Source organism: Petromyzon marinus, unplaced genomic scaffold (genome assembly GCF_048934315.1).
Source record: "Petromyzon marinus isolate PM22_M1 ecotype Great Lakes invasive population unplaced genomic scaffold, UKy_Petmar_22M1.pri1.0 PM_G_Scaffold_36, whole genome shotgun sequence".
NCBI classification, from domain to species: domain Eukaryota; kingdom Metazoa; phylum Chordata; class Hyperoartia; order Petromyzontiformes; family Petromyzontidae; genus Petromyzon; species Petromyzon marinus.
The window spans coordinates 2,222-74,310 of record NW_027422939.1 but is presented as its reverse complement, the minus strand read 5'-3'; the positions used below and the strand labels follow the sequence as shown (position 1 = coordinate 74,310).

The following is a 72,089-nucleotide window of genomic DNA, read 5'->3' as shown; positions in this document are numbered from 1 at the left end:
TTGACCAGGGTGGTGAAGTATGGTCAATACACATTGACCAGCGTGGTGAAGTATGGTCAGTACACATTGACCGGGGTGGTGAAGTATGGTCAGTACACATTGACCAGCGTGGTGAAGTATGGTCAGTACACATTGACCAGCGTGGTGAAGTATGGTCAGGTCACATTGACCAAGGTGGTGAAGTATGGTCAGTACACATTGACCAGCGTGATGAAGTATGGTCGGTCCACATTGACCAGGGTGGTGAAGTATGGTCAGGTCACATTGACCAGCGTGGTGAAGTATGGTCAGGTCACATTGACCAGGGTGGTGAAGTATGGTCAGTACACATTGACAAGCGTGGTGAAGTATGGTCAGTACACATTGACCAGGGTGGTAGGTATGGTCAGTACACATTGACCAGGGTGGTGAAGTATGGTCAGGTCACATTGACCAGAGTGGTGAAGTATGGTCAGTACACATTGACCAGGGTGGTGAAGTATGGTCAGGTCACATTGACCAGCGTGGTGAAGTATGATCAGGTCACATTGACCAGCGTGGTGAAGTATGGTCAGTACACATTGACCAGGGTGGTGAAGTATGGTCAGGTCACATTGACCAGAGTGGTGAAGTATGGTCAGTACACGTTGACCAGGGTGGTGAAGTATGGTCAGTACACATTGACCAGTGTGGTGAAGTATTGTCAGTCCACATTGACCATGGTGGTGAAGTATGGTCAGTACACATTGACCAGCGTGGTGAAGTATGGTCAGTACACATTGACCAGCGTGGTGAAGTATGGTCAGTACACATTGACCAGCGTGGTGAAGTATGGTCAGGTCACATTGACCAGAGTGGTGAAGTATGGTCAGGTCGCATTGACCAGAGTGGTGAAGTATGGTCAGTACACATTGACCAGCGTGGTGAAGTACGGTCAGTACACATTGACCAGCGTGGTGAAGTATGGTCAGTACACATTGACCAGCGTGGTGAAGTATGGTCAGGTCACATTGACCAGCATGGTGAAGTATGGTCAGTACACATTGACCAGCGTGGTGAAGTATGGTCAGTACACATTGACCAGCATGGTGAAGTATGGTCAGTACACATTGACCAGCGTGGTGAAGTATGGTCAGTCCACATTGACCAGGGTGGTGAAGTATGGTCAGTCCACATTGACCAGCGTGGTGAAGTATGGTCAGTACACATTGACCAGCGTGGTGAAGTATGGTCAGTTCACATTGACCAGCGTGGTGAAGTATGGTCAGTACACATTGACCAGCGTGGTGAAGTATGGTCAGTTCACATTGACCAGCGTGGTGAAGTATGGTCAGTACACATTGACCAGCGTGGTGAAGTATGGTCAGTACACATTGACCAGCGTGGTGAAGTATGGTCAGTACACATTGACCAGCGTGGTGAAGTATGGTCAGTACACATTGACCAGCGTGGTGAAGTATGGTCAGTTCCCATTGACCAGCGTGGTGAAGTATGGTCAGGTCACATTGACCAGCGTGAAGTATGGTCAGTACACATTGACCAGAGTGGTGAAGTATGGTCAGTACACATTGACCAGCGTGGTGAAGTATGGTCAGGTCGCATTGACCAGCGTGGTGAAGTATGGTCAGTACACATTGACCAGGGTGGTGAAGTATGGTCAGTACACATTGACCAGGGTGGTGAAGTATGGTCAGTACACATTGACCAGCGTGGTGAAGTATGGTCAGTACACATTGACCAGCGTGGTGAAGTATGGTCAGTCCACATTGACCAGCGTGGTGAAGTATGGTCAGGTCGCATTGACCAGCGTGGTGAAGTATGGTCAGTACACATTGACCAGCGTGGTGACGTATGGTCAGGTCGCATTGACCAGCGTGGTGAAGTATGGTCAGTACACATTGACCAGCGTGGTGAAGTATGGTCAGTACACATTGACCAGCGTGGTGAAGTATGGTCAGTCCACATTGACCAGCGTGGTGAAGTATGGTCAGTACACATTGACCAGGGTGGTGAAGTATGGTCAGTACACATTGACCAGCGTGGTGAAGTATGGTCAGGTCACATTGACCAGCGTGGTGAAGTATGGTCAGTCCACATTGACCAGCGTGGTGAAGTATGGTCAGGTCGCATTGACCAGCGTGGTGAAGTATGGTCAGTACACATTGACCAGCGTGGTGAAGTATGGTCAGTACACATTGACCAGCGTGGTGAAGTATGGTCAGTCCACATTGGCCAGCGTGGTGAAGTATGGTCAGTACACATTGACCAGGGTGGTGAAGTATGGTCAGTACACATTGACCAGCGTGGTGAAGTATGGTCAGTACACATTGACCAGCGTGGTGAAGTATGGTCAGTCCACATTGACCAGGGTGGTGAAGTATGGTCAGTCCACATTGACCAGCGTGGTGAAGTATGGTCAGTCCACATTGACCAGGGTGGTGAATTATGGTCAGTACACATTGACCAGCGTGGTGAAGTATGGTCAGTATACATTGACCAGCGTGGTGAAGTATGGTCAGTACACATTGACCAGCGTGGTGAAGTATAGTCAGTCCACATTGACCAGCGTGGTGAAGTATGGTCAGTACACATTGACCAGGGTGGTGAAGTATGGTCAGTACACATTGACCAGCGTGGTGAAATATGGTCAGTACACATTGACCAGCGTGTCGAAGTATGGTCAGTCCACATTGACCAGCGTGGTGAAGTATGGTCAGTCCACATTGACCAGCATGGTGAAGTATGGTCAGGTCGCATTGACCAGCGTGGTGAAGTACGGTCAGGTCACATTGACCAGGGTGGTGAAGTATGGTCAGTACACATTGACCAGCCTGGTGAAGTATGGTCAGTACACATTGACCAGCGTGGTGAAGTATGGTCAATACACATTGACCAGCGTGGTGAAGTATGGTCAGTACACATTGACCAGCGTGGTGAAGTGTGGTCAGTAAACATTGACCAGCGTGGTGAAGTATGGTCAGTACACATTGACCAGGGTGGTGAAGTATGTTCAGGTCGCATTGACCAGCGTGGTGAAGTATGGTCAGTACACATTGACCAGGGTGGTGAAGTATGGTCAGTACACATTGACCAGGGTGGTGAAGTATGGTCAGTACACATTGACCAGGGTGGTGAAGTATGGTCAGTACACATTGACCAGGGTGGTGAAGTATGGTCAGTCCACATTGACCAGCGTGGTGAAGTATGGTCAGGTCGCATTGACCAGCGTGGTGAAGTACGGTCAGGTCACATTGACCAGGGTGGTAAAGTATGGTCAGTACACATTGACCAGCCTGGTGAAGTATGGTCAGTACACATTGACCAGCGTGGTGAAGTATGGTCAGTACACATTGACCAGAGTGGTGAAGTATAGTCAGTACACATTGACCAGCGTGGTGAAGTATGGTCAGTACACATTGACCAGCGTGGTGAAGTATGGTCAGTACACATTGACCAGCGTGGTGAAGTATGGTCAGTACACATTGACCAGCGTGGTGAAGTGTGGTCAGTAAACATTGACCAGCGTGGTGAAGTATGGTCAGTCCACATTGACCAGCGTGGTGAAGTATGGTCAGGTCGCATTGACCAGCGTGGTGAAGTATGGTCAGTATACATTGACCAGCGTGGTGAAGTATGGTCAGGTCACATTGACCAGCGTGGTGAAGTATGGTCAGTACACATTGGCCAGCGTTGTGAAGTATGGTCAAGCAAATCGCTCCTCAACCTCTCACCGGGAGACTAGCATGATGTTTTGTGTTTCTCACTCGTGATGGGACTTTGTAGTATGAACGTTGAGATGTATAAGGGGCACCGAGGAGTGATCAATAAGTTCTGAATTACTCATTGGTTTTGTCGGTAAAGTCACGTATGTAGAAATACAATAAAATTATATTAAAACAAAAAAACCACAATCACGACGTTTCGATCACAACGCAAGCGATCTTCATCAGGTGTCAAGAACAAATCGCGGAGGTAAATACAGCAAAAAGATGAGAGACGAGAATTCAACAAACCTGAAAAATCATTGTGAAGCACATCCAGTCAGGCCAACGACACAGTTAGACACTTCCAGGCGGACCACGAATTTCAGAAGAGTGTTACATTTCGTGTTCAACCTTTGGATTGCACATACCACCTGATGAAGATCGCTTGCGTTGTGATCGAAACGTCGTGATTGTTTTGATTTAAAGCTTTCGTGACTGCAGTAATTCATATTCTTAGCTCTTTTGGTAAAGTCACGTTGAAGGGAAACAATATTGTTTATATATTTTATATATATTTTATTATTTTATTGTTTCCCTTCAACGTGACTTTACCGAAAGAGTTAAGAATGTGATTGTTTTTTGTTTTTATATAATTTTATTGTATTTCTACATACGTGACTTTACCGAAAAAACCAATGAGTAATTTTATGCAGTCACGAAAGCTTTAATGCTTTATTAAGTTCTGAATTGTCCCGTAGTAAGGTAGGGGCAACTGATGAGGGGTTGACAGCTGCGCCATCGAGAGGGAATCTTGATGGTGACGGTGTTTGTCTTTGTGGGTGAAGGACGCCAGTGGGAGAGCCTCGCCATGGACACGTCAGGTGACGAACTTGGCCGTGGTGGCAGCAGCAGCAAGGCCGCTTCTGACAGCCGGTGATGGCTCTGTGGTGATCGTGATGGGGTTGGTGCTGGTGGTGATTGTGAGGGTGGTAGTGATGGGTGGTGATCGTGATGGGTGGTGATCGTAATGATTGTGGTAATGGTGGTGATCGTGAGGGTGGTTATTGTGAGGGTGGTTATCGTGATGGGGTTGGTGGTGATCATGATGATGGTAGTGATGGTTGGGGATCGTTATGGTGATTGTGAGGGTGGTAGTGAGGGTGGTGATCGTGAGGGTAGTTATTGTGAGGGTGGTAGTGATGGTGGTTATCGTGATGGGGTTGGTGGTGATCATGATGATGGTAGTGATGGTTGGGGATCGTTATGGTGATTGTGAGGGTGGTGACCGTGAGGGTCGTGGTGATGGTGTTGATTGTGACGCTGGTGGTGGTGATTGTGAGTGTGGTGGTGATCGTGAGGGTGATGGTCGTGATCGTGATGATGGTGGTGATCGTGATGATGGTGGTGATCGTGATGGTGATGATGTTCATGACGATGGTGCACGTGATGGGGATGGTTATGATGGCGATCGTGGTCATTAGGGCCATAGAAAGTAATAGACGACGGTTAGGCAATACAAAAAAAGATGTATTCCTGACCAGGGAGTATACATTTTGTGAAGTATATTTAACTTTTCAGGGAGTATAATCTCCAAAAGTTTTGCACTATTGGACATTGTGCTCCCTAGTTGGATCGTATTCTCCCCGTACAGAAATTCACGATCACATTGTGCCTCGTTCATTTTCTCTCCCACCTGTCACAATCCCAACACCAGGTACGATTCCAACACCAACTATGACCCTTCCACCCAATTATCTCCAGCCGCCGAGGAAGCCGTGACCCTGCTCTCAACCCCCTCAGGCAGGCCCACCTCTGACGATCTGACAAACGAGCTGGAAGCACTGGTGCAGGAGATTAACGATAAACGCGCCAGGGACTTGGAGATGTTGAACGAGTTCCAGAATTCACTATTATTCGAGGTGAGAGGATGTTACTACGACCCAGGGTAGCCTTAATCTGGCTCTCTTGAGCCTCTGGGGCTTAACGCCTGGGTCCTTAGGCGCCCTCATTCTGGCTTTGAAACTGTGCGAAGGATTATGAAACAAGCCTCAGAGTTGTAACACTGAACCTGACGGGGAGCCTTCAGACCAAAATGTACGAGGTTCCATTTTCAGGAAACGGTTGGCAAAAATCATCAATGATGATTACATGTGAAAGAAATGCTGTATCTTTAAAAAAAAACAGACTCAAATCTGATGACTGATCTCCCTTTTGTACATTTGGGTAAGCAACTTCCGTTGAGATCTTAGAAGTCACCTTTCTTGAGGTGCGCTCTTCAGATACCCAGTGGTCGCTCATGGAACCCACGTAGCAACAAACTCGTTTTTTTTACCAGCTAGGCCAGGGGTGGGCAAATGTTTTGACTCACGGGCCACAGTGGGTTCTAAAATTTGACAGAGGGGCCGGGCCAGGAACAGATGGATGGAGTGTTTGTGTGAACTAAATATAAATGGCGTGTTAAAAATCATGTGAAAGGATTTGGCCTTTAACAGGTAGCAAAGCATTTATTTAGCAAAGCAATTTAACAAATTGCACGAACATAAGCAATGCAAAAACATAAATTTTGATTTAAAGCTTTCGTGACTTCAGTAATTCATATTCTTAGCTCTTTCGGTAAGGTCACGTTGAAGGGAAACAACAAAATAATAAAATGTATATAACAATAAAAATTCTCACGACGTTTCGACCATAACACAAACGGTTGTCATCAGGTGTGTCGGTTTGCATGAATTAATTTATTTTTAAATATATATTTTATTATTTTATTGTTTCCCTTCAACGTGACTTTACCGAAAGAGCTAAGAATATGAAATACAAAAACGTGTCGTAACTCGCGGTCAAAGTGCGCCATCGAATGGGGAAACGGGGGCATTACAGGCGAAAGGTAAAATTTAATTTAATAATAATAATATTTGGACAAGTTCGGCGGGCCGGATTAAAAAGCCCAACGCGCCGTACTTTGCCCCCTCACGTTGGCTATTAGGCCACGTGACATCACGCACGTCATCTCTGTCTTGGGGGAGCTTGGCTGTCATCTCTTATCTCCAGCTATTTAACAACAAAAAAACACTCAGTGGGACACTCCAAGAGCATTTGACTTACAGCCCACCGGTTGCGCATTTACTTACCGTGACAATGTGCGTTTCCCTCAAGTTTAGTTCAAATAAATGTTTAACGAGGTGAGAACTCAAGGGACCAGGATAGTCTCATTATTCAAAATCGATCCCCCGAGTCCAAGGTTGACAAAAGAGTAAGCAACAAAGAAAGTACAGAAATTATCAAATAAAAAATCTGAAGAAAAACAACAGCCGCCATTCACCGCTCCGCCACTAACTGGTGGTAATGTCACCAAATAGCTTGCGCCTTTGAATCCATGGTGCTCGTTTCGAAGGCAAGAGGTCATTGGACAGGCCCAGATCATTGTGGGTTATCTGACCGAGGTAAATGGCAGATGCACGGCCTGTGATCCCCACTGTGCCAACTTGTGTGCTTTAGCCGCCCACTGCTCCACTCTTGAGCGTCGCTCCTCCACCCTACATTGATGCTTGCAGAGCGACTACCTCCAACTGCCCAGTAGCATCCTTCATGAGCCTCCTCCACAGAGGCCGATCTTGACAACGCTGTTACCAATCCTTGGCAAGTCCAATCAGCTTTATATTCTCCTGTACCACAGCAGCCCCTGTGTTCTGTAGCTTGTACCATGACCATTCAGTCCCTTCTATCTGGCTAGACAGAAACTGATTGGGCATGCGGTGGCTGGGCATGTGGGCTATGTGACCCAGCTAACACACAGTCTAGCCTCATTGAGGAAGTCACTGGTGTGACTTTCTCCAGATCTTTCAAGAACATGTGAGTTCCTCACAACACAGCAGGGTGGATTGGAGGCAGGCCAGCCTGAATGTTTCAAGCCGATGCAAAATGTTCCTTTAAATGTGTTCAGTTCCACGAAAACAAAACACGATCATATGAGGAATTGAAAACATTTCTCTCCATTATTGCTTGTAAAATTGCCCTTTCGCCCCCCCCTCCCCCCACTGTAGGTGTCACAGGTGTGCGATACTATCCGCTCCTCCATCATGTCACGTCACGAAGGCTACAATATCCGCTTGACCATGCAGTTTGGGGAAATGGCGACGGTGCTGCAACAAGCTCGACAACAAGAGGTAGCCCTCGCCACCTCGTGGCAAGCCCTGGACTCAATCATGCAGTTACAACAGAGGCCCTAGAGGGCGTCAGTAATGGTCGTGTCAGACATGAGCCCTGGGGTGTTTATTTACAGAGAGAAAAAGCAACGTTGGAAGTTCACAACGCCCATGGCGGATTAACAACGGATTTGTTGGTAATGTCACGTAAAATAGAAATAATAATAAAAGGAAATGAATAAAAATAAAACCTACGACGTTTCAATCGCAGCACAAGCGGCGATTGTCATCAGGGTTCATATTGGCCATGCCATGTTCTGAGTTCGTACCGGATTGAGGCTTCACTTGAGCCTAATGAGGTGCAGAGTAATGGGAGAAAACTGGCAGAGGAAAAAAAACCCTATAGAGGAATCGAGCCGGAGGACTCCACCATTTGTGGAGGTGCAGATGTGCGTGTTTGGCAGGGGTCTTACACGAGGCCAGCACTTGAAACATTCATATGCCAGGTTCCAAAACTGAAATACAAATTGTTGGCTAATCCTTCACGCACAACGCTCCTCCACACGTGGAATTATATCACATTTGTATAACATCTAAACATGATCCTGGCCCACTCAGTTTTTATAATTGTCAAGTGAAAGTTGCTTTCCTGCTCAAATGTGCAATGATGTTGTGTTTACAGCCCTTATCCAGTGTTAGAAATGTCACATTTCAATGATGGGTGTGAGTCGACCCATAGGACAACCACTGTTTACTTCCCTACTTAGTGGTACTAATTGAATTGGCCCTTGAGGTCTCATAGGCTGAGTCAACCCCCAACCTTAGGATTTTATTGGTTTTTAATAAGCTATTAATTCCATAATTGGATGTTATAAATTTGAGCGCTTTTCAGATTTGTTGCATAGATAGTATGAGTTTTCAGATTTTAGTTAGACCTTTTCGGCAATGTTAATTGTAAAATGTTGTGAAATGTATTCTAATATATTCTTAGCTGTTACTGCAACTGCTTTTAAAATTGCTTTGTACTTGCTGTGCTTTCGTGATGTTTCATGAGTGCTGACCCAGTGCTCACTGAAATAAAATACATCGAGACTCTGGGCTTACACTTGGTTATAAAGTTAATACTGGTAGGAACCTCCTGGTTATTACACCACCAGCCCACAGGGGATTATTGTTGTGTCCGTCCGTCGTGCATCCAAAAATGGGAGGGGTGGGGCTGGGTGGAGAGGGTGGGGAGGGGAGGGGCTGGGTGGGGAGGGTGGGGAGGGAGGGGCTGGGTGGGGAGGGTGGGGAGGGAGGGGCTGAGTGGGGAAGGGCTGGTCACCCCGTGGTGCCCTTATAAAACTCAACGTTTAACCTACTCACGCCGGCTTGTGCCCGCCCTCACAGTCGGGCATATTGTGCTGAACACACCACGTGGTGGTGCCGCCGTTGTTGACCCTGGCCATTGACCGAGCAACTCAACGTTCCTACTACCAGCTCCCTCCGCAGGAGAACGTGTTATGTTATCTTATGGTTGTGCCTCTACGTGCCTTTGGCCTTGCTTTACATACCCTTGAACTCTCTAAACATTGGGCCTCGCTCTTTGGCTCTTTAGGTAAAGTCACGTAGTAGGTATAAAATAAATTAAATCCGCGACGTTTCGGGCGCAACACAACAAGCGTCCGCCGTCAGGTGGGACAACCACAGCAAGAAAACAATTGCTGAAGTGGGCAAAAGGGCTGCTGTGACAAGAGGCTATGTAGGTAAGAGAGGGGGTGAGGAGCCAGGGAGGAGAGATAAAGAGTGGAGGGGGTGGAGTAGGGGCAGTGGAGTGCTGCAAGTGAGTCACATCTAGGTTGGGTCTTGCGTTTCATTATCAAGTTACATTTTCCAAAAGCGCACCAACCTGCTCTCATCCGCTTATTTTGTAAGTTTGATCCCAGGCGGCCTTCAGTTATATGCGAGCCACTTATGGCGCTCAGGATGCGTTCTTAATAAACGGAACACTTCATGAAACAGCGCTGTAGGAGGTCAAGATGGCGCCGATGATGGCAGCCTCGGCCGGTTGGTGCGCCCTGTTTTGTCTTGTTTTGTCTTGAGAGGGGCTTGCTGTTCAACACACTCGTGCTGGTGAGAGAGGCCTGCTGTTCATCACACCCGTGCTGGTGAGAGAGGCCTGCTGTTTTGGGGCCTGCTGTTCATCACACCCGTGCTGGTGAGAGAGGCCTGCTGTTCAGTACACCCGTGTTGAGGGGCCTGCTGTTCAGCACACCCTTGCTGGTGAGAGAGGCCTGCTGTTCAACACACCCGTGCTGGTGAGAGGGGCCTGCTTTTCAGCACACCCGTGCTGGTGAGAGGGGCCTGCTGTTCAGCACACCCGTGCTGGTGAGAGAGGCCTGCTGTTCAGCTCACACGTGTTGAGGGGCCTGCTGTTCAGCACACCCGTGCTGGTGAGAGGGGCCTGCTGTTCATCACATCCGTGTTGGTGAGAGGGGCCTGTTGTTCATCACATCCGTGTTGGTGAGAGGGGCCTGTTGTTCAGCACACCGGTGCTGGTGAGAGAGGCCTACTGTTCAGCACACCCGTGTTGAGGGGCCTGCTGTTCAGCACACCCGTGCTGGTGAGAGGGGCCTGCTGTTCAACACACCCGTGCTGGTGAGAGGGGCCTGCTGTTCAACACACCCGTGCTGGTGAGAGGGGCCTGCTGTTCAACACACCCGTGCTGGTGAGAGGGGCCTGCTGTTCAACACACCCGTGCTGGTGAGAGGGGCCTGCTGTTCATCACACCCGTGCTGGTGAGAGAGGCCTACTATTCATCACACCCGTGCTGGTGTGAGGGGCGTGCTGTTCATCACCCCCGTGTGGGTGAGAGGGGCCTGCTGTTCACTCCCATGCTGGTGAGAGAGGCCTACTGTTCATCACACCCGTGTTGGTGAGAGGGGCCTGCTGTTCACCACTCCCATGCTGGTGAGAGGGGCCTACTGTTCAACACACCAGTGCTGGTGAGAGAGTCCTGCTGTTCAGCACACCCGTGCTGGTGCGAAGATGGCGCTGATGATGGTAGCCTCAGCCGGTCGGTGCGCCCTGTTTTGTCTTGTTTTGTCTGTCAATTCAGTGTTTTGCCAAGATTTTCGGAGTTCTCTAACAAGAGACGAACTTTTAAATATCAGGGAAACAACTCCTGTGGATTTAATTCCTACTTTTCTGCTTCCAGCGGCAGAATTAGTAGGCATTCTAGTCAATGCCGCGCTAGGCTTTGCTCAAGCAACGAAACGCCGCCCAAGGGGTAAACGGTCGGGGGCTCTAGTACGGCTACGCAGACGCGGGATCCGAACAGTGCTTCCGAGCTTTTTCCTCTCCAACGTACGTTCACTGTACAACAAAATGGATGAACTTCAGCTACTGATGGTAAAAAACAAAGACTTTCTTTCAGCTTCTGCATTGTGCTTCACGGAAACATGGCTGTGTGATTTGATTCCGGACACTTCGCTACAACTAGCAGGATTCCATCTTGTAAGATCGGATCGTGACATAGCACTCTCCGGCAAGACGAAAGGCGGTGGTATTTGTTTTTACATTAACAGTGGCTGGTGTGTAGATGTCACAGTGATTCTGCAACATTGTTCTCCACTCCTTGAATCAATTTTTATAACCTGTAAACCGTTTTACTCGCCTCGCGAGTTCGCGTCGCTCATTTTGGTCGGAGTTTATTTGCCGCCTTGTCCTCAGGTTAAAGAGGCCCAACGCATGCTCGCCGATCAGATTCTGAGTGTGGAGCGAGCAAATCCAGATTCGTTGGTTATCGTACTTGGCGACTTTAACAAAGGTAATCTCAGCCACGAACTCCCCAAATACATACAATTCATTAAATGCCCAACCAGAGAAGGGAACACTCTGGATCACTGCTACACTACAGTCAGTAGAGCCTACCACGCCGTCCCCCGAGCAGCACTAGGACACTCTGACCATGCCATGGTCCACCTGATTCCTGCATACAGGCAGAAACTAAAACTCTGTAAACCTGCTGTGAGGACATCTAAACAGTGGACCAGTGAGGCTGTGGAAGATTTGCGGGCGTGCTTAGACTGTACTGACTGGGATATGTTCACGACTGCTACCAATAGTCTGGATGAACTCACAGAGGCTGTGACGTCCTACATCAGCTTCTGTGAGGACTGCTGTATCCCAACACGTACCAGGGTGAACTTTAACAACAATAAGCCCTGGTTCTCAGCAAAGCTCAGAAGGTTGAGGTTGGAGAAGGAGGAAGCGTTTAGGAGTGGAGATAGAGACAGATTCAAGGAGTCGAAGAACAGGTTTAGCAAAGCGGTGAGAGAGGCTAAACGACTGTACTCAGAGAGACTAAAACACCAGTTCTCTACAAACGACGCTGCTTCTGTCTGGAGAGGGCTCAGGCAGATCACCAACTACAAACCCAGAGCCCCCCATACCACTAACGACTCCCACCTAGCCAACGACCTGAACGAGTTCTACTGTAGATTTGAAAGACAATTGGACTGTCCTGAACCACCCCTTCCAACCCAAGAGGCCCCATCCCCCACCAATACTACAGAGACGACTATCTCCTTTCAGGAGGGAGAAGTTAATAGACTTTTCAAGAGGCAGAATCCACGCAAAGCAGCCGGGCCGGACTCTGTCTCTCCAGCCACCCTCAGGCACTGCGCTGACCAGCTGTCTCCGGTGTTCACCAACATCTTTAACACCTCCCTGGAGACATGCCATGTACCAGCCTGTCTCAAGTCCTCCACCATCATCCCTGTGCCCAAAAAGCTAAGGCCAACAGGACTAAATGATTACAGACCGGTCGCCCTTACATCTGTGGTAATGAAGTCTTTTGAGCGCCTGGTCCTGGCACACCTCAAAGCCATCACAGACCCTCTCCTGGACCCCCTTCAGTTTGCCTACAGAGCCAACAGGTCTGTGGATGATGCAGTTAACATGGCCCTCCACTTCACCCTACAGCATCTGGACGCCCCAGCATCCTACGCCAGGATCCTGTTTGTGGACTTCAGCTCTGCCTTCAACACCATCATCCCTGCCCTGCTTCAGGACAAGCTCTTCCAGCTGAACGTGCCATACACCACCTGTAAATGGATCACAGACTTCCTGTCTGACAGGAAGCAGTGCGTTAAGCTGGGAACACAAGTCTCTGGCTCCAGGTCCATCAGCACCGGAACTCCTCAGGGCTGCGTCCTTTCCCCTCTGCTCTTCTCCCTGTATACTAACAGCTGCACCTCCAATCATCTGTTCGTCAAACTATTGAAGTTTGCGGATGACACCACCCTCATTGGGCTGATCTCTGGTGGGGATGAGTCTGACTATAGGTGGGAAGCTGACAATCTGGTGACCTGGTGTAGCCAGAACAACTTAGAGCTAAATGCTCTAAAGACAGTTGAGATGGTTGTGGACTTCAGGAAGAATACAGCACCACTCACCCCCATCACCCTGTTAGACTCCCCAGTCAAAATTGTAGAGTCCTTCCGCTTCCTGGGCACTATTCTCTCCCGGGACCTCAAGTGGGAATTGAACATCAGCTCCCTCACCAAGAAAGCTCAACAGAGGATGTACTTTCTACGGCAGCTGAAGAAATTCAACCTGCCAAAGACAATGATGGTGCAATTCTATACAGCGATCATTGAATCCATCCTCACCTCCTCCATAACCGTCTGGTACGCTGCTGCCACTGCCAAGGACAAGAGCAGACTGCAGCGTATCATCCACACTGCTGAGAAGGTAATTGCCTGCAATCTACCGACCCTCGAGGACCTGCACACGACAAGGTCTATGAGGCGAGCGAGGAAGATTATGGCCGATTTCTCCCACCCTGGACACTCTCTCTTTCAGCTACTCCCCTCCGGCAGAAGGCTTCGGTCCATCAGGACCAAAACCTCACGCCATAAAAACAGTTTCTTCCCATCTGCTGCTGGCCTGTTAAACAAGGCCAAGGGCTAACACTGTTTTTAACATTTGATCTACATAACGACACGTTGCTGATATTAACTATGTTTCCCTATTTGTATTTTTAAATTATATCTTAAAGCTATTTTATATTCGATATTTATTTAATTTTATATACTTCAGCCCCTTAGTGTTAGACTTTTAACCCTTATTATAGTAAGACTTGTTTAAAACTTATTTAAGATTTTAGATTCCTATATGTTGAATGTATGCACCATCCTGCCAAAGTAAATTCCGTGTCGGTGTGAACTTACATGGCGAATAAAACCCTTTCTGATTCTGATAACGTGCTTCCAATGGAGATGCATTACCGAATGAGCATTAGTTTTCCTCTGACCAAATATGAGCACTTCATTGGGGTATCAGTACCCGCCTTAATTACGATACTGTGCACATGATAAATGTTTAGAGCATTTTATATATTTAAAACAAGTTCAATGGTTAAAGACGTAAGAGCTATGCCTGTACATGTGTAGTGGGTTCTTTAAGACGGCGTAGAGACAAATCGGTAGAGGCAACGCTTATTTATTACAAAGGTGCTTAACAATACAATGCAGCCTTCTACTTGAAGGGGTAACGGCCCCTTCACCCGCTGCTAGCTGAGGAGGTACGGCTTCGGTCTAACTCGCCCTATTCCTGGGCTAGGGTCTCGGGGTCCTCCGGCTAAGGGGGTCCTAGGGGAGGCTAGTCTGACCTGACCCAGCCAAGGTACAGGTCTCGACCACTGGCCACACGGGACCCGTCCCTGATAAGCCACCCACACAGACACACACTCACCTAGCCACCCACACACTCAGTCACTCACTCACCTAGCCACCCACACACTCAGTCACTCACTCACCTAGCCACCCACACACAGTCACTCACCTAGCCACCCACACACTCAGTCACTCACTCACCTAGCCACACACACACAGTCACTCATTCACTCACTCACCTAGCCACCCACAGTCACTCACTCACCTAGCCACCCACACAGACACACAGTCACTCGCCTAGCCACCCACACACTCAGTCACTCACCTAGCCACCCACACAGTCACTCACCTAGCCACCCACACACTCAGTCACTCACTCACCTAGCCACACACACACAGTCACTCATTCACTCACTCACCTAGCCACCCACAGTCACTCACTCACTCACCTAGCCACCCACACACTCAGTCACTCATTCACTCACTCACCTAGCCACCCACACACTCAGTCACTCACTCACCTAGCCACCCACACACACAGTCACTCACCTAGACACACACTCACTCACCTAGCCACCCACACACTCACTCATTCACTCACTCACCTAGCTACCCACACAGTCACTCACTCACCTAGCCACCCACACAGTCACCTAGCCACGCACACAGTCACTCACTCACCTAGCCACCCACACACTCACTCACTCACCTAGCCACCCACACAGTCACTCACCTAGCCACCCACACACTCAGTCACCCACTCACCTAGCCACCCACACACTCAGTCACTCACTCACCTAGCCACCCACACAGACACAGTCACTCACCTAGCCACCCACACACTCAGTCACTCACTCACCTAGCCACCCACACACTCAGTCACTCACTCACCTAGCCACCCACACAGACACAGTCACTCAACTAGCCACCCACACAGACACTCAAGTCACTCATTCACTCACTCACCTAGCCACCCACACATTCAGTCACTCACTCACCTAGCCACCCACACAGACACACACTCACCTACGCACCCACACAGACACTGTCACTCATTCACTCACCTAGCCACCCACACAGTCACTCACTCACCTAGCCACCCACAGTCACTCATTCACTCACCTAGCCACCCACACACTCAGTCACTCACCTAGCCACCCACACACTCAGTCACTCATTCATCTAGCCACCCACACACTCATTCACACACTCACCTACCCACCCACACACTCAGTCACTCATTCACTCAGTCACTCACTTAGCCACCCACAAAGACACTCATTCACTCAGTCACTCACCTAGCCACCTACAGACACAGTCACTTATTCACTCAGTGACTCACCTAGCCACCCACACAGTCACTCACCTAGCCACCCACACACTCACTCACCTAGCCACCCACACACTCACTCATTCACTCAGTCACTCACTTAGCCACCCACACAGACACTTAGTCACTCATTCAGTCACTCACCTAACCACCCACAGTCACTCACCTAGCCACCCACACAGTCACTCATTCACGCACTCACCTAGCCACCCACACAGTCACTCATTCACTCAGTCACTCACCTAGCCACCCACACACTCAGTCACTCATTCACTCAGTCACTCATCTAGACACTCACACAGTCACTCATTCACTCAGTCACTCACCTAGCCACCCACACACTCAGTCACTCATTCACTCAGTCACTCACCTAGCCACCCACACAGTCACTCATTCACTCAGTCACTCACCTAGCCACCCACACACTCAGTCACCTAGCCACCCACACACTCAGTCACTCTTTCACTCAGTCACTCACCTAGCCAACCATACAGACACTTAGTCATTCAGTCACTCATCTAGCCACCCAGACACTCACCTAGCCACCCACAAACTCATTCACGCAGTCACTCACCTAGCCACCCACATAGACAGTCACTCATTCACTCACCTAGCCACCTACAGACACAGTCACTTATTCACTCAGTGACTCACCTAGCCACCCACACAGTCACTCACCTAGCCACCCACACACTCACTCACCTAGCCACCCACACACTCACTCATTCACTCAGTCACTCACTTAGCCACCCACACAGACACTTAGTCACTCATTCAGTCACTCACCTAGCCACCCACAGTCACTCACCTAGCCACCCACACAGTCACTCATTCACTCAGTCACTCACCTAGCCACCCACACAGTCACTCATTCACTCACTCACCTAGCCACCCACACACTCAGTCACTCAGTCACTCACCTAGCCACCCACACAGTCACTCATTCACTCACCTAGCCACCCACACACTCAGTCACCTAGCCACCCACAAACTCAGTCACTCATTCACTCAGTCACTCACCTAGCCAACCATACAGACACTTAGTCATTCAGTCACTCATCTAGCCACCCAGACACTCACCTAGCCACCCACACAGTTACTCATTCACGCAGTCACTCACCTAGCCACCCACATAGACAGTCACTCATTCACTCACCTAGCCACACAGTCACTCACCTAGCCACCCACACACTCAGTCACTCACCTAGCCACACACACAGTCACTCACCTAGCCACCCACACACTCAGTCACTCACTCACCTAGCCACACACACAGTCACTCACTCACCTAGCCACCCACAGTCACTCACTCACCTAGCCACCCACACACTCAGTCACTCATTCACTCACTCACCTAGCCACCCACACACTCAGTCACTCACTCACCTAGCCACGAACACACACAGTCACTCACCTAGCCACACACTCACTCACCTAGCCACCCACACACTCACTCATTCACTCACTCACCTAGCTACCCACACAGTCACTCACTCACCTAGCCACCCACACAGTCACCTAGCCACGCACACAGTCACTCACTCACCTAGCCACCCACACACTCACTCACTCACCTAGCCACCCACACAGTCACTCACCTAGCCACCCACACACTCAGTCACCCACTCACCTAGCCACCCACACACTCAGTCACTCACTCACCTAGCCACCCACACAGACACAGTCACTCACCTAGCCACCCACACACTCAGTCACTCACTCACCTAGCCACCCACACACTCAGTCACTCACTCACCTAGCCACCCACACAGACACAGTCACTCACCTAGCCACCCACACAGACACTCAAGTCACTCATTCACTCACTCACCTAGCCACCCACACATTCAGTCACTCACTCACCTAGCCACCCACACAGACACACACTCACCTACGCACCCACACAGACACTGTCACTCATTCACTCACCTAGCCACCCACACACTCAGTCACTCACCTAGCCACCCACACACTCAGTCACTCATTCATCTAGCCACCCACACACTCATTCACACACTCACCTACCCACCCACACACTCAGTCACTCCTTCACTCAGTCACTCACTTAGCCACCCACAAAGACACTCATTCACTCAGTCACTCACCTAGCCACCTACAGACACAGTCACTTATTCACTCAGTGACTCACCTAGCCACCCACACAGTCACTCACCTAGCCACCCACACACTCACTCACCTAGCCACCCACACACTCATTCATTCACTCAGTCACTCACTTAGCCACCCACACAGACACTTAGTCACTCATTCAGTCACTCACCTAGCCACCCACAGTCACTCACCTAGCCACCCACACAGTCACTCATTCACGCACTCACCTAGCCACCCACACAGTCACTCATTCACTCAGTCACTCACCTAGCCACCCACACACTCAGTCACTCATTCACTCAGTCACTCATCTAGACACTCACACAGTCCTCATTCACTCAGTCACTCACCTAGCCACCCACACACTCAGTCACTCATTCACTCAGTCACTCACCTAGCCACCCACACACTCAGTCACTCATTCACTCAGTCACTCACCTAGCCACCCACACAGTCACTCATTCACTCAGTCACTCACCTAGCCACCCACACACTCAGTCACCTAGCCACCCACACACTCAGTCACTCTTTCACTCAGTCACTCACCTAGCCAACCATACAGACACTTAGTCATTCAGTCACTCATCTAGCCACCCAGACACTCACCTAGCCACCCACACACTCATTCACGCAGTCACTCACCTAGCCACCCACATAGACAGTCACTCATTCACTCACCTAGCCACCTACAGACACAGTCACTTATTCACTCAGTGACTCACCTAGCCACCCACACAGTCACTCACCTAGCCACCCACACACTCACTCACCTAGCCACCCACACTCATTCACTAAGTCACTCACTTAGCCACCCACACAGACACTTAGTCACTCATTCAGTCACTCACCTAGCCACCCACAGTCACTCACCTAGCCACCCACACAGTCACTCATTCACTCAGTCACTCACCTAGCCACCCACACAGTCACTCATTCACTCACTCACCTAGCCACCCACACACTCAGTCACTCAGTCACTCACCTAGCCACCCACACAGTCACTCATTCACTCACCTAGCCACCCACACACTCAGTCACCTAGCCACCCACACACTCAGTCACTCATTCACTCAGTCACTCACCTAGCCAACCATACAGACACTTAGTCATTCAGTCACTCATCTAGCCACCCAGACACTCACCTAGCCACCCACACAGTCACTCATTCACGCAGTCACTCACCTAGCCACCCACATAGACAGTCACTCATTCACTCACCTAGCCACACAGTCACTCACCTAGCCACCCACACACTCAGTCACTCACCTAGCCACACACACAGTCACTCACCTAGCCACCCACACACTCAGTCACTCACTCACCTAGCCACACACACAGTCACTCACTCACCTAGCCACCCACAGTCACTCACTCACCTAGCCACCCACCCACTCAGTCACTCATTCACTCACTCACCTAGCCACCCACACACTCAGTCACTCACTCACCTAGCCACCCACACACACAGTCACTCACCTAGCCACACACTCACTCACCTAGCCACCCACACACTCACTCATTCACTCACTCACCTAGCTACCCACACAGTCACTCACTCACCTAGCCACCCACACAGTCACCTAGCCACGCACACAGTCACTCACTCACCTAGCCACCCACACAGTCACTCACCTAGCCACCCACACACTCAGTCACCCACTCACCTAGCCACCCACACACTCAGTCACTCACTCACCTAGCCACCCACACAGACACAGTCACTCACCTAGCCACCCACACACTCAGTCACTCACTCACCTAGCCACCCACACACTCAGTCACTCACTCACCTAGCCACCCACACAGACACAGTCACTCACCTAGCCACCCACACAGACACTCAAGTCACTCATTCACTCACTCACCTAGCCACCCACACATTCAGTCACTCACTCACCTAGCCACCCACACAGACACACACTCACCTACGCACCCACACAGACACTGTCACTCATTCACTCACCTAGCCACCCACACAGTCACTCACTCACCTAGCCACCCACAGTCACTCATTCACTCACCTACCCACCCACACACTCAGTCACTCATTCACTCAGTCACTCACTTAGCCACCCACAAAGACACTCATTCACTCAGTCACTCACCTAGCCACCTACAGACACAGTCACTTATTCACTCAGTGACTCACCTAGCCACCCACACAGTCACTCACCTAGCCACCCACACACTCACTCACCTAGCCACCCACACACTCACTCATTCACTCAGTCACTCACTTAGCCACCCACACAGACACTTAGTCACTCATTCAGTCACTCACCTAGCCACCCACAGTCACTCACCTAGCCACCCACACAGTCACTCATTCACGCACTCACCTAGCCACCCACACAGTCACTCATTCACTCAGTCACTCACCTAGCCACCCACACACTCAGTCACTCATTCACTCAGTCACTCATCTAGACACTCACACAGTCACTCATTCACTCAGTCACTCACATAGCCACCCACACACTCAGTCACTCACTCAGTCACTCACCTAGCCACCCACACAGTCACTCTTTCACTCAGTCACTCACCTAGCCAACCATACAGACACTTAGTCATTCAGTCACTCATCTAGCCACCCAGACACTCACCTAGCCACCCACACACTCATTCACGCAGTCACTCACCTAGCCACCCACATAGACAGTCACTCATTCACTCACCTAGCCACCTACAGACACAGTCACTTATTCACTCAGTGACTCACCTAGCCACCCACACAGTCACTCACCTAGCCACCCACACACTCACTCACCTAGCCACCCACACACTCACTCAGTCACTCACTTAGCCACCCACACAGACACTTAGTCACTCATTCAGTCACTCACCTAGCCACCCACAGTCACTCACCTAGCCACCCACACAGTCACTCATTCACTCACCTAGCCACCCACACAGTCACTCATTCACTCACTCACCTAGCCACCCACACACTCAGTCACTCACCTAGCCACCCACACAGTCACTCATTCACTCACCTAGCCACCCACACACTCAGTCACCTAGCCACCCACACACTCAGTCACTCATTCACTCAGTAACTCACCTAGCCAACCATACAGACACTTAAGTCATTCAGTCACTCATCTAGCCACTCATTCACTCACCTAGCCACCCACACAGTCCCTCATTCACTCACTCACCTAGCCACCCACACACTCAGTCACTCAGTCACTCACCTAGCCACCCACACAGTCACTCATTCACTCACCTAGCCACCCACACACTCAGTCACCTAGCCACCCACACACTCAGTCACTCATTCACGCAGTCACTCACCTAGCCACCCACATAGACAGTCACTCATTCACTCACCTAGCCACACAGTCACTCACCTAGCCACCCACACACTCAGTCACTCACCTAGCCACACACACAGTCACTCACCTAGCCACCCACACACTCAGTCACTCACTCACCTAGCCACACACACAGTCACTCATTCACTCAGTCACTCACCTAGCCACCCACACACTCAGTCACTCACCTAGCCACCCACACACTCAGTCACTCATTCACTCACCTAGCCATCCATACAGACACTTAGTCATTCAGTCACTCACCTAGCCACCCAGACACTCACCTAGCCACCCACACAGTCACTCATTCACGCAGTCACTCACCTAGCCACCCACATAGACAGTCACTCATTCACTCAGTCACTCACCTAGCCACACACAGTCACTCACCTAGCCACCCACACACTCAGTCACTCACCTAGCCACACACACAGTCACTCACCTAGCCACCCACACACTCAGTCACTCACCTAGCCACACACACAGTCACTCACCTAGCCACCCACACACTCAGTCACTCATTCACTCAGTCACTCACCTACCCTATGCCCAACTTCCTTCATGTCTCCACGCTCATGTTCAATCGATTCCAGTTCGATGTCAAACATGCATCTCTCCATGCTTTTATTTTCAAACACGGTTCTATTTTCTCTTGGGGTTTATATTTGCAAGCGTATTAACCTGCTAAAAACACGCACTGTACAGAATGCCAACCCATGTTTTTCAATGGGATTTTCAATGAGTCGGGGTATATTTTTACCAGCCCCCCCCCAAAAGGGTCTCTTTGGCATTTATTTCAGAGCTCTCCGTTATGAAATTAAATGGGCAATATTAGTGCCATGGGCTACAGCAAGAAAGGAGCATCACTCGTGGTGGGAGCAAAAACTTTGGCTATGAGCAAGTTGAGAACCCCCCCAAATTGTAAATTAATTGGAGCCGCTAAAGTTACGGCACCCGAGGACTGCCAAGTGAAATCTGGTTTGGGGCTCATGGACAAAATAGCAATGCACACGGCAGACAAACTCGGCAGGTTAAGGAGACTAATCATAATTATTTTAATTTCAACATTCTTCATTTCCACTGCGACCTTTAAAATCTTTCGGTGCAGTCAATATAGAAATCTAAATTAATCCTCCAAAAAATGACAACTAAAATGTAAACGCGTCAAATTGCACTTTCGACCTATACCCACGGTTAACTTTCAACAAGAGTGATGGGACATTCACAAATATTACACAAAGTGACAATGATGTTGACACCGACGTTCAATATGGCATGAAACATGTTGAGTTGTCTTCTATGAAGGCTGGGCAGTGGAGAAGCACAGTTTGAGGGTGTAGAGGTATGGAACATCTGAGAAAATAAAAACAGGGGAGCCACATGACGTCTTCACTGGAGCACACAAAAACTTAAAACAATGAAGCGATTCTTAGGAGGGTCTTTGTTGATGTTAACAAAATCGTTCAGGGAGCTAAGATAACGTTGAGTTGTGATAAGTGAAAGTGCTTGGCTATGTCAACTTTCAATTCCATTCTGTATATGCAAACAACAACAACGAAATCCAAATCGCCCATAAATAACAACCTGTTAATATATAATACAACAATCTACAACTGCTTTCGCTTCCTGCAATTTCACCCAAGGCTGCTAGGCAGCCAGTGTACACAGATGGTGCTATGGTAATAACAAGCGCCCCCCCCAAATCTGAACATTAGGTGCTCAACAGAGCGTACGACCAAAGATTTGCCGATAATGCAGCACCGCTTCAATGTCATCGCACCAACACAAATGGCCAACACCCCACAACTTACTTGCGTTCTTCAGGGGGTGATGGTTAATGCACGCCAGAGCCTCCATGGCATCGTTCTTGGTCTCCCACTCCATCAGGCCGGACACGCTCCTATCGGCTGGACACGTGGACGGACCGTCGCTCATAGAGTAATTTGGGTCGTGTAAAACGCAACACCCTTCGCCATTTTGATTTAAAGCTTTCGTGACTGCAGGGATTCATATCCTTGGTTCTTTCGGTAAAGTCACCACCACGTTAGAAGGGAAACAATAAAATAATAAAAATATAAAACAATAAAATTCTCACGACGTTTCGACTGCAACACAAGCAATCATCATCAGGTGTGAAAACCACAGCAAGAACATTTTAAAAAAGTGGCGGTTATTTTTAACGTTAGCACCACGGAGAGCGATTTGGCAGTTGTTCAGATGGACGAGTCCATCTATGTTCTGAAAAGAGGAGGGGGGAGACGAAAATAATGGATGCGGTCTGAAAGCCACCGTAAGCGTGAACAATCAATTAAGACCCGAAATGGTTTATCAAATCCTTCCAATGATTGCTAAGCCAGAATCCATCTTCTCGGTTGAAATTGTCTGTGTTTGTATATATTTATTATTTTGTTGTTTCCCTTCTACGTGACTTTACCTAAAGAAGCCGTGTTTAAAGGGTGGTGTCAGTCGTCGGTGAATTTCTGCAGCAGGAAGGCTTCAGTCCGATGCCTTGGCTACGCTAACACGCTTCAGTCAGCTTGGGCACGAGTGAATAGCAAGGACTGCTCTCGGGAGAGAATTTTTCACAGGGTTTCTTGAGCATGGCCTCATAGCACACGTTGCAGATCATCTGGTGTCGTGCTGTAAATCAAGCGACGATTGCATGGAGAATACAGTACACGATTTATTCTGTGCCATGACACGTAAGATAAATAATAAACATACTTTGCGGGACTTACTTTTTCCAGAAAACACTTTGAAAGAGCGGGGCCTCGCAATCGACATTTCGTCGCACAGCTGCGGGGACAGAACGGGCGGCGTTCACGTTATAGTTGGTAACAGTTAACGTGCACCGGTAAAGCATTCGGGAGATGTCATTTTAATTGCAGGCACAAATCCCGTTGTCCATTTTTAAATTTACATTCGCCAGCTTTGGAGCAGTCTTTCAAAGTGCTCAGATTATTGTGAACACCAAGCATAGACTCAGGGGGAATGCAACCATTTGCAGAAACAATGTCCAAAGACTGAAATGTAAACCTTTCGAATACAAATGAATATGAATCGTAATGTATTAAACAGGACAAATTAACGCGAGGTGTTGTCTAGTCTGTAACAAAAAAGTCCCTTTGGAACATCGATTGCATTATTTATACATCTTATGTTTTAACCGCTGAAAGGAAACTACATTACACCATTTTACATTTGTCCCGTCACAGGAAACGTGTCATGGGCCACCACAAACTCCACAACATCAATAGGCTCATCTTAAAAACCCACGATTGTTTCACGTGCAAACTTTGGACTTGAATATTTATAAAAGCTTCACCTGGGAAAACTTTTAAAGAAACCGAACGCGCTCCCCTTCTGCGCTGCTGGCAGCAGGCTGAAGGGGCGGCGGGGGCACGGACCTGCGCGAACATCTCGGCCGTGATGTCCGTGGGCGCGTTGAAGAAGTGCAGCACCGCGGTGGGACGCTGGTTGCGGTTCTTCGCCGCCTTCTCGCTGTCGGCGTAGCGGTGGTTGCGAGAACCTGCGTAGTCCCTGTAGCTGTCGGTGCCGTCCGGCAGCTCGAACGCCTGGCCCGGCGCAATCGACCGCTGCCTCGACGCGCTGCCGAGACGAGGGCGGAAGGGAGGGAATAGCGCGAAGAAACTGTTTTTATTTATTTTATCATGTTCCAAATTTCAAGTGCTCTTTGGTTCTATTCGGTAAAGTCACGTAGGTAAAAATAAAATAACAAAAAATCACGACGTTTCGGCCACAACACAAGTGGCCTTCATCAGGTGAAGGGACCGGGCTGTCCAGAGGACAGCGTTGGAGTGAAGACAGCAAAGCCCAGGTCGAGTCCTTTAAGCTTGTTGTCGCGGCATCTTTTGAGGAAGGTCAGCGTCTCGATGAGCTTTGACTTCTTGTCCCGTTGTCTGTTGAAAGCTCTAACACAGGGGTCGGGAACCTATGGCTCGCGAGCCAGATGTGGCTCTTTTGATGATTGCATATGGCTCGCAGATAAAACAAAATATTCTCACTTGTTTTAATCCATCCATCGATTTTTCACTGCGCATGTCCTGTTCAGGGCTGCAGGAGCAATTGTCCATTATTTTAATTGGATGATACTGGCCTACGTTTGCCGTTGCTGGGTAAAACAGGTAAACGCCCCCTTTTGAATCAGTCTGAGACTGCGTCTGCTCGGTCATTAGCTCAAAGCTAACCCTTCGACGAAGAAGATGGCGAAAAGAAAAAAAGACGACGAGTATCGTACATTTCAGGACGAATGGACCGAAGAATTCGCCTTTGTGGAGAGAGCGGGTTCTGCGGTGTGTCTAATTTGCAATGACAAAATTACATCGTTGAAACGGTCGAATGTAAAGCGGCACTTCGACACGCGCCACGCTACCTTTGCATCAAAATACCCTGCGGGAGACAGCAGAAAGAAAGCGTGCCAAGAGCTTCTGAGCAGGGTGCAAGCTAGCCAGCAGCAACTCCGCGTATGGACCCGGCAAGGTGACTATAATTCGGCTAGCTTTGCTGGTTCTTTAGCAATAGTGAGGAACGGAAAACCATTCACAGATGGCGAGTATGCTAAAACGTTCATGCTGGATGTAGCCAATGAACTTTTTGATGATCTTCCGAACAAAGACAAGATAATCAAACGGATACAAGACATGCCTCTGTCGGCAAGAACTGTTCATGATCGTACCATCGTGATGGCAAACAAAGTGGAGGAAACGCAAGTGAAGGACATAAATGCAGCGCCGTTCTTTTCTCTGGCTTTGGATGAGTCAACAGACGTGAGCCATTTGTCGCAGTTCAGCGTGATTGCAAGATATGCTGTTGGTGACACACTGCGTGAAGAAAGTCTTGCTGTTCTGCCATTAAAAGGGTCCACAAGAGGTGAGGATTTATTCAAGTCTTTCATGGAGTTTGCTCAAGAAAAAAATCTACCTATGGATAAACTTCTCTCAGTGTGTACTGATGGTGCTCCGTGTATGGTGGGGAAAAACAAAGGATTTGTGGCGCTTCTCCGTGAACATGAAAATAGACCCATCCTAAGTTTCCATTGCATTATACACCAGGAGGCACTTTGTGCTCAGATGTGTGACAGGCAGTTTGGCGAAGTGATGTCGCTGGTCATTCGTGTGATCAACTTTATTGTTGCCCGAGCCTTAAATGATCGCCAGTTTAAAACACTGCTGGATGAAGTTGTAAATAACTATCCTGGTCTGCTTTTGCACAGCAATGTGCGTTGGTTGTCAAGAGGGAAGGTGCTTAGCCGTTTTGCGGCTTGCCTGAACGAAATCCGGACTTTCCTTGAAATGAAAGGCGTCGGGCATCCTGAGCTAGCCGACACCGAGTGGCTCCTCAAGTTTTACTATCTCGTAGATCTGACTGAACATCTGAACCAGCTCAACGTGAAAATGCAAGGCATTGGAAATACAGTGTTATCCCTTCAACAAGCTGTATTTGCTTTTGAAAACAAGCTGGAGCTTTTCATCACGGATCTTGAAACAGGTCGTTTACTACATTTTGAAAAACTGAGCCAATTTAAAGATGCATGCACAGCAAGTGAGCCCATTCAAAACCTTGATCTCCACCAGCTAGCTGGCTGCACATCCAGTCTCCTACAGTCCTTCAAAGCACGCTTTGGAGAATTTCGTGAGCACACTCGTCTTTTTAAGTTCATCACCCATCCAAACGAGTGTTCACTGAACACAGCCGACCTGAATTACATCCCTGGTGTCTCCGTCAGAGATTTTGAAGCAGAAGTGGCTGACCTGAAGGCCTCAGACATGTGGGTGAATAAGTTCAAGTCACTGAATGAAGATTTGGAAAGAATCACACGACAGAAAGCGGAGTTGGCGAGCAAGCACATGTGGACAGAAATGAAAAAACTCCAACCCGAAGACCAGCTGATTCTCAAAACTTGGAACGCGCTTCCTGTCACATACCACACACTGCAGCGTGTGAGTATTGCTGTATTGACCATGTTTGGATCTACGTATGCATGTGAGCAGTCATTCTCACATCTTAAAAACATCAAGTCCAACCTACGATCACGTTTAACGGATGAAAGCCTCAACGCTTGCATGAAGCTTAACCTCACCAAGTACCAACCCGACTACAAAGACATCAGCAAATCCATGCAGCACCAGAAGTCGCATTAATGGTGAGTGTTATAACAACATTATTTAAAAGAATAAATTCAGAGGCTTATTATACTGACATTTAGTTGAATTCACTTTTAAAATATATTATATGGCTCTCACTGAAATAAATTTCCAAATTTTTTGCTTTCATGGCTCTCTTAGTCAAAAAGGTTCCCGACCCCTGCTCTAACAGATAGGTGAAAACCCTCCCCGTAGAGCTTCAAATCTAGAATCCAAATTTCACGTTCGCTATTTCAATAAAGGCCCTCTCCGTAAAGCTTCAAATCTAGAATCCAAATTTCACGTTTCGCCACTTCAAAAAAGGCTCTGGACAGCAAGTCATCGGGGTCCTCGTGAGCTGTGACAAGTGTTTCGTTCACGGTATTTATCAGCTCTCTTTTTCACCGTCCTAAAATTTAGCCACTTGCACTAAATATTTACTAAAGTTGTCTTCTCTAAAGGGAAAGCAGTATCCAATTACATTAACAGGATATGACGAGTTACATTTACCATTTTAACACGGGAACAAAACGGCTCACCAGAGGTTGATTTTATTTCCAAAGATCTGAGACATATTGAGGTGAAAAACCGCCCTGTGCACGGCGTACTGATCTCCCATCTCGACCATGGCGGCTCCCGGCTTGCTCTTCAGGAACTTAACCTACAAGAATAACAACCCGTAACACGGTTCAGCATCGCGCAATCTTGTACGAAAATATCTACAAGTTTCGTTGTAACGCATCGTTGAAATGTGAAGTGTTGGCTGAGGGGCCATTAGAAAACATGCACAAAGAACACTTCGCATTGGGTACATTTTTGTAAAGAAAAAAGAGCAAATGTGTATGTTGTCAACCGGTGAACAAATTTGGTCGTGTGAATCTCCCACTTTATATAACACGATGAGCGCACGACGTGCACCACACGCGTGCGTACGCGTTGCACCGCGGTTGAACCTTTGGAAGGAAAAAAACGGGGACTCATTTCAAAGCAGGCGCGCGCAACACCCAGCGAAGGCACCTTCTCCACGTCGCCGAAGAGGCAGAGGATGTTAAACACGCGGTCGCAGTTGAAGCGTTCGGCATCCAAGCCGTACACCATGAGGACCTTGTTGCCGGCCTGCTGGTTCATCATGGCCTGCACGTGCTGGCCCTGGGGCCCACCCAGGTTGCCCATGCCCATTCCTCCCATGCCCATTCCTCCCCCACCGCCCATGCCCATGCCGTCGCCGCCAGGTCCGTAGTCGAGGCCCGGTGGCGGTGGCTGCTGGTGGCCTGTGACGCAAACACACAAGAGGGGGAAACGCATCGTGAACTAGCTGAAACTCTCTAAACTTCTCTGAAAAACAGATTTACCACAGCCATCATCTTACACACACGTGTGCCCTTTCCTATAAGATCAGGTTACCCAGGATTCACCACTCTACCCCTTGGAGACACTGGAAAACATTGGTCCAGAAGACTCAGTTGCCTAGGGAATAGACTAAACTAGTTTTTATTTTAGGTTGAGGCCCACCAAGCTAGAGCTCTTATTCAGCATAGCTTGTTTTAAATACCCAATACATCTGATAACTGTTGGAAATATCGTCTCTTTAAAACACAAAGCAACTCGTACGTTGCAATTGTTAACCGCAAAAAAAGGTTTTTAGGATGCACCTTAACACTAATTCCAAATAAGAAATGTTCTCAACAGGCAGCAGGTTCTTTCAATCTGACAGCAAGCTGAAGGAAACCGAAATTATAGCATTCGCAACAAGGGGATTACCTCCACAGTCGCCACCACCGCAAGCGTGTGCTTTGGGATGGTCGCCAAGGAGAGACGTTTGCTTCGCTGGCATCACTGCATTGTCCTCTGAAAACAAACAAAAAAACGATCACCAAATTCACCCACGGGAAACATAAGCGCTCACTGCTGCACAAAATATGACAATCCAAAAAAATCATTCTGCACCCAGAACATTCACACTACCAACACATTAAGAAATTCCGGGCACATTCCACAAGGCGGCGCGCTGCGTCTGTCGATAAAAACAATCGGCGGTATTTTTAAAATGCAGATTTCACACGGCGCAACATAAATAACGAGCACCATACAAAATACAGCGCGTAAAGAAACGCTCATCGCAAGAAGAAGAAATTTTTTTTATTGGAGGTGTACAGATGCACGCGACAAATTGTTCCGAGGTGCGGCGTCAGCGAGTATCCGTGGTTGCCGCCTGCGATGCCCGCTCGTTTCTTACCCAGTCTACGCTTCGACGGGAACACAAAGTTGCCCAGAGTCGGGCGGCGGCTGACGACCCATCGCGAGGAGGATGCAACAGAAAGGCCGGCGCCTTCTTTCCTGCGCCAACAGCAGTCACGCTCGGCACAAATGGACCCCCCCGCGTTGTCCGTGCCACCGCACCTCTCGCTCTCCGGCGACCCTTTTTGGTTTGGGGCTTAAAATTGGGACAATTGAAGTGGGCGACGGGGCCTTACAAACCTTTAAAATGAAAAAGATCGCCGCTTATAAACCGATGCGAAATGCGTTGTGTCTGGCATCTGCAATGTAAAAAGCCTCGTTTGCAAACAAAACTTTAGCAAGGCAGTCTAAACGTACGAGCGTCGAGGTAAATTCTCACCAACGGAGCGATTTTAAGCCCCAAACGCATCGGCACGCGTTCCGTTCGGTTTATTTCCAAGTCCCGTTCGCGGTGAATGCGGGCTTTTGTCGTTCCCGGCTTCTTCGCGGCGATGCCGGTACTTTGCCGGTCTGTCAGCGCCGTGTCCCCCCGGTGCCTGCGGCTGGACGCGGGTTATCCGATGGCCTCTGCCAAGCGGCACTTGGCGGTTGCGGTGCAGCGGATGCGGCGTGCTGCGCCGAGTGTTCTGTGACGTGGCGCTGCAGGCGTGGGGGGCGCGGGTCGGCCGTGCGTGTCACAGCGGCGGCGGCGTGTTGGTTGCTTGGTCCCCGGTGCCTCCCAAGTGCCGACGAGGATGTCGCCAATGTCGCCGTTCGTGTCGTCGCCGTTCACGTCGGTGGCTGTTGGCTGCCGGGCGCTTGATTGCTCGTGTGTTGCTTGCAAATTGCCTCCGTGTGCTTCTGTGTGCGGCAATGCTCGCAGATGCTCCTTGTAGCGTTGATGTTTGGAGTGAGGAAAATACTCTTCGAAGCGTTTACGGAAATTTGGCGATAAAATCAAACCGCACCGTGTCCCTGAAGCTCCCTTGATAAAGTGGCGAGACTTACCTCTTCGGAAACTAATATCTGTGCGTACGCACAATGTACTCGGGACAAAGATACATTTTCCTGTTCAGGCTCAATCGTACCAAATTAAAAGGGTTACTTTATAATAAGTGATATTTTCAATCGTAAATATCGGCTTTTCTGACATCCTCTAAGCTTCTCCGCTTAGTATCCAGACACCACATAATGCAGTCAAGGTTTCTCAACCCTACAAAATATAAAAACGCAACGTGCAATGTCCACCTCAAATATGCCAGTGAAAGTTGGCACCTACTTCTGATCCAACAGACACACACCCTGGTAAATCTAAATATAAAAGTAAAACCTTGGATTGCGAGTAACTTGGTCTGCAAGTGTTTTGCAAGACGAGCTAAAATTGTAAATAAATATTAACTTGATAAACGAGCGAGGTCTTGCAATACGAGCAGTGTACGTGTAGACACACTTTGTACTGCCGTGAGTCACGTGATCACACAACTGATAGACGAGTGCTTTGATGTACGAGCGCTTTGGATTACAAACACGTTCCCGGAACGAATTATGCTCGCAATGCAAGGTTTTACACTGAAGTGTTATAATGCCCAGCCTTGATACACCCCGAACAACCGAGTACCCGCCTATGGGCCACATGCACTTGACGTTGGGAAAATCTTCAAAGCTGATCAAAATCTAAAACGCCACCAACTTAATGGCAATGTCTATCGCATGTCCAGTACCAGGGCAACAGCTTTAATGGTAACATAAAAATGAATCCAATGGATTATTGAACACTCCAGCAGCCACATGCCTCCTTGTGAATCCTGTTCTTCACAACATTCACTTATACTGCCACATTGTTCTGAAGGGTAAACTAGAAAAACAAAGTACACGGGCACGAGTTTAAAACCAATCTGCCCAGAGTAAACTACGCAAGCTTAGCATGGGCTAAAAAAACACAAAGATTATTTAGTTATATGTTGCGCTAGCTGTTACTACCCGGCTTCGCCCGGGACTTGGATCCACCACGCCCGGCCGTCTTTGTCTCCCCAGTAGCGATGTTCACACACCACAGCAGTTAGTCGTTTGAGGCTGAGTCGACCTAGGGGAGGCCCAGGACCGGTTAAAATAATCGTCACCGGCGGTGGCGGTGAGCAGGAATCGAACTTGGGTCGCCGGGTTCATAGCGCAGCGTAACGCTAACCGCTACACTACGGGTCACGTGACAGATTTGACGTCACAGCTCACTTGCCGTACAAAAAATAAGTGCATTATTGAGCTCCCCCCCACCCCCCAGAAAAAAAGTGTATTTTTATAATGTTTGCACGGTGTACAGTCTGGAAAGTACCCACATGGCAAATTTCCAGTTTGTTGCATGTCGGGAAGTACGCTAAACATTTTGAACAGACACACACAATCACAACTTTGCCTTTTATATATATGGAGAAGATAGGTATAAACGAAAATAACCTTGACCAGCTCTACACAATTGCAGTGATTGCATGTTTGATACAGAAGAGGGGAGTGGCGTTTCAAATAACTTCCTGTGACATCGACCAAGTTCTGTAGATTTTTCGATTTAAAGCTTTCGTGACTGCAATGATTCATCTTCTTTGGTTCTTTCGGTAAAGTCACGTAGAATGAGAATAAAATAATAAATTGATAAAATAACACAATAATATTCTCATGACGTTTCGGCCACAACACAAGCGGCCTTCATCAGGTGAAGGGGGCGAGACTGTCTGGTAGGACAGTGCTGGAGTGAGAGAGCCACGTTCAGATCACGGCTTTTAAGCTGTGTGAGAGGAACAAAGAGCCTTGACGAAGGAATTAGCATAAAATTTAGCATTGAAATGGCTGAATGATTAGCTTGTGACTGGTCACAGAAATAGCTATGTTAAAAGTTAAAGCATACACATCCGCAGAGGCACCCATTGTTAAAAGGAATTAGCATAGAATTTAGCATTGAAATAGCTAAGTTAAGGCATACACATCCGCAGAGGCACCCCTTGACAATGGGATTAGCATAGAATTTAGCATTGAAATGGCTGAGTGATTCGCTTGTAACTGCTACAGAAATAGTTACGTTGAAGTCAGAGCATACACATTCACCGAGGCACTTAGTACAAATCAAACAGGAGAATTTAGCATTGAAATAACTAGGCGAATTTAGCATTGAAATAACTGGGTGATTTGCTAGTGACTGGTCACAGAAATGACTACACATCTGAGCTATTCACAGTACTATATAGTGAACCAATAAAAACTAAAATATAAATTATCTTCATGTTATCAATAAACTCTATATTCTCCAATCAGCTAAGCTACCAACCATAAGTCGTTATATATCACAATGCTATATGGTGAAAAAATGGGTGGATTCTTACCCTCAAATTTCCGTACCACGGATAGCTACGGGCCCCGTTCAGACGGACGAGTTCGTCCATGGTCGGAACAGAGGAGGGGGAGAGAGACAGCTGCGAAGCCCTAGTATACTCCATGTTGTAAACCATACCATTAACCGTGGTGTGAGAGGTATTAAGAGGCAATGCTGGCGAAAGAGCTGCGGTCTGAAGGTCATCGTAAAATTACAATTAATTAAGAACAGAAATGATTTAACACATCTTTCCAGTGGTTACTAAGCCTGAATCCATCTTCTCGGTTGAAATTGTCTCTGTGCTTGTATATGTGAATGGCCTCATGAACGAATCTCTCATGGTAGCCAGTTGGTTTGCAAAGAACCTCCGTCTTGGAGAAGTCAATGTCATGTGAGCCCACTGAATTGTAACAGTGATCTGCCACGGCAGAGGAGTTCGTCTTACCGTGTTTCAAGTCTGCTTTATGTTCGCGGATGCGGTCCGAGATATGTCTTTTGGTTTCTCCAATGTAGCTACTACCACAGAGGCACTTTAGTTTGTAAACGCCCGGGTACTGTATGTCTGGAAGAGCATCTTTTACAGATGGAACTAAATCACGGATTTTGTGTACTGTGTTGAATCGGACCTGGATCTTGTGTTTATTCAGGATTTTGGAGATCTTTTTAGTGACCCCTGAAATGTAGGGTAAGGTGATGGTTTTGAGTGGCTCCACAAGAGGATCCTTCTTCATGACTGGAGTGATGGCTTTGCGGATTGTGTAGTCGGAGTAGCCATTAGCCCTGAGAGCCTGGTGTACGTGCTTGAGTTCACTGGTAATGTGTTCCTGGTCGGAAATGCATTGGGCTCTATGGTATAGAGTCTTGATGAGGCAGTTCTTCTGGGATGGATGGTGGTGGGAATCCGGTTTCAAGTAAGCATCTGTATGGGTAGCTTTCCTGTAGACAGAGTGGCTCATTGAACCATCATGTCTCCTTTTAATTAAGACATCCAGAAAGGGTAGTTTGCCATCTTTTTCGACCTCCATGGTAAATCTGATGGCTGGGTGTATGGAATTGATGTGGTCGCGGAATTGGTCTAGAGCAGGCTGGCCATGTGGCCAGATGACAAAGGTGTCATCAACGTACCTCTTCCATAAGGTCGGGCGTAGAGTGGCAGTCTGGATGGCGTCAGTTTCAAATTTTTCCATGAATACGTTGGCTACAACCGGAGATAGGGGGGAGCCCATTGGGGTGCCCTCAGTTTGTTTGTAGAAAGTTCCATTCCAGGTGAAGTATGTGTTGGTTAAGCAATGTCTCACCAGGGGGGGTACATCAGTATGCAGTCCTTGATGAACCAGGTCTTCAATGATAGCGATGGTGTCAGGTACTGGGACTTTGGTGAACAAGGACACCACATCAAAACTGACAAGCAGGTCGTTTGGGGACAGGGAAATGTCTTTGATTGTCGATACCAGGTGAGTAGAATTTAGTACCGCAGAGGTGGTTTTTCCAGTGAAAGGTCGCAGTATATCAGCCAGAAAACGTGCCAGTTTGTAGGTGGGGGAGCTGATAGTAGAGACGATGGGACGAATGGGTGTATCTTCTTTGTGTATCTTTGGAAGGCCATATAATCTTGGTGGTCTGGCAGCAGAGGGTTTCAACAAGAACTGTTTGTTCTCATCAATTAATGCTGTTGAATCAGAGATAATTTTGTTCGTTTTTGTGACCAGGCTGTTGGTGGGATCTCTTTTTATTTTTGTATAGCTGCCATCGTTGAGTAGTTCTTGAATTTTGTTGTTATATTCTGTTTTGTCCATGATGACAGTGGCATTGCCTTTGTCGGCTGAGAGAACGACAATATCATCCCTCTTTTTTAATTGAGATAATTCAAAACGTTCGTCTTTGCTGATGTTGCTAGGTGGCAACTTAGCGTTTTTGAGGGTTGCAGCGATTTCAGATCTTGCTACGTCTGCAGAGATGTGACTCAAGCCCTTGAGTGCAACGTCGACATGGGCAATGATATCATTAACCGGTAAGTGTCTCGGTGTGACAGCAAAGTTTAGACCTTTAGCTAAAACGGATTTCAGACCATCAGAAATGGAACTGTTACTGCGATTAATTACGACTTTGTTGACGTCTATCTTTTCGGTGTGTGGATCCGATTTTTTGCTGGAGAGGTGATTGAATTTGGAAATCAAATTGTCCCTACATTTGTTCGACATAGTGGCAGCCGAAGAGGTAGTCATTGTCTACATGTTCCCAATCCGATGTAGACATTGTTGCTGTCAATTTTAAGTGTGATTTGTAGAGTGTCTTGTCTAACTGATCGAGTTCGGTTCGTGTAAGTCTGATTTTTTCCGAGATAAGAGCGAAGCTAGTTCTAGCTAGAATTCGTTTTGCATTGAGAGAAGTTGCAACAGCAGAGGTTAGTGTAAATGCGGTTGGTATTACCTTAGAGTCGCGGCATCTCTTCAGAAAGGTGAGAGACTCGATTAGTTGAGCCTTCTTATCCCGAAGTCTGTTGAATGATCTTAAGGATGTGTGGAATCCCTCCCCGTAGAGGCGGTTAAATTTCGATTTAAAGCTTTCGTGACTGCAATGATTCATCTTCTTTGGTTCTTTCCAGTGGTTACTAAGCCTGAATCCATCTTCTCGATTGAAATTGTCTCTGTGCTTGTATATGTGAATGGCCTCATGAACGAATCTCTCATGGTAGCCAGTTGGTTTGCAAAGAACCTCCGTCTTGGAGAAGTCAATGTCATGTGAGCCCACTGAATTGTAACAGTGATCTGCCACGGCAGAGCAGTTCGTCTTACCGTATTTCAAGTCTGCTTTATGTTCGCGGATGCGGTCAACTAATCGAGTCACTCACCTTTCTGAAGAGATGCCGCGACTCTAAGGTAATACCAACCGCATTTACACTAACCTCTGCTGTTGCAACTTCTCTCAATGCAAAACGAATTCTAGCTAGAACTAGCTTCGCTCTTATCTCGGAAAAAATCAGACTTACACGCACCGAACTCGATCAGTTAGACAAGACACTCTACAAATCACACTTAAAATTGACAGCAACAATGTCTACATCGGATTGGGAACATGTAGACAATGACTACCTCTTCGGCTGCCACTATGTCGAACAAATGTAGGGACAATTTGATTTCCAAATTCAATCACCTCTCCAGCAAAAAATCGGATCCACACACCGAAAAGATAGACGTCAACAAAGTCGTAATTAATCGCAGTAACAGTTCCATTTCTGATGGTCTGAAATCCGTTTTAGCTAAAGGTCTAAACTTTGCTGTCACACCGAGACACTTACCGGTTAATGATATCATTGCCCATGTCGACGTTGCACTCAAGGGCTTGAGTCACATCTCTGCAGACGTAGCAAGATCTGAAATCGCTGCAACCCTCAAAAACGCTAAGTTGCCACCTAGCAACATCAGCAAAGACGAACGTTTTGAATTATCTCAATTAAAAAAGAGGGATGATATTGTCGTTCTCTCAGCCGACAAAGGCAATGCCACTGTCATCATGGACAAAACAGAATATAACAACAAAATTCAAGAACTACTCAACGATGGCAGCTATACAAAAATAAAAAGAGATCCCACCAACAGCCTGGTCACAAAAACGAACAAAATTATCTCTGATTCAACAGCATTAATTGATGAGAACAAACAGTTCTTGTTGAAACCCTCTGCTGCCAGACCACCAAGATTATATGGCCTTCCAAAGATACACAAAGAAGATACACCCCTTCGTCCCATCGTCTCTACTATCAGCTCCCCCACCTACAAACTGGCACGTTTTCTGGCTGATATACTGCGACCTTTCACTGGAAAAACCACCTCTGCGGTACTAAATTCTACTCACCTGGTATCGACAATCAAAGACATTTCCCTGTCCCCAAACGACCTGCTTGTCAGTTTTGATGTGGTGTCCTTGTTCACCAAAGTCCCAGTACCTGACACCATCGCTATCATTGAAGACCTGGTTCATCAAGGACTGCATACTGATGTACCCCCCCTGGTGAGACATTGCTTAACCAACACATACTTCACCTGGAATGGAACTTTCTACAAACAAACTGAGGGCACCCCAATGGGCTCCCCCCTATCTCCGGTTGTAGCCAACGTATTCATGGAAAAATTTGAAACTGACGCCATCCAGACTGCCACTCTACGCCCGACCTTATGGAAGAGGTACGTTGATGACACCTTTGTCATCTGGCCACATGGCCAGCCTGCTCTAGACCAATTCCGCGACCACATCAATTCCATACACCCAGCCATCAGATTTACCATGGAGGTCGAAAAAGATGGCAAACTACCCTTTCTGGATGTCTTAATTAAAAGGAGACATGATGGTTCAATGAGCCACTCTGTCTACAGGAAAGCTACCCATACAGATGCTTACTTGAAACCGGATTCCCACCACCATCCATCCCAGAAGAACTGCCTCATCAAGACTCTATACCAGGGGTCGGGAACCTATGGCTTGCGAGCCAGATGTGGCTCTTTTGATGATTGCATATGGCTCGCAGATAAAACAAAATATTCTCACTTGTTTTAATCCATCCATCGATTTTTCACTGCGCATGTCCTGTTCAGGGCTGCAGGAGCAATTGTCCATTATTTTAATTGGATGATACTGGCCTACGTTTGCCGTTGCTGGGTAAAACAGGTAAACGCCCCCTTTTGAATCAGTCTGAGACTGCGTCTGCTCGGTCATTAGCTCAAAGCTAACCCTTCGACGAAGAAGATGGCGAAAAGAAAAAAAGACGACGAGTATCGTACATTTCAGGACGAATGGACCGAAGAATTCGCCTTTGTGGAGAGAGCGGGTTCTGCGGTGTGTCTAATTTGCAATGACAAAATTACATCGTTGAAACGGTCGAATGTAAAGCGGAACTTCGGCACGCGCCACGCTACCTTTGCATCAAAATACCCTGCGGGAGACAGCAGAAAGAAAGCGTGCCAAGAGCTTCTGAGCAGGGTGCAAGCTAGCCAGCAGCAACTCCGCGTATGGACCCGGCAAGGTGACTATAATTCGGCTAGCTTTGCTGGTTCTTTAGCAATAGTGAGGAATGGAAAACCATTCACAGATGGCGAGTATGCTAAAACGTTCATGCTGGATGTAGCCAATGAACTTTTTGATGATCTTCCGAACAAAGACAAGATAATCAAACGGATACAAGACATGCCTCTGTCGGCAAGAACTGTTCATGATCGTACCATCGTGATGGCAAACAAAGTGGAGGAAACGCAAGTGAAGGACATAAATGCAGCGCCGTTCTTTTCTCTGGCTTTGGATGAGTCAACAGACGTGAGCCATTTGTCGCAGTTCAGCGTGATTGCAAGATATGCTGTTGGTGACACACTGCGCGAAGAAAGTCTTGCTGTTCTGCCATTAAAAGGGTCTACAAGAGGTGAGGATTTATTCAAGTCTTTCATGGAGTTTGCTCAAGAAAAAAGTCTACCTATGGATAAACTTCTCTCAGTGTGTACTGATGGTGCTCCGTGTATGGTGGGGAAAAACAAAGGATTTGTGGCGCTTCTCCATGAACATGAAAATAGACCCATCCTAAGTTTCCATTGCATTATACACCAGGAGGCACTTTGTGCTCAGATGTGTGACAGGCAGTTTGGCGAAGTGATGTCGCTGGTCATTCGTGTGATCAACTTTATTGTTGCCCGAGCCTTAAATGATCGCCAGTTTAAAACACTGCTGGATGAAGTTGTAAATAACTATCCTGGTCTGCTTTTGCACAGCAATGTGCGTTGGTTGTCAAGAGGGAAGGTGCTTAGCCGTTTTGCGGCTTGCCTGAACGAAATCCGGACTTTCCTTGAAATGAAAGGCGTCGGGCATCCTGAGCTAGCCGACACCGAGTGGCTCCTCAAGTTTTACTATCTCGTAGATCTGACTGAACATCTGAACCAGCTCAACGTGAAAATGCAAGGCATTGGAAATACAGTGTTATCCCTTCAACAAGCTGTATTTGCTTTTGAAAACAAGCTGGAGCTTTTCATCACGGATCTTGAAACAGGTCGTTTACTACATTTTGAAAAACTGAGCCAATTTAAAGATGCATGCACAGCAAGTGAGCCCATTCAAAACCTTGATCTCCACCAGCTAGCTGGCTGCACATCCAGTCTCCTACAGTCCTTCAAAGCACGCTTTGGAGAATTTCGTGAGCACACTCGTCTTTTTAAGTTCATCACCCATCCAAACGAGTGTTCACTGAACACAGCCGACCTGAATTACATCCCTGGTGTCTCCGTCAGAGATTTTGAAGCAGAAGTGGCTGACCTGAAGGCCTCAGACATGTGGGTGAATAAGTTCAAGTCACTGAATGAAGATTTGGAAAGAATCACACGACAGAAAGCGGAGTTGGCGAGCAAGCACATGTGGACAGAAATGAAAAAACTCCAACCCGAAGACCAGCTGATTCTCAAAACTTGGAACGCGCTTCCTGTCACATACCACACACTGCAGCGTGTGAGTATTGCTGTATTGACCATGTTTGGATCTACGTATGCATGTGAGAAGTCATTCTCACATCTTAAAAACATCAAGTCCAACCTACGATCACGTTTAACGGATGAAAGCCTCAACGCTTGCATGAAGCTTAACCTCACCAAGTACCAACCCGACTACAAGGTACCAACCCGACTACAAAGACATCAGCAAATCCATGCAGCACCAAAAGTCGCATTAATGGTGAGTGTTATAACAACATTATTTAAAAGAATAAATTCAGAGGCTTATTATACTGACATTTAGTTGAATTCACTTTTAAAATATATTATATGGCTCTCACTGAAATAAATTTCCAAATTTTTTGCTTTCATGGCTCTCTTAGTCAAAAAGGTTCCCGACCCCTGCTCTATACCATAGAGCCCAATGCATTTCCGACCAGGAACACATTACCAGTGAACTCAAGCACGTACACCAGGCTCTCAGGGCTAATGGCTACTCCGACTACACAATCCGCAAAGCCATCACTCCAGTCATGAAGAAGGATCCTCTTGTGGAGCCACTCAAAACCATCACCTTACCCTACATTGCAGGGGTCACTAAAAAGATCTCCAAAATCCTGAATAAACACAAGATCCAGGTCCGATTCAACACAGTACACAAAATCCATGATTTAGTTCCATCTGTAAAAGATGCTCTTCCAGACATACAGTACCCGGGCGTTTACAAACTAAAGTGCCTCTGTGGTAGTAGCTACATTGGAGAAACCAAAAGACATATCTCGGACCGCATCCGCGAACATAAAGCAGACTTGAAACACGGTAAGACGAACTCCTCTGCCGTGGCAGATCACTGTTACAATTCAGTGGGCTCACATGACATTGACTTCTCCAAGACGGAGGTTCTTTGCAAACCAACTGGCTACCATGAGAGATTCGTTCATGAGGCCATTCACATATACAAGCACAGAGACAATTTCAACCGAGAAGATGGATTCAGGCTTAGTAACCACTGGAAAGATGTGTTAAATCATTTCTGTTCTTAATTAATTGTAATTTTACGATGACCTTCAGACCGCAGCTCTTTCGCCAGCATTGCCTCTTAATACCTCTCACACCACGGTTAATGGTATGGTTTACAACATGGAGTATACTAGGGCTTCGCAGCTGTCTCTCTCCCCCTCCTCTGTTCCGACCATGGACGAACTCGTCCGTCTGAACGGGGCCCGTAGCTATCCGTGGTACGGAAATTTGAGGGTAAGAATCCACCCATTTTTTCGCCATATAGCATTGTGATATATAACGACTTATGGTTGGTAGCTTAGCTGATTGGAGAATATAGAGTTTATTGATAACATGAAGGTAATTTATATTTTAGTTTTTATTGGTTCACTATATAGTACTGTGAATAGCTCAGATGTGTAGTCATTTCTGTGACCAGTCACTAGCAAATCACCCAGTTATTTCAATGCTAAATTCGCCTAGTTATTTCAATGCTAAATTCTCCTGTTTGATTTGTACTAAGTGCCTCGGTGAATGTGTATGCTCTGACTTCAACGTAACTATTTCTGTAGCAGTTACAAGCGAATCACTCAGCCATTTCAATGCTAAATTCTATGCTAATCCCATTGTCAAGGGGTGCCTCTGCGGATGTGTATGCCTTAACTTAGCTATTTCAATGCTAAATTCTATGCTAATTCCTTTTAACAATGGGTGCCTCTGCGGATGTGTATGCTTTAACTTTTAACATAGCTATTTCTGTGACCAGTCACAAGCTAATCATTCAGCCATTTCAATGCTAAATTTTATGCTAATTCCTTTGTCAAGTCTCTTTGTTCCTCTCACACAGCTTAAAAGCCGTGATCTGAACGTGGCTCTCTCACTCCAGCGCTGTCCTACCAGACAGTCTCGCCCCCTTCACCTGATGAAGGCCGCTTGTGTTGTGGCCGAAACGTCGTGAGAATATTATTGTGTTATTTTATTTTATCAATTTATTATTTTATTCTCATTCTACGTGACTTTACCGAAAGAACCAAAGAAGACAAGTTCTGTAGATTGTAAACAGTACACCAATGTGCTTCAAGACAACCAAGTGTCTACAGGTGTGACATTTTTCTGCAACCAAAATCTCAAGTGCAGAAGCTGCATTATCCTCTTGAGAACGCTCCAAACTTCCCCCTCTACTTGGCCACGGATCTTCAAGTATAACACGGCAAAGCCGGCTGCGTACAGAAATAGTCAATGCCTGTTTCATCACGCCGTGCACACCCCCCACCCCTTGCGTTAAAAACGTCACCCCCCCCCCCCCACACACCGAGGGCTCACCACCACCAGCTGTCGAGAGAGCGCGGCTCTGATATGCTCAATATTGGTCTTACCTTGCTTGAGGCCAGGGTTGGTGAAGTCCCAGGTCTCAGAGTCATTTTTAAACACATTCAGACGCGTCGCCTGTAAAGAGGACACAGCAGGGGGAAAAGATAAACATTATTCGTGGCCAGCATATAGGGCATAGATGCTCGGAAAAAAATTATATAACTTTAGAACCTTCTTTGGTTCTTTCGGTAAAGTCATCACGTAGAATGAGGATAAAATAATAAACTAAAACAATAAAAGTCTCACGACGTTTCGCCACAACACAAGTGGCCTTCTTCAGGTGAAAGGAAGAAACCTATATTCTTAGTTTTTTCGGTAAAGTCACGTTGAAGAGAAACAACAAAATAACAAAATATATATAAAACAATAAAAAATTCTCACGACGTTTCGACCATAACTCAAACGGTCATCATCAGGTGTGTCGGTTTGCATGCAAACCGACACACCTGATCATGCAAACCGACACACCTGATGATGACCGTTTGAGTTATGGTCGAAACGTCGTGAGAATTTTTTATTGTTTTATATATATTTTGTTATTTTGTTGTTTCTCTTCAACGTGACTTTACCGAAAAAACTAAGAATATGAATTACTGCAGTCACGAAAGTTTTAAATCAGGAAGAAACCTGTCGTCCCGACCTTGTGTTGTGGCCGAAACGTCGTGAGAATTTTATTGTGTTATTTTATTATTTTATTCTCATTCTACGTGGTGGTGACTTTACCTGAAAGAACCAAAGAAGATGAATCCTTGCAGTCACGAAAGCTTTAAATCGAAACTTTAGAACCATTTAAAATGTACAAGCATAATAATTATTAAGCAAGTCATTACCCCCGAGACAATTACGGCATGCAACTTGCGGTGAAACCGAGGTACTTAACGCAACCCTTCACCTCCTGGGAGATGAATGAATAAAAGCTGCCACACGTAGGAAGTCAACGGTAAGCTAAACTTTCGCGCCGTACGTAGCAAAAGCGTGCTTCTTCTTTGGTTTTGCAGTCACGAAAGCTTTAAATCGAAATAAAAGCGTGCTTATCGGAGTTGTGGGAAACAGTGGCCATTCTGCCACCGTTTTTTTTTTAAGATCACGTGTTGATTATCCCTCTTCGTTGGAACAAGCTCCCTTCGTGTTTGCAGATAAAAATTGCTAACCCTCGGTGGCCTATTTAAATTCCAAACTTGTTTAATTGCACATAAGTTTGGCATGCTTTGCCTAACTTGGTATTATTTATTCGCGGTGTTCCTCGTGTACTGTGAAGCGTTAGCCTTGATCGTATACCTCAAAAATGTTGAAGTGCCATAACCCCGTTATGAAAATGATGCATTCGTTATTACTGTTCTGTAATTTTATTTCCTGCTAACAATGTAACATCTCCCCTCAAGTACTCTGCAGGTCTCGCAAAGCAGCCTATGGCTGAATGTTAATCACCCGTCACCAAATAAAATTGAATTAAAAACCAACTCTACCCTTCCCACTGGATGCGAATTTTCCACTAACTGGCTCAGGGCACTGGCTCAGATGAGAACCACCCTCACGGTAATATCAATTAGGAAAAGTTTGACTTTAGACAACGGCAAGGATGACCGTCATGCACAATGGGTTGTTGTAGGTTGTGCGGCTGTGTGGTGGGCAGCTGTAAAACCCACTGGGTGCATTGTATTTCTATGCTGCCACAAAATATGCTACACTCCTTTACCCCGCACACAAGTCAAATAACCCCACAACAGGCGTCGAGTGCGGAAGCCCTCATCTGGCAATGAATTGCCGTGTGTATTCAGCATTATTTGCTCACCAAAGTGGTCAATTCAGAATATTAAATTAATCTTTGGTCTGCGGGTGAAAAAACCCAGGTTGTGGTGCACACACTTGTGAATGTACAAAGTATCGGTTGTACTTGCCCTCGCATAGTCCACTATAAGAGTACAGCAGCCCGAATAGATGTCTGCTCCATTCAGAGATGAGTTCGCTCTCTCGGCGCTCTCAACCGAAACAAACGTGGCCAAAAATTAAGGAAAACACGACCATTTCATTTTAAAAACAATACATTTAGCATCTCCAAAATAACACGTAAAATTACGTGAATGGCGGACATGTCGTTACGGTTATGCATCTCGTTGAAAGGATATTCCACAAAGGCCTGCAGGCCATTCTTCCTGAAGATCACAATGCGTTGCAGAGGCCCAAATGGTTTGCAAATGTTGTAAAGCACATCCTGCAGGACCACATGGAGCACACAAACGCAGCGAGGTGATTTTGCACGCATTACCAAGTAAATTTGAAAAGCTTTTTTTCCAGTGAATTTTTAAGATCGAGCCATACAGGACATCAACGCTTTCCAAAATCAACATTAGGTCTATATATATTTTTTTTATTCAATGCCATTGGTAGACTTCAAAGCACAAACAAAAAACACGACTTCAATTGCCTCAAATGAACCAAAGGATCGATGTAATTTCCTTAGCAAAGCCATTCACTGTAATCCAAAACGGACATAATTTCACTCGTAAAAATGAAACACACGTGTGTGTGCGCGCGTGTGCGCATGGCACACCCGACAAATTATTCACGAGTGAATGTCCAGCTGCTGTGAGCGTAACAATGCCCACCGTGGTGATGGGGTAGATGGGGTTGAGGATGGTGAAGAGCAGGACGTGGTTGCTGTTGCCGTTATCCCCCGGGACGCCAGGGCGCCAAAGCTTCTGGCTGGTAGAGAAGTTAAAATAGGCCGGCTGCCCGCACACGTAGACGGAGCCCGTGGACGAGTAGTCGACGCAGCTGCGGGAGCTCTCCGGGTCTTCAAACTCCACCAGCGCCTGCCGCGTCTTGGGCATCATCACCACGTAGCTGCACGGAGGGAGCGATTCAAACGAGTGCCGTTATTCAAAGATGTGGCCGACTTTAAAATGCGTGCCTGTTGTTGATGTTAAACACGAGGTTGGTCTGCTCCAAGTCACCTCATTTGATCTCAAGAAATGTTTCAATGCATGCAACGGAGTGGAGACTGGTTGGATGCAGGTTAGATGCCACGTCCCATTTCAGTTTGGCAGTGTAGTGCGTTGGAATTGAATGTACTGTAACAATATAATTAGATTTAGAATACATCTTGAGGGTAATGTAGTCTTCTTCTGTCGATGTATCACCTGATAAAGGAAGCCTCTTCAAACGTACATAAACAAGGTATGTGTGCACCATTTCAATACAAGATATTAATTTTTAACACGGTTACTAATCACATTTGAACGTGTGCCGCTTTTGTCAGACGGCACAACAAAAGCAGCAGCGGCACTTTAATTCGGAGGGAATTCGTGACTTGGAAAAATTGAAAAACAAACGGTTTTTTGTTTCGATTTAAAGCTTTCGTGACTGCAAGGATTAATCTTCTTTGGTTCTTTCGGTAAAGTCACCAACACGTAGAATGAGAATAAAATAATACAATAAAATAACACAATTCTCACGACGTTTCGGCCACAACACAAGTGGCCTTCATCAGGTGAAGGGACGAGACTGTCCCATTTCAGTTTGGCAGTCTCGTCCCTTCACCTGATGAAGGCCGCTTGTGTTGTAGCCCGAAACGTCGTGAGAATTTTATCGTGTTATTTTAAGTTTTATTAATTTATTATTTTATTCTCATTCTACGCGGTGGTGACTTTACCGAAAGAACCCCAAAGAAGATGAAGCAGTTTTTGTTTGGTCACTTCAGGCTGTAAAGGCCCCGAGTAAGCCACGCACGGCGTCGCCGATCACGCCGTGACGTGGGCAACACCGCGCCCTCTCGTCCACCGCCACACGCGGCCACGGCTTTTTATTTACGGAAGTGGTTCTTGAGCTTTAACCTGCAGCCTTGCCACCCCCCCTTTGGTTCTCAATATTTTTTTTAAAACGTACAATGTTTATTAATTTAGAGGTTTGATGGAACAAAGTAGCGGTGTTTACGTGCCCGTGCTCAATGTGTTTCGATGATTTACCTTGTTAAAAATAATCTGGCATGTCTTGCGCCCCCAGAAAGGGCATCTCCCACCCCGTGCTTAAGAACCATCGAGTATTTTCGTGTTATGCAATTTCTTGAGTTGTCGAAGCGAAAATCGGTAATATTCGAATTTCCAAGGTCCAAGTTCACTCCACGTCCGCAAACACCACCACCACAACAATAATAACAATAACAACAATAATAACAACAATAATAATAACAATAATAACACCAATAATAATAACAACTATAATAACAATAATCTTTGTTTTTTTCGGTAAAGTCACGTATAAATAAGAAATAATAAAATAACATAATAGCGTACGACGTTTCGGTTGCAACACAAGCAGCCATCATCAGGTACAGAAGAGCTAAATTTACGAGAGAGGGGAGACACATAACCTCAGATGTATATACAGACACCCAAGTAGGGGGGAACTAACACCGACACAATAGGGGACACAGAGAGAGAAGCATACCAAACAAACAAGAGTTTAGCAGAATTTGGAAACCAAATAAAGCAACACAGACGGTCGGTCAAAACACAATTAACGCAAAGCCTGGTTGATTACGTTATTTCAAAGATTGCTAAATTGCAAGTTAAGTATGAAATTTAAGATACAGATGGCACACACACACATAGACATTCAAGTAGAGCGGACCAGCACAGGTACAAGCACACAGTGAAGTCGCCTTAAATAGGCAGAGAAGGCAAGGCTGAGAGACAATGGGACATATTAGCATGAGAAGGCAAGGCTGAGAGACAATGGGACATTTTAGCATGAGGTATGCATAGAGCAAAGTGGAGCACGGCAGCAAACATTCGGAAGCACCAAGACCGACACACAGGCAGAGACAGCACAGAGAAACAAATCCAAGCACAGACACAAAGGCAGATACACAAGCAGAGACAACACACAGACAACACAAGACAACACAAAGACAGACACAAAGATACAGACCTTATACCTCCCCGTAGAGGCGGTTTAAACTTGGTTCAAAGCTTTCGTGACTGCAGGAATTAATCTTTGGTGTTTTCGGTAAACAACAATAATAATAATACAGCTTCCTTCCCCATGCGGGCAACGGTCACCACCGACTGGTCACCTGACTAGGCCAAAGTGCCGCACGGCCTCCACGAGGTCCGACTCGAGGGCTGTGTCCAAGAGTCCCCGCACGTGAACCACAGCCGACGGTGGGGGCTTGTGTGGGTCCTCAAACGTGTCCTGTGCACGTCGGCAAGGAAGCAAACTCAACACGACTATTGTGCAAAGCTGTTGTTTCCTCCTATACCGAGAAGACAGTTTTCAGTTTCATTTATTTGGTATAGCCCTGTGAGCCATTCGGCTCTTGAATCGGGTGCAACCGCAACAAACAAAAACATGAACAAGAAAAACATCTTACAGTGATTATTTGACTGTGCAAACAGAAAATCCAGGAAAAAACAGCAAAATAATCCTTGAAATAGCACCGTACACCAACGCTGTGTGCAAAAATCCCAGTGGGATCCAAGTCTAACAACAACAACCACAAGACAACTTAGATTAAGGCCATCAGTCTAACTCCATACTACAACAAAACAAACATGGCCAAACCATAAAACTTTTTCAAAATCACCAAAATAAAGCCACGGCTAACATCGCCGGCAAGTGATATCGGAGCAGATGCAGACACTTGCATTAAAGGGGTTTTTAAATCTGCATCCGTTTGGCAAAAAATGTCCATAGCTCAGTGCCATCATTTCAGTAATTGCTAAGAACGTTCGCGAGTTTAACTTTAAATCTAAACGGCCCTCGAGTTTCAAACTCTGGAACTCGCATCCCCCACCGCCAGGTGCGCTTTTGTAGACGCTGTAAAGTTTTATTATTCCGCAAAGTTTTTAATCACATTGGGGAGGGTCGAAGAGCTACCCCACGACGCCATCGCGTGGGACATTTAACACATCGGTATTTTAACTTAATTAGTATTTTAACTTTTGATTTAAAGCTTTCGTGACTGCAGGGATTAATATTCTTGGTTCTTCCGGTAAAGTCACCACGTAGAAGGGAAACAATAAAATAATAAAAATATAAAACAATACAATTCTCACGACGTTTTGACTGCAACACAAGAAGCAATCATCGTCAGGTGTGAAAACCACAGCAAGAAAATTTGAATAAAAGTGGCGTTTTTTTAACGTCAGCACCACGGAGAGCGATTTGAGAGTTTGTTCAGATGGACGAGTCCATCTATGTTCTGAAAAGAGGAGGGGGGAGACGAAAATAATGGATGCGGTCTGAAAGCCACCGTAAGCGTGAACAATTAAGACCCGAAATGGTTTATCAAATCCTTCCAATGATTGCTAAGCCAGAATCCATCTTCTCGGTTGAAATTGTCTCTGTGCTTGTATATGTGGATAGCCTCATGAACGAATCTCTCCTGGTAGGCAATGTTTTTATTCGTGGTCCGCCAGGAAGTGTCTAACTGTGTCGTTGGCCTGACTGGATGTGCTTCACGTAATGTTGTTTCAGGTTTGTTGAATTCTCGTCTCTCATCTTTTGCTGTATTTACCTCCGTGATTTGTTCTTGACACCTGATGAAGATCGCTTGCGTTGTGATCGAAACGTCGTGATTGTTTTCTGTTTTAATATAATTTTATTGTATTTCTACATACGTGACTTTACCGAAAAAAACAATGAGTAATGTTTTTATTGTTTCATATTTTTTTATTATTTTAGTTCAGTGCAAAGAGAATACACACCCTTAGAAGAGAAAACGCCGTATAAAAAAATTACACTGGAAATAGCCCAAAGTGTTAACGAACACGAAATCCACGTTTACCAAAACGCGTTTTACTGAACGTAAGCAGAGCCTAGCGATGCTGTGGTCCGCGTGGTCCATCCCCAACACCAACAACGAGAAGCTCTTCGCAACGGCACTGGAATCTGCGAGTTACAAAGCTAAACAATCACGTTAAATAATATAAACACGGCTGGTGGTGGTGGTGGCACGTCGCCTGAGTGAAGCCTCTGGCCCAGGCCTCACAACGAGGCTCTGGGCGAGGAGTAAAATAAACATCTTCTCGTTATAAAAACACCTCGTCAAGTCGCTCGTCACTGACGCTCACCATCGCGCCCGCCTGGACGCGGTCGTTGCCTTCGCCATTGACTCCCAGGCGCTTGGCCGCGTGCCGGGCGGCGGAGGCGGCGGTGGTCAACATCGTCGTGATGGCGTGGAGCGCCGGAGGGAATCGATTCGCGATCCTGTCGCTAAAATCGACGACTGCGCGGATCGCCGAGCGTCAGCGGCAGCAGCGGGCGGCGGCGGCGGGGCGATTCCAACGCGTGACATCGATTCTCGGATCGATGTGTCCTCTGGCGATGTTCGCGCGGCTTGGTGTGACCCCACAGCCACTCGTCACGTGACGCCTCTCTCGGCCGACTGGGGCCGGCGACGGAGATTTGAAGCAGTCGTGGGCCTCCCCCTAGGTCGGACTCGGACTACAATTAAATTTGATTATATTTTTATAATATTAAATAAATAATAATAAAAATGATACATAAAAGTACTCAAATTTGATTATTGTAAAATCATTATAAATAAATAAAAATAACTTAAAAATAATCTAATTTGATTACTTTTAAATAAGAATAAATTAAAAAAAACAAATTTGATTATTTTTAAAATAAGCATAAATAAATAAAAATGTATAAACTAAAATAATGAAATGTAATTATTATTAAATAATAAACAAATATACATTATATGTTAAAATAATCAAATTGGATTATTAAATAATAATGAATAAATATGAAAATAATTGCCCAATTTCGATCACTTTTACATAATAAATAAAGGCAGAAATATTTAATTAATAATTTCGCCTTTCTTTATAACCTAATTTTAATATTTTAAAGTAATAATAAATAAAACTTACAAATAATCACATTTGATTATTTCAAATAATAAATATATAACATTTCGTTTAAAATTTAACTAAGCAAATTTGATTATATTTAAATAAGAATAAATAAATAAAAATAATCAAATTTGATTATTATATGAATTAAAAAAAGAGGGATTACATTGTCATCCTCTCAGCCGACAAGGTCAACGCCACTGTCATCATGGATAAAATAGAATATAACAACAAAATTCAAGAATTACTCAATGATGGTAGCTATACAAAAATAAAAAGAGATCCCACCAACAGCCTCGTCATACAAACCAAAATCATTTCTGATTCAACCACATTAATTGATCAAACCAAACAGTTATCTTTGAAACCTTCTGCTGCCAGGCCACCAAGATTATACGGCTTACCAAAAATACATCAAGTAGATACACCCCTTTGTCCCTTCGTCTCTACTACAGTGAGGGAAAAAAGTATTTGATCCCCTGCTGATTTTGTATGTTTGCCCACTGACTCAACACCGCACCATAGACTCAACACTGCCCATAGACTCAACACTGCACCATAGACTCAACACTGCACCATAGACTCAACACTGCACCATAGACTCAACACTGCACCATAGACTCAACACTGCTACCCATAGACTCAACACTGCACCATAGACTCAACACTGCACCATAGACTCAACACTGTACTATAGACTCAGCACTGCACCATAGACTCAACACCGCACCATAGACTCAACACTGCACCATAGACTCAGCACTGCACCATAGACTCAACACCGCACCATAGACTCAACACTGCCCACTGACTCAACACTGCACCATAGACTCAACACCGCACCATAGACTCAACACTGCCCACTGACTCAACACTGCACCATAGACTCAACACCGCACCATAGACTCAACACTGCCCACTGACTCAAAACTGCACCATAGACTCAACACTGCACCATAGACTCAACACTGCACCATAGACTCAACACTGCACCATAGACTCAGCACTGTCCCATAGACTCAACACTACCCATAGGGGGATCCCTGCCTAGGGGGTGTGAGGGGTCAAGGAGATCCCTGCCTAGGGGGTGTGAGGGGTCAGGGGGATCCCTGCCTAGGGGTGTGAGGGGTCAAGGGGATCCCTGCCTAGGAGTGTGAGGGGTCAAGGGGATCCCTGCCTAGGGGTGTGAGGGGTCAAGGGGATCCCTGCCTAGGGGTGTGAGGGGTCAAGGGGATCCCTACCTAGGGGGTGTGAGGGGTCAAGGGGATCCCTGCCTAGGGGGTGTGAGGGGTTTTACCGGCACGAAGTTTTCGCCGAGGCTTCGCGGTCCGCCCCTCTAGGCCGCTGTAACTTTATTGACACCACGTGGTGGCTGTAACTTTATTGACACCACGTGGTGGCTGTAAACTTTACTGACACCACGTGGTGGCTGTAACTTTAGTGACACCACGCGGTTCCTGTAACTTTATTGACACCACGTGGTGTCTGTAACTTTATTGACACCACGTGTGTCACTATGTGTGTCGCTGTGTCACTGTTTGTGTACACTGTGTGTGTGTACACTGTGTGTCACTGTGTGTGTGTACACTGTGTGTGTACACTGTGTGTGTGTACACTGTGTGTGTGTACTGTGTGTCACTGTGTGTCACTCTGTGTACACTGTGTGTGTGTACTCTGTGTCACTGTGTGTGTGTCGCTGTGTCACTGTGTGTGGGGAGCGATAGTGTAGCGGTTAGCGCGCTGCGCTATGAACCTGGCGACCTGGGTTCGATTCCCGCTCACGGCCAACACCAGTGACGATTTTCTGAACCGGTCCCGGGCTTCCCCTAGGTCGACTCAGCCTAAAATGAGTACCTGGTGCGGTGTGTAAACATTGCCACTAGGGAGACAAAGGCGGTCGGGCGTGGTGCTGGGGACCCACCCCCTCGTGTACCGTTCAGGCCTTCATAGGTGCTCGCTAACAGCACTTGCTCCTATAGTCTAAGGCTATATGGGGGATCTTTGTATCTTTGTTTTTGTCACTGTGTGTCGCTGTGTCACTGTTTGTGTACACTGTGTGTGTGTACACTGTGTTTGTGTACACTGTGTGTATACACTGTGTGTGTGTACACTGTGTGTGTACACTGTGTATACACTGTGTGTGTACACTGTGTGTGTGTACACTGTGTGTGTACACTGTGTATACACTGTGTGTGTACACTGTGTGTGTGTGTACTGTGTGTACACTGTGTGTGTGTACACTGTGTGTGTGTGCACTGTGTGTGTACAGTGTATATACTGTGTGTGTGTACACTGTGTGTGTGTACACTGTGTGTATACACTGTGTGTACACTGTGTATAAACTGTGTGTGTACACTGTTTGTGTCCACATTGAACCGAACCCCCTGCAAGGCCATCCACTTAACGACGAGAGAAAATTCACACGAAATGTCCTTTTCAATGAAGTCTTCCACATGTAAATTGATACAAGCTTTTAATGAAGAAATAAAATCATCTAATTCAAAACACAACACAATTCAAAGATGTTTCATTTTAAAACTTCAAAACGGAGCATGGGGTATTTGCGTGAATGCGTCCTTCGTGTGCAAATGTTGTGACTTTCCTGGCCTGAAGGCCGTCAATGTGTTGGACCCTTATTGGTGCACAATGTCTCAACAACCGCAGTGGGGTTTGCTTCAAGTGATAGGTACGAACATCCAGACGTCAATCAGCAAGGAGCACTTCTAGTCCCAGTTAGACAAAATCCACGTCAACACGTAAGACAAAACTACAATTCGTGTTGTAGAGAATGTACCTCCTCCTATACGTGTAACTTTCAAGTGGTATGCCTTGTAACTGATGAATGATCCGAGCGTGCTACCTATTTCAAAGACAATGAGTTGCTCCAGAGGCAGACGCTTCGTGAAACACAAAAGTACCCTTTGACCTGTATCACAAGAACAACGGGTCTCACCCCAGTTCTCTGTACAGGTTACTTCCAAAACACACACACACTTTGTCCTAACATCACTTATTCAATGTGTGACCCTCAGACAAAATGTTACATGTACGCGCACAATCAGACAAGTATTAATTCTAAATTATTGACGGGCATATTAACATTGAATTACTGCAGCGAAATTGACTGCATCACGTTACATCGTATTAACAAGAAGTTATTTTACAAATACGCACCGTCTGCTTAACAGTGTATGTACAACGTACTATTGTTGCGTCATTCAAAACGAGTAGGCCGTTGCATGCTGGCGTCTGGGTCAAAATGTAGCAAATTCTAAACATTACGCTACAAATAATAAATCACGGCGTTTTGATGGCAACACAAGCAATCGTCATCAGGTGGGACAAGCACAGCAGCAATAAGAAGAAACTGCTGGAGTAGGCGCCTACTACTTCAGCAGTTCCTCTTGCTGTGGTTGTCCCACCTGATGACGATTGCTTGTGTTGTGATCTAAATGCCGTGATCTGTTTTGTTTCTACCCACGTGGTGACTTTACCGAAATAACTCAAGAGTGTGGATTCCTGCAGTTACGAAAGCTTCGAATCCAGATTGCCTACAAACTACACAACTGAGATGACGCATCAATCATTGCCCCCTACTGACAGGCTCTTGTCTACATGCAGGCTGGTGCAGGGCCACGACCTTGTGCCACACAGGGGCAGCTGCTACTTGGGGATGCTCTTCGAGTGTTTCAGACAAGGTACGACACGAAACTTTGAGTTGCTGAGGCGATAAAGCAAGCAACGTGTAAATGCAATTGTTATAACATAGTGAATGCTTGGGAGCTTATTGTCTCTCGCTCCTGGTTACAGATCTACCCAACCCATGGGCCCACAAAGTGTTCAACTTCACGTTCTTGTCATTAAAGGCCTGTGACAAAGGTGCATCTATTGGAGCGACATCGTCTCTGGCTTACACATCTACCGGGTCTCCACTTGACTTTGTATTGTCTCGGAGGAAGTCCACCCACACCTCCACTTCCACAAACTGCTGGGAGTTGCCTCGCTCTGCCTCACAGTCAGAATTCTCCTCCTGCTTCACGATGTGAAGGTCCCATTTTGGAGTTGAATCTTCACCTTCACATTTTACCTTCACGTCTTCGCTCTTCACCATCACTTCTTCTCTCTTCACCATCACCTCTTCATATTTCACTTCGATACCTTTAATCGTGTCCAAGCTGGGATTTTCTTCCGGTTCTTGTTTCATGAGGGATGGGCTCATGATGGCACTTTGACTTTCACAAGCTGATTTCAGACTCCACTCCTTGTGAATCTTCTGATGCTTCTGTGTTTTCTGGTGTACTTGAAGATGTTGTTGCTGTGAAAAAGTTATCCCGCACGGAGTGCACTTGAAGGGTTTCTCTCCCGTGTGTGTTCTTTGGTGTACTTGAAGATTTGATGAATCTGCAAACGCCTTCCCACACACAGTGCACTTGAAGGGTTTCTCTCCCGTGTGTGTTCTCTGGTGTTTTTTAACAATAGATGACTGTGCAAACGCCCTCTCACACACACTGCACTTGAAGGGTTTCTCTCCCGTGTGTGTTCTCTGGTGTGTTTTAACAACAGATGAACATGCAAACGCCTTCCCACACACAGTACATTTGAAGGGTTTCTCTCCTGTGTGAGTTCTCTCGTGCCGTGTCAAATTTCCAGTCCGATCCGTGCTGTATGCACACCGGTCGCATTGGAGCCTTGTAGTACCGAGCTGCTGTGCTGACTGCCTTTGCTCCATCAGACCAGCGTCAGCTGCAGACAGAAAAAAATAATATCCACACCATCTACACGACAGTATCGAGGCACAGAGGAATGCATATATAGTCACATGTGACTTACATGTCTATACTTATTCATATATTCAGGATGTAGTAAAAACGTTTCCCAAATTCATCACAGGGCTGTTATGGCACACAATGAGAGGGCAAATGGTCATAAACATGCCTGGAAGTCCTCGTATCTTCAAAATTAATGTTCACCCAAAACTCCGAGCACACAATTTCGGCTGTCTGTCTACAAAAGGAATATTTATGAGAGCCAAATTCAGCTGACATAGCAAAGGGTGTTGAAAACAATACTATTTGCAGAGGTGTGAATCCAGGCTCAGATGTCCTTGAATGCTGGGGATGAACAGTTCTGACTTCAGCTGAATGTGTGTGCTGTGTTCACCTCCTGTTTCCATTCTTATAAAGAGTTCCAGAGGAAAACAAAAATAAACTACTGTTACGCTATAACCTCCGTGTTCAACAGAGTTAATAGACATTACTGCAAACACAAACTGTACACTGTCACTGGGTAAACAGGCGGTGGCGTGTCTAGAATCACGCCTGGCCACCTTCATTTGCTCGGTATTAATGCTTCCTCACTACACCAAGTAATTAATTGAGGATCAACGAACACAACCGAGGCTAACTGGAGTTTGCGTGTCTCTCTCCGTGGTGAGATGTTAACTACCTCACCTGGTATACAGGAAGTTGTGGGTTCGATTCCGACCCTGACGCCTGCTGTATATTTGGATTTTGCGCGTCACTCCGTTTAGTGTCTTTGACCGATAGACATTGACACACGTATTCTTGTTGATTTCGGTAAAGTTACGTAGATAGAAAATAACAATAACTGATAATACAATTACATTAAATAAACACCACTTGTGTTGCGATCAAAACGACGTGAGTTGTTTTGCTTTATTTGGAATTATTCATTTATTTTATTGTTATTTTTATCTTATTTTCTATCTACGTGACTTTACCAAAAGAACCATGAATATTAATTCCTACAGTCATCAAAGTTTTAAGTCAAAACATTCACACACGTTGACAAAGCCTCACCTTGTGTTGTTGTGGGCAGGTCGCTTCTGATAACAAGAGCGGTATAGCAGCTCAAGCGGGCTTGGCCTGCTAACAAAAGAAAATAAAAACTGCGTGAATATTTACAATAAAACAAAGTTACAAAGTGGCGAGCCGGGTGAAGACAAATTGAACTTAAGCGAGATAATTAAAGTGAATGCAATCAGGCAAGGGCAGGAGGCAAGGCCCCGCGTGGCTAGGCCCCGCGTTGTAAAGTTCCAACCTGGACATCGATTCCCATGCTCGCTGCTACTCAACTGACATCCCTATGAGAGAGAGCGAGGCTCTACCTTGGTAAACAACAACAACAACCACCACGACCACCACCACCACCACCACAACGATGATAATTTCTCACCTCGGATTTCAGTGCAAGCGCACACACGGCAGCTTCCTGTTACCTAGCGACAGCAGGAAGTAGTATGACGTCACTTCTCTCCCACGAGCGGCTCTGTAACTGAATAAATTATGTTAATGAGGCCGGCCCATATGTCGAGGGATGGGGGCGTGGGCGCTGAACCCGTCGCAATAAACTCGCGACGGCTTTAACGGATGTCTTAATTAAAAGAAGACATGATGGTTCAATGAGCCACTCTGTCTACAGGAAAGCTACCCATACAGATGCTTACTTGAAACCGGATTCCCACCACCATCCATCCCAGAAGAACTCCCTCATCAAGACTCTATACCATAGAGCCCAATGCATTTCCGACCAGGAACACATTACCAGTGAACTCAAGCACGTACACCAGGCTCTCAGGGCTAATGGCTACTCCGACTACACAATCCGCAAAGCCATCACTCCAGTCATGAAGAAGGATCCTCTTGTGGAGCCACTCAAAACCATCACCTTACCCTACATTGCAGGGGTCACTAAAAAGATCTCCAAAATCCTGAACAAACACAAGATCCAGGTCCGATTCAACACAGTACATAAAATCCGTGATTTAGTTCCATCTGTAAAAGATGCTGTTCCAGACATACAGTACCCGGGCGTTTACAAACTAAAGTGCCTCTGTGGTAGTAGCTACATTGGAGAAACCAAAAGACATATCTCGGACCGCATCCGCGAACACAAAGCAGACTTGAAACACGGTAGGACGAACTTCTCTGCCGTGGCAGATCACTGTTATAATTCAGTGGGCTCACATGACATTGACTTCTCCAAGACGGAGGTTCCTTGCAAACCAACCGGCTACCATGAGAGATTCGTTCATGAGGCCATTCACATATACAAGCACAGAGACAATTTCAACCGAGAAGATGGATTCAGGCTTAGTAACCACTGGAAAGATGTTTTAAATCATTTCTGTTCTTAATTAATTGTATTTTTACGATGACCTTCAGACCGCAGCTCTTTCGCCAGCATTGCCTCTTAATACCTCTCACACCACGGTTAATGGTATAGTTTTACAACATGGAGCATACTAGGGCCTCGCAGCTGTCTCTCTCCCCCTCCTCTGTTCCGACCATGGACGAACTCGTCCGTCTGAACGGGGCCCGTAGCTATCCGTGGTGCTGAAATTTGAGGGTAAGAATCCACCCATTTTTTCGCCATATAGCATTGTGATATATAACGACTTATTGTTGGTAGCTTAGCTGATTGGAGAATATAGAGTTTATTGATAACATGAAGGTATAAATTTTGATTTAAAGCTTTCGTGACTGCAGTAATTCATATTCTTAGTTTTTTCGGTAAAGTCATGTTGAAGAGAAACAACAAAATAACAAAATATATATAAAACAATAAAAAATTCTCACGACGTTTCGACCATAACTCAAACGGTCATCATCAGGTGTGTCGGTTTGCATACATTTATTTTGAAAACGGCATATTTATTTATTTATTTATATAAAAAAATAACGTTTGCGTCACGCGCAACGATTGGCAGTTTGCCAGGACTAGTCCATCTATTTTTTGAAAAGAGGAGGGGTGAGACGAAATTTGTTTTTATGTATGCTGTCTGAAAGCCACTGTAAGCGTGAACAATCAATCAAGAACTGAAATGATTTATCAAATCTTTCCAATGATTGCTAAGATAGAATCCATCTTCTCGGTTGAAATTGTCTCTGTGCTTGTATATGTGGATAGCCTCATGAACGAATCTCTCATGGAAGCCAGATGGCTTACAAAGAACCTCCGTCTTGGAAAAGTCAATGGCATGTGAGCCTACTGAATTAGAACAATGATCTGCTACGGCCGAGGTGTTGGTCCTACCGTGTTTAAGGTCTGCTTTATGTTCACGAATGCGGTCCGAGATATGGCGTTTGGTTTCTCCAATGTAACTACTACCACAGAGGCAACTTAGTTTGTAGACACCAGGGTATTGTATGTCCGGAATCACATCTTTTACAGACGGAACCAGATCACGGATTTTATGTAATGTGTTGAAACGGACCTGGATCTTGTGTTTATTCAAGATTTTGGAGATCTTTTTTGTGATCCCAGCAATGTAGGGTAAAGTGATGGTTTTGAAAGGCTCCTCAAGAGGGTTTTTCTTCATGGTTTGAGTGATAGCTTTGCGGATTGTATAGTCGGAGTAACCATTAGCCCTAAGAGCTTGGTGTACGTGCTTGAGTTCACTGCTTATGTGTTCCTGGTCGGATATGCATTGGGCTCTATGATACAGAGTCTTGATGAGAGAATTCTTCTGTGATGGATGGTGGTGGGAATCCGGTTTCAGATAAGCATCCGTATGGGTAGCTTTCCTGTAGACAGAGTGGCTCATTGAACCATCAGGTCTCTTTTTAATTAGGACATCCAAAAAAGGTATCTTGCCATCTATTTCGACTTCCATGGTAAATCTGATGGCTGGGTGTATGGAATTGATGTGGTCGAAGAATTGGTCTAGAGCAGGCCGGCCATGTGGCCAGATGACAAAAGTGTCATCCACGTACCTCTTCCATAAGGTTGGGCGCAGAGTGGCAGTCTGGATGGCGTCAGTCTCAAATTTCTCCATGAAAATGTTAGCTATAACTGGAGAAAGGGGGGAGCCCATTGGGGTGCCCTCAGTTTGTTTGTAGAAAGTTCCATTCCAAGTGAAGTATGTATTGGTTAAACAGTGTCTCACCAGGGGGGGTACCTCAGTGTTTAGTCCTTGATGAACCAAGTCTTCAATGATTGCAATGGTGTCAGGTACAGGAACCTTGGTGAATAAGGAAACTACATCAAAACTGACAAGCAGGTCGTCTGGGGACAGGGAAATACCCTTGATTGTTGATACCAGGTGAGTAGAATTTTGTACCGCAGAGGTAGTTTTTCCAGTGAAAGGACGCAGGATTTCAGACAAAAAACGAGCTAGTTTGTAGGTGGGGGAGCTGATAGTAGAGACTATGGGACGAAGAGGTGTATCAACTTTATGTATTTTTGGTAAGCCGTATAATCTTGGTGGCCTGGCAGCAGAAGGTTTCAACGAAAACTGTTTAGATTGATCAATTAATGCGGTTGAATCAGAAATTATTTTGTTGGTTTGTGTGACGAGGCTGTTGGTGGGATCTCTTTTTATTTTTGTATAACTACCATCGTCGAGTAATTCTTTAATTTTGTTGTTGTATTCTATTTTATCCATGATAACAGTAGCGTTGCCTTTGTCAGCTGAGAGAACTACAATATCATTCCTCTTTTTTAATTTATATGATTCAAAACGCTCATCTTTGCTGAGGTTGCTAGCTGGCATCTTAGCGTTTTTGAGGGTTGCAGCGATTTCAGATCTTGCTACGTCTGCAGCGATGTGACCCAGGCCCCTGAGAGCAACGTCTACTTGGGCAATTATATCATTAACTGGTATGTGTTTAGGTGTGACTGCAAAGTTTAGACCTTTAGCTAAAACGGATTTCAGACCATCGGAAATAGAACTGTTACTGCGATTAATTACGACTTTATTAACGTCTAACTTTTTGGTGTATGGGTCCGGTCTTTTGTTGAAGAGGAGGTTAAATTTGGAAATCAGGTTTTCCTTACATTTGGTCGACATAGTAGCAGCTGAAGAGGCAGTCATATTGTCTACATGTTCCCAATCCGATGTGGACATTATTGCCGTCAATGATAAGTGTGATTTGTAGAGTGTCTTGTCTAACTGATCTAGTTCTGTGCGTATAAGTCTCTTTTCAAAAATAGATGGACTAGTCCTGGCAAACTGCCAATCGTTGCGCGTGACGCAAACGTTATTTTTTTATATAAATAAATAAATAGATATGCCGTTTTCAAAATAAATTTATGCAAACCGACACACCTGATGATGACCGTTTGAGTTATGGTCGAAACGTCGTGAGAATTTTTTATTGTTTTATATATATTTTGTTATTTTGTTGTTTCTCTTCAACGTGACTTTACCGAAAAAACTAAGAATATGAACATGAAGGTAATTTATATTTTAGTTTTTATTGGTTCACTATATAGTACTGTGAATAGCTCAGATGTGTAGTCATTTCTGTGACCAGTCACTAGCTAATCAATCAGTTGTTTCAATGCTGGATTCGCCTAGTTATTTCAATGCTAAATTCTCCTGTTTGATTTGTACTAAGGGCCTCGGTGAATGTGTATGCTCTGACTTTAACGTAGCTATTTCTACAGCAGGTACAAGCTCTATTTCTGCAGCAGGTACAAGCTAATCACTCAGCTATCTCAATGCTAAATTGTATGCTAATTCCATTGTCAAGGGGTGCCTCTGCGGATGTGTATGCCTTAACTTAGCTATTTCAATGCTAAATTCTATGCTAATTCCTTTAACAATGGGTGCCTCTGCGGGTGTGTATGCTTTAACTTTTAACATAGCTATTTCTGTGACCAGTCACAAGTTAATCATTCAGCCATTTCAATGCTAAATGATATGCTAATTCCTTTGTCAAGGCGCTTTGTTCCTCTCACACAGCTTAAAGGCCATATCTGAACGTGGCTCTTTCACTCCAGCGCTGTCCTACCAGACAGTCTCGCCCCCTTCACCTGATGAAGGCCGCTTGTGTTGTGGCCGAAACGTCGTGAGAATATTATTGTGTTATTTTATTTTATCAATTTATTATTTTATTATCATTCTACGTGACTTTACCGAAAGAACCAAAGAAGATGAATCATTGCAGTCACGAAAGCTTTAAATCGAAATTCTCTATGTTATAATAATTGCATTTACACGGTGCTTGCTTAACCGCCTCGGCAACTCACAGTTTTGTGTCGTACCTCGTCTGAAACACTCGAAGAGCATCCCCAAGTAGCAGCTGCCCCTGTGTGGCACAAGGTGGTGGCCCTGCACCAGCCTGCATGTGACCAAGAGCCTGTCAGTAGGGGGCGATGATTGATGCGTCATCTCAGTTATGTAGTTTGTAGGCAATCTTGATTCGAAGCTTTCGTGACTGCAGGAATCCAAACTCTTGAGTTATTTCGGTAAAGTCACCACGTGGGTAGAAACATAACAGGTCACGGCGTTTAGATCACAACACAAGCAATCGTCATCAGGTGGGACAACCACAGCAAGAGAAACTGCTGAAGTAGTAGGCGCCTACTCCAGCAGTTTCTTCTTCTTGCTGCTGTGCTTGTCCCACCTGATGACGAGTGCTTGTGTTGCCATCGAAACGCCGTCATCTATTATTTGTAGCGTATTTAGAATTTGCTACATTTTGACCCAGACGCCAGCATGCAATGGCCTATTCGTTTTGAATGACGCAACAATAGTACGTTGTACATACACTGTTAAGCAGACGGTGCGTATTTGTAAAATAACTTATTGTTAATACGATGTAACGTGATGCAGTCAATTTCGCTGCAGTAATTCAATTTTGTTAATATGCCGGTCAATAATTTAGAATGAATACTTGTCTGATTGTGCGCGTGCATGTAACATTTTGTCTGAGGGTCACACATTGAATAAGTGATGTTAGGACAAAGTGTGTGTGTGTTTGGAAGTAACCTGTACAGAGAACTCAGGTGAGACCCGTTGTTCTTGTGATACAGGTCAAAGGGTACTTTTGTGTTTCACGAAGCGTCTGCCTCTGGAGCAACTCATCGTCTTTGAAATAGGGAGCACGCTCGGATCATTCATCAGTTACAAGGCATACCACTTAAAAGTTACACGTATAGGAGGAGGTACATTCTCTACAACACGAATTGTAGTTTTGTCTTACGTGTTGACGTAGATTTTGTCTAAGACTATAAATGCTCCTTGCTGATTGACGTCTGGATGTTCGTTACCTATCGGTTGAAGCAAACCCCACTGCTGTTGTTGAGACGCTGTGCACCATTTAATGGTCTAACACATTGACGGCCTTCAGGCCAGGAAAGTCACAACATTTGCACACGAAGGACGCATTCACGCAAGCACCCCATGCTCCGTTTTGAAGCTTTAAAATGAAACATCTTTGAATTGTGTTGTGTTTTCAATTAGATTATTTTATTTCCTCATTAAAAGCTTGTATCAATTTACATCTGGAAGACTTCATTGAAAAGGACATTTCGTGTGAATTTTCTCTCGTCATTAAGTGGATGGCCTTGCCGGGGGTTCGGTTCAATGCGGACACACAGTGTACACACACACACAGTGTACACACAGTGTAGACACACACAGTGTACACACAGTGTAGACACACAGTGTACACACAGTGTACACACACACACAGTGTACACATAGTGTACACACACAGTGTACACACAGTGTACACACACACAGTGTACACACACACAGTGTACACACAGTGTACACACACTGTACACACACAATGTACACATACAATGTACACACACACAGTGTAGACACACAGTGTACACACACACAGTGTGCACACACAGTGTATACACTGTACACACACAGTTTACACACAGTGTATACACACTGTACACACACAGTGTACACACAGGGTACACACAGTGACACAGTGACACACACAATGACATAGTGACACAACAACAACTGCCATTCGCCACTAAGTGGTGGTGACGTCACGATGCTTGTGCCAGGCACAGTGACACACACAGTGACACAGTGACACACACAGCGACACAGTGACACACACAGTGTACACACACACACTGCATACACAATAATGTCCACGTTGTTGCTGAGCTCACACACCCAAGGGAGGGAGCAATGGAAAATGAATCTAAATCAACTTAAACTCCAACTCTGTGACGTCACCACTCTGCATTACCTCATCGGGGTGAAACACCAGGGTGAGGTGTACCTCCCTAGTGACGTCAGGTCACCAAGGTATTCACCCCTCCCCCGTCCACCGCGCTCTTGAGCGTGACGTCACCTCCGCTCGGGTCACTGCCGATATCGTTCCAGTGGCAATCCTTATTTGGGCAAAGCTACGCCCAGTGACTGGTGGCTCATTAACATAATGTGTTCGTTAAAGCCGTCGCGAGTTTATTGCGACGGGTTCAGCGCCCACGCCCCCATCGCTCGACATATGGGCCGGCCTCATTAACATAATTTATTTAGTTACAGAGCCGCTCGTGGGAGGGAAGTGACGTCATACTACTTCCTGCTGTCGCGAGGCAACAGGAAGCTGCCGTGGCGCGCTCGCACTGAAATCCGAGGTGAGAAATTCTCATCGTTGTGGTGGTGGTGGTCGTGGTGGTGGTTGTTGTTGTTGTTGTGGTGGTTGTTGTTGTTTACCAAGGTAGAGCCTCGCTCTCTCTCGTGGGGATGTCAGTTGAGTAGCAGCGAGCATGGGAATCGATGTCCAGGTTGGAACTTTACAACGCGGGGCCTAGCCACGCGGGGCCTTGCCTCCTGCCCTCACCTGATTGCATTCACTTTAATTATCTCGCTTAAGTTTAATTTGTCTTCACCCGGCTCGCCACTTTGTAACTTTGTTTTATTGTAAATATTCACACAGTTTTTATTTTATTTTGTTACCAGGCCAAGCCCGCTTGAGCTGCTATACCGCTCTTGTTATCAGAAGCGACCTGCCCACAACAACGCAAGGTGAGGCTTTGTCAACGTGTGTGAATGTTTTGACTTAAAACTTTGGTGACTGCAGGAATTAATATTCTTGGTTCTTTCGGTAAAGTCACGTAGATAGAAAATAAAATAAAAATAACAATAAAATTAAATGAAAAATTGAAAATAAAGCAAAAAACCCACGAGGTTTCGATCGGAACACAAGTGGTCTTTATCTTATTAAATGTAATCTGTTATTTTTATTTTCTATCTACGTGACTTTACTGAAAGAACCAACAATACGTGTGTCAATGTATCTATCGGTCAAAGACGCTAAGCGCGTGCCGCTGTTGACTCTGAATGTGTGGAGGGGAACACCTTCACCACGGGGAGAGAGAGACAGACACACGGATAGCCTCGGCTATGTTGATTGATCCTCGATTCATTACTTGGTGGAGTGAGGAAGAATTAATGTTGAGCAGATGAAGGTGGCCAGGCATGGTGCTGGTCACACCGCCACCTGTTTACTCATGGCAGTGTGTGACAGTGTCAAGTTTGTGTTTGCAGTAAAGTCTATTAACTCTATTGAACACGGAGGTTATATCAAAACAATAGTTTATTTTTGTTTTCCGCTGGAACTCTTTATAAGAATGGAAACAGGAGGTGAATACAGCACACACATGCAGCTGAAGTCGGAACTGTTCATCCCCAGCATTCAAGGACATATGAGCCTGAATTCACACCTGAGTTGCAATTGAACGTTAATTAATGCATTTCTGCACAACAGAAATAGTATTTTTTTCAACACCCTTTGCTATGTCAGCCGAATTTAGCTTTCATAAATATTCCTTTGTAGTCAGACAGCCGAAATTGTGTGCTCGGAGTTTTGGGTTAACATTCATTTTGCAGATATGAGGACTTCCAGGCATATTAATGACATTTGCCCTCTCATTGTGTGCCATAGCAGCCCGTGGAGAGAAACCCTTCAGGTGCACTCTGTGCGTGAAGGCGTTTGCAGATTCATCAAATCTGATGAATTTGGGAAACTTTTTCACTACATCATGAATATATTAATAAGTATAGACGTGTAAGTCACGTGTGCATTCCTCTGTGCCTGACGTGTAGATGGTGTGGATATTCTTTTTTTCTGTCTGCAGCTGACGCTTCTTCTGCAGAATTGGTCTGATGGAGCAAAGGCACTCAGCGCAGCTCGGTACGACAAGTCAACAATGCGACCAGCGTGCATACAGCACGGACCGGACTGGAAATTTGACACGGCACCAGAGAACTCGCACAGGAGAGAAACCCTTCAAATGTACTGTGTGTAACAAGGCATTTGCATGGCCATCAGTTTTTAAGAACCACCAGAGAACACACACGGGAGAGAAACCCTTCAAGTGCAGTGTTTGTGGGAAGGCATTTTCAGATTTATCTACTCTTAGAAAACACCAGAGAATACACACGGGAGAGAAACCCTTCAAGTGCAGTGTGTGCGGGATGGCGGTTACACGGTCATTTGCTCTTAAAAAACACCAGAGAACACACACAGGAGAGAAACCCTTCAAGTGCAGTGTGTGCGTGAAGGCATTTGCACAGTCATCTGATCTTGTAAAACACCAGAGAACACACACGGGAGAGAAACCCTTCAGGTGCACGATGTGCGGGATGGCGTTTACACAGTCATATAATCTCGTATTACACCAGAGAACACACACGGGAGAGAAACCCTTCAAGTGCAGTGTTTGTGGGAAGGCATTTTCACGGTCATCTGCTCTTAAAAAACACCAGAGAACACACACAGAAGAGAAACCCTTCAAGTGCAGTGTGTGTGGGAAGACAGTTTCAGATTCATCTGCTTTTAAAACACCAGAGAACACATACAGAAGAGAAACCCTTCAAGTGCAGTGTGTGTGGGAAGGCATTTGCACGTTCATCAAATCTTCAAGTACACCAGAGAACACAGAAGCATCAGAAGATCCACAAGGAGTGGAGTCTGAAATCAGCTTGTGAAAGTCAAAGTGCCGCAATGAACCCATCCCTCGTGAATCACGAACCGGACGAATATCCCAGCTTGGACACTTTTAAAGGTATCGAGGTGAAATATGAAGAGGTGAAGGTGAAATGTGAAGAAGTGATGGTGAAGAGGGAAGAAGTGATGAGCGAAGAAGTGAAGGTAAAATGTGAAGATGAAGATTCAACTCCAAAATGGGACCTTCACATCGTAAAGCAGGAGGAGAATTCTGACTGAGGCAGAGCGAGGCAACTCCCAGCAGTTTGTGGAAGTGGAGGTGTGGGTGGACTTCCTAGACAATACAAAGTCAAGTGGAGACCCGGTAGATGTGTAAGCCAGAGACGATGTCGCTACAATAGATGCACCTTTGTCACAGGCCTTTAATGACAAGAACGTGAAGTTGGACACTCAGTTCCTAGGTTCAACCTGCAGAGTAAGAGCGGCCAGTCTTTGTGGGCCCGTGGGTTGGGTAGATCTCTAACCAGGAGCGAGAGACAATAAGCCCCCAAGCATTCACTATGTTATAATAATTGCAGTTACACGGTGCTTGCTTAACCGCCTCAGCAACTCGGAGTTTTGTATCTCGTCTGAAGCACTCGAAGAGCATCCCCAAGTAGCAGCTGCACCTGTGTGGCACAAGGTGGTGGTCCTACACCAGCCTGCATGTGGACAAGAGCCTGTCAGGGGGCGATGATTGATGCGTAATTTCAGTTGTGTAGTTTGTAGGTAATCTTGATTCATAGCTTTCGTGACTGCAGGAATCCACACTCTTGAGTTATTTCGGTAAAGTCACCACGTGGGTAGAAACATAACAGATGACGGCGTTTAGATCACAACACAAGCAATCGTCATCAGGTGGGACAACCACAGCAAGAGAAACTGCTGAAGTAGTAGGCGCCTACTCCAGCAGTTTCTTATTGCTGCTGTGCTTGTCCCACCTGATGATGATTGCTTGTGTTGCCATTCGAAACGCCGTGATCTATTATTTGTAGCGTAATGTTTAGAATTTGCTACATTTTGACCCAGACGCCAGCATGCAACGGCCTACTCGTTTTGAATGACGCAACAATAGTTTGTTGTACATACACTGTTAAGCAGACGGTGCATATTTGTAAAATAGCTTCTTGTTAATACGATGTAACGTGATGCAGTCAATTTCGCTGCAGTAATTCAATGTTGTTAATATGCCCGTCAATGATTTATAATGAATACTTGTCTGTGCGCGTACATGTATCATTTTGTCTGAGGTCACACATTGAATAAGTGATGTTAGGACAAAGTGTGTGTGTGTGTTTTGGAAGTAACCTGTACAGGGAAGTCAGGTGAGACCCGTTGTTCTTGTGATACAGGTCAAAGGGTACTTTTGTGTTTCACGAAGCGTTTGTCTCTGGAGCAACTCATTTTCCTTGAAATAGGGAGCACGCTTGGATCATTCATCAGTTACAAGGCATACCACTTGAAGGTTACACGTATAGGAGGAGGTACATTCTCTACAACACAAATTGTAGTTTTGTCTTACGTGTTGACGTTGATTTTGTCTAACTGGGACTAGATATGGTCCTTGCTGATTCACGTCTGGATGTTCGTAACCATCGGTTGAAGCAAACCCCACTGCTGTTGTTGAGACGCTGTGCACCAATAAAGGTCCAACACGTTGACGGCCTTCAGGCCAGGAAAGTCACAACATTTGCACACGAAGGACGCATTCACGCAAGTACCCCATGCTCCGTTTTGAAGTTTTAGAATGAAACATCTTTGAATTGTGTTGTGTTTTGAGTTAGATGATTTTATTTCTTCAATAAAAGCTTGTATCAATTTACATCTGGAAGACTTCATTGCAAAGGACATTTCGTGTGAATTTTCTCTCGTCATTAAGTAGATGGCCTTGCCGGGGGTTCGGTTCAATGCGGACACACACTGTGTACACACACACAGTATACACAGTGTACACACACAGTGTACACACAAACAGTGACACACAGTGTACACACACACAGTGTACACACACAGTGTATACACAATAATGTCCACGTTGTTGTTGCTGAGCTCACACACCCAAGGGAGGGAGCAGTAGAAAATGAATCTAAATCAACTTAAACTCCAACTCTGTGACGTCACCACTCTGCCATACCTCATCGGCGTGAAACGCAAGGGGGAGGTGTAACTTGCTAGTGACGTCATGTCACCAAGGTATTCACCCCTCCCCCGTCCACCGAGCTCTTGAGCGTGACGTCACCTCCGCCTGGGTCACTGCCGATATCGGTCCAGTGGCAATCCTTATTTGGGCAAAGCTACGCCCAGTGACTGGCGGCTCATTAACATAATGTATCCGTTAAAGCCGTCGCGAATTTATTGCGACGGGTTCAGCGCCAACGCCCCCATCCCTCGACGTATGGTCTGGTCTCATTAACATAATTTATTCACTTAGAGAGCCGCTCGTGGGAGGGAAGTGACGTCATACTACTTCCTGCTGTCGCGAGGCAACAGGAAGCTGCCGTGTGCGCGCTTGCACTGAAATCCGAGGTGAGAAATTCTCATCGTTGTGGTGGTGGTTGTTGTTGTTGTTTACCAAGGTAGAGCCTCGCTCTCGTAGGGATGTCAGTTGAGTAGCAGCGAGCATGGGAATCGATGTCCAGGTTGGAACCTTACAACGCGGGGCCTAGCCACGCGGGGCCTTGCCTCCTGCCCTCGCCTGATTGCGTTCACTTTAATTATCTCGCTTAAGTTTAATTTGTCTTCACCCGGCTCGCCACTTTGTAACTTTGTTTTATTGTAAATATTCACGCAGTTTTTATTTTCTTTTGTTAGCAGGCCAAGCCCGCTTGAGCTGCTATACCGCTCTTGTTATCAGAAGCGACCTGCCCACAACAACACAAGGTGAGGCTTTGTCAACGTGTGTGAATGTTTTGACTTAAAACTTTGGTGACTGCAGGAATTAATATTCTTGGTTTATTCGATAAAGTCACGTAGATAGAAAATAAAATAATAATAAAATGAAAAATAAAATAAAACAATAAACCCACGACGTTTCGATCGCAACACAAGTGGTCTTTATCTTATTGAATTTAATCTTCTTAGTTTTTTCGGTAAAGTCACGTTGAAGAGAAACAACAAAATAATAAAATATATATAACAATAAAAAATCTCACGACGTTTCGACCATAACTCAAACGGTCATCTTCAGGTGTGTTGGTTTGCATAAATTTATTTTTAAACAGCGCATTTATTTATAAAAAACGTTGGCGTCACGCGCAGCGATTTGGCAGTTTGCCCAGGACTAGTCCATCTATTTTTTTTTTAAAAGAGGAGGGGGGAGACGAAATTTTTTATAATGTATGCTGTCTGAAAGCCACTGTAAGCGTGAACAATCAATTAAGAACTGAAATGGTTTATCAAATCTTTCCAATGATTGCTAAGATAGAATCCATCTTCTCGGTTGAAATTGTCTCTGTGCTTGTATATGTGGATAGCCTCATGAACGAATCTCTCATGGAAGCCAGATGGCTTACAAAGAACCTCCGTCTTGGAAAAGTCAATGGCATGTGAGCCTACTGAATTAGAACAATGATCTGCTACGGCCGAGGTGTTGGTCCTACCGTGTTTAAGGTCTGCTTTATGTTCACGAATGCGGTCCGAGACATGGCGTTTGGTTTCTCCAATGTAACTACTACCACAGAGGCAACTTAGTTTGTAGACACCAGGGTATTGTATGTCCGGAATCACATCTTTTACAGACGGAACCAGATCACGGATTTTATGTAATGTGTTGAAACGGACCTGGATCTTGTGTTTATTCAAGATTTTGGAGATCTTTTTTGTGATCCCAGCAATGTAGGGTAAAGTGATGGTTTTGAAAGGCTCCTCAAGAGGGTTCTTCTTCATGGTTTGAGTGATAGCTTTGCGGATTGTATAGTCGGAGTAACCATTAGCCCTAAGAGCTTGGTGTACGTGCTTGAGTTCACTGCTTATGTGTTCCTGGTCGGATATGCATTGGGCTCTATGATACAGAGTCTTGATGAGAGAATTCTTCTGTGATGGATGGTGGTGGGAATCCGGTTTCAGATAAGCATCCGTATGGGTAGCTTTCCTGTAGACAGAGTGGCTCATTGAACCATCAGGTCTCTTTTTAATTAGGACATCCAAAAAAGGTATCTTGCCATCTATTTCGACTTCCATGGTAAATCTGATGGCTGGGTGTATGGAATTGATGTGGTCGAAGAATTGGTCTAGAGCAGGCCGGCCATGTGGCCAGATGACAAAAGTGTCATCCACGTACCTCTTCCATAAGGTTGGGTGCAGAGTGGCAGTCTGGATGGCGTCAGTCTCAAATTTCTCCATGAAAATGTTAGCTATAACTGGAGAAAGGGGGGAGCCCATTGGGGTGCCCTCAGTTTGTTTGTAGAAAGTTCCATTCCAAGTGAAGTATGTATTGGTTAAACAGTGCCTCACCAGGGGGGGTACCTCAGTGTTTAGTCCTTGATGAACCAAGTCTTCAATGATTGCAATGGTGTCAGGTACAGGAACCTTGGTGAATAAGGAAACTATATCAAAACTGACAAGCAGGTCGTCTGGGGACAGGGAAATACCCTTGATTGTTGATACCAGGTGAGTAGAATTTTGTACCGCAGAGGTGGTCTTTCCAGTGAAAGGACGCAGGATTTCAGACAAAAAACGAGCTAGTTTGTAGGTGGGGGAGCTGATAGTAGAGACTATGGGACGAAGAGGTGTATCAACTTTATGTATTTTTGGTAAGCCGTATAATCTTGGTGGCCTGGCAGGAGAAGGTTTCGACTAGTTTGTAGGTGGGGGAGCTGATAGTAGAGACTATGGGACGAAGAGGTGTATCAACTTTATGTATTTTTGGTAAGCCGTATAATCTTGGTGGCCTGGCAGGAGAAGGTTTCGACTAGGAGGGTGAGAGAACAGGCTAGCAGTGGAGAGGCTAGGAGCGTGAGAGAACAGGCTAGCAGTGGAGAGGCCAGGAGGGTGAGAGAACAGGCTAGCAGTGGAGAGGCTAGGAGCGTGAGAGAGAACAGGCTAGCAGTGGAGAGGCTAGGAGAGAGAGAGAACAGGCGAGCAGTGGAGAGGCTAGGAGAGGGAGAGAGAACAGGCTAGCAGTGGGGAGGCTTGGAGGGTGAGAGAACAGGCTAGCAGTGGAGAGGCTAGGAGCGTGAGAGAGAACAGGCTAGCAGTGGAGAGGCTAGGAGAGTGAGAGAGAAAAGGCAGGCAGTGGAGAGGCTAGGAGAGTGAGAGAGAACAGGCTAGCAGTGGAGAGGCTAGGAGGGTGAGAGAACAGGCTAGCAGTGGAGAGGCTAGGAGAGTGAGAGAGAACAGGCTAGCAGTGGAGAGGCTAGGAGGGTGAGAGAACAGGCTAGCAGTGGAGAGGCTAGGAGCGTGAGAGAACAGGCTAGCAGTGGAGAGGCTAGGAGAGAGAGAACAGGCTAGCAGTGGAGAGGCTAGGAGCGTGAGAGAACAGGCTAGCAGTGGAGAGGCTAGGAGCGTGAGAGAACAGGCTAGCAGTAGAGAGGCTAGGAGGGTGAGAGAGAACAGGCTAGCCGTGGAGAGGCTAGGAGAGTGAGAGAGAACAGGTGAGCAGTGGAGAGGCTAGGAGAGTGAGAGAACAGGCTAGCAGTGGAGAGGCTAGGAGAGTGAGAGAATAGGCTAGCAGTGGAGAGGCTAGGAGAGTGAGAGAACAGGCTAGCAGTGGAGAGGCTAGGAGCGTGAGAGAACAGGCTAGCAGTAGAGAGGCTAGGAGCGTGAGAGAGAACAGGCTAGCAGTGGAGAGGCTAGGAGGGTGAGAGAACAGGCTAGCAGTGGAGAGGCTAGGAGCATGAGAGAGAACAGGCTAGCAGTGGAGAGGCTAGGAGAGTGAGAGAACAGGCAGGCAGTGGAGAGGCTAGGAGAGTGAGAGAGAACAGGCTAGCAGTGGAGAGGCTAGGAGGGTGAGAGAACAGGCTAGCAGTGGAGAGGCTAGGAGAGTGAGAGAACAGGCTAGCAGTGGAGAGGCTAGGAGCGTGAGAGAACAGGCTAGCAGTAGAGAGGCTAGGAGCGTGAGAGAGAACAGGCTAGCAGTGGAGAGGCTAGGAGGGTGAGAGAACAGGCTAGCAGTGGAGAGGCTAGGAGCATGAGAGAGAACAGGCTAGCAGTGGAGAGGCTAGGAGAGTGAGAGAACAGGCAGGCAGTGGAGAGGCTAGGAGAGTGAGAGAGAACAGGCTAGCAGTGGAGAGGCTAGGAGGGTGAGAGAACAGGCTAGCAGTGGAGAGGCTAGGAGAGTGAGAGAACAGGCTAGCAGTGGAGAGGCTAGGAGGGTGAGAGAACAGGCTAGCAGTGGAGAGGCGAGGAGCGTGAGAGAACAGGCTAGCAGTGGAGAGGCTAGGAGAGAGAGAACAGGCTAGCAGTGGAGAGGCTAGGAGCGTGAGAGAACAGGCTAGTAGTGGAGAGGCCAGGAGGGTGAGAGAACAGGCTAGCAGTGGAGAGGCTTGGAGAGAGAGAACAGGGCAGCAGTGGAGAGGCTAGGAGCGTGAGAGAACAGGCTAGCAGTGGAGAGGCTAAGGAGAGTGAGAGAACAGGCTAGCAGTGGAGAGGCTAGGAGCGTGAGAGAGAACAGGCTAGCAGTGGAGAGGCTAGGAGAGTGAGAGAGAGAACAGGCTAGCAGTGGAGAGGCTAGGAGCGTGAGAGAACAGGATAGCAGTAGAGAGGCTAGGAGGGTGAGAGAG

General features: G+C 46.3%; 1 protein-coding gene across 7 annotated transcripts; it reads right to left on the bottom strand.

The window, feature by feature from the left end:
* Positions 1–21,833: 21,833 nt before the first annotated feature.
* On the bottom strand, positions 21,834–51,049 carry LOC142915867 (heterogeneous nuclear ribonucleoprotein L-like). 7 transcript variants are annotated; one of them, XM_076061495.1, is made up of 14 exons: positions 50,952–51,049; positions 48,833–49,235; positions 46,864–46,982; positions 44,396–44,633; positions 43,916–44,001; positions 43,688–43,784; positions 41,795–41,864; positions 29,145–29,231; positions 28,401–28,654; positions 27,923–28,044; positions 24,648–24,849; positions 23,979–24,036; positions 23,052–23,147; positions 21,834–22,593 (listed from the first exon to the last, which is right to left on the bottom strand). In XM_076061495.1, exons 2-14 carry the CDS (start codon positions 48,953–48,955, stop codon positions 22,538–22,540), a joined length of 1,608 nt encoding a protein of 535 aa, XP_075917610.1. In that variant the 5' UTR covers positions 48,956–49,235; positions 50,952–51,049; the 3' UTR covers positions 21,834–22,537. The 7 variants fall into 7 exon arrangements, with proteins under 7 accessions (XP_075917610.1, XP_075917611.1, XP_075917612.1 ...); XM_076061496.1 differs by having other exon boundaries at positions 48,863–49,235; XM_076061497.1 differs by lacking the exon at positions 46,864–46,982 and having other exon boundaries at positions 44,396–44,611.
* Between the last annotated feature and the right edge of the window lie 21,040 nt (positions 51,050–72,089).

What these genes read in the sequence shown, in the direction of transcription:
- LOC142915867 (XM_076061495.1), bottom strand. Translation starts at nt 48,955, where the DNA reads ATGTTGACCACCGCCGCCTCCGCCGCCCGGCACGCGGCCAAGCGCCTG. An exon ending in GTGACGAGCGACTTGACGAG is followed by an intron (nt 46,983 to 48,832) that starts GTGTTTTTATAA and finishes CGACGTGCACAG; the next exon opens with GACACGTTTGAGGACCCACA. An exon ending in GGCCTGCAGGCCTTTGTGGA is followed by an intron (nt 43,785 to 43,915) that starts ATATCCTTTCAA and finishes ATTTTTGGCCAC; the next exon opens with GTTTGTTTCGGTTGAGAGCG.